At 50.8% G+C, this 64272-nt stretch overlaps 6 long non-coding RNA genes across 6 annotated transcripts; 3 read left to right on the top strand and 3 right to left on the bottom strand.

Annotated features, from left to right (window-relative positions):
- Nucleotides 1-8650: 8650 nt before the first annotated feature.
- Nucleotides 8651-15875, top strand: LOC118355100 (uncharacterized). The gene is made up of 3 exons (XR_004816821.1): nt 8651-8876; nt 10991-11938; nt 15574-15875. It is a non-coding gene; the product is annotated as an uncharacterized LOC118355100 (long non-coding RNA).
- Nucleotides 8890-12953, bottom strand: LOC112641089 (uncharacterized). Its single transcript, XR_004816819.2, has 4 exons — nt 11796-12953; nt 10506-10796; nt 10030-10196; nt 8890-9295 (listed from the first exon to the last, which is right to left on the bottom strand). It is a non-coding gene; the product is annotated as an uncharacterized LOC112641089 (long non-coding RNA).
- A 1441-nt stretch (nt 15876-17316) lies between the features above and the next one.
- Nucleotides 17317-23690, bottom strand: LOC125755341 (uncharacterized). Its single transcript, XR_007411630.1, has 2 exons — nt 18692-23690; nt 17317-18503 (listed from the first exon to the last, which is right to left on the bottom strand). It is a non-coding gene; the product is annotated as an uncharacterized LOC125755341 (long non-coding RNA).
- Nucleotides 23535-25032, top strand: LOC125755339 (uncharacterized). Its single transcript, XR_007411628.1, has 2 exons — nt 23535-23857; nt 24590-25032. It is a non-coding gene; the product is annotated as an uncharacterized LOC125755339 (long non-coding RNA).
- Nucleotides 25033-26390: 1358 nt separating this feature from the next.
- On the bottom strand, nt 26391-32562 carry LOC125755340 (uncharacterized). The gene is made up of 2 exons (XR_007411629.1): nt 29682-32562; nt 26391-29229 (listed from the first exon to the last, which is right to left on the bottom strand). It is a non-coding gene; the product is annotated as an uncharacterized LOC125755340 (long non-coding RNA).
- Nucleotides 28852-31855, top strand: LOC118355082 (uncharacterized). Its single transcript, XR_004816792.2, has 2 exons — nt 28852-30992; nt 31648-31855. It is a non-coding gene; the product is annotated as an uncharacterized LOC118355082 (long non-coding RNA).
- Nucleotides 32563-64272: the final 31710 nt, after the last annotated feature.

The following is a 64272-nucleotide window of genomic DNA, read 5'->3' as shown; positions in this document are numbered from 1 at the left end:
TCCTCCCACTGCAAAAAAAAAAAAAAAAAAAAAAAGAAAAAGAAAAAGAAAAAGAAAAAGAAAAAGAAAAAGAAAAGAAAAAAGTCCTGGTCTCGGGTCTTAGGGGAAGATAATGTCTTCCAATGATTTAATTTTTTTTTTTTAAAGATTTTATTTATTTATTCATGATAGTCACAGAGAGAGAGAGAGAGAGAGAGAGGCAAAGACACAGGCAGAGGGAGAAGCAGGCTCCATGCACCGGGAGCCCGACGTGGGATTCGATCCCGGGCCTCCAGGATCGCGCCCTGGGCCAAAGGCAGGCGCCAAACCGCTGCGCCACCCAGGGATCCCCAATGATTTAATTTTATTTTTTCTCTTTCTGCAGCTCACGGAGCTCACAGCTTGACCCTCATTATAGAGGTATTGAGGCCTCAATCTGGTAGGTCAGCAAAGAGAACCCACAGAGGGGATGGGGTGGGGGATTGATTGTTTTTGATCGCCTGGTATCTCTCATACACCAGCTCCTTTTGTCCCACAATAACCCAGTGAACAGGGTATTTTTACCTTCATGTCGTAGATCAAGACACTGAAACTCAGAGGCAGCAACTGACTATCCCAAGGTCACTCAGCCGATAACCAAGGGAGCCAGGATTTCAACCCAGAATTCTCTAATTCCAAAAGGCTTGACCCTTCACTGTAATGTGGAGGGAGAGTCTGTGGAGAGGGAGTGTCTGACGTTTCTTTGTCAAACTTCACACACACACAAAAATGGAAAGCCACCGTGCTGATTGTTTCTTCACCCTACAAGTCCCAGGTTGAAATCCTGGTGCTGCCAAGAGGCCCGTTTCCTCCAGCCTGCCTGGTTAGGAATGCATTTTATTGCATTGCACGGTCTGGAGTTGTTTCCTATGTATACATCTTTTCATCTGAATCCAAAGGCTGTAAACATGTTCCCCAGACAGGGTCTAGGATGGTGCCCGGCACATGGCAAGGAGCCAACCAGTAAGTCCCTTTATTCCAGACAGTTCTTGATTTGCAGAGTCAGAGACCCAAGTTCCACTTTCAACTCCTTTTATGACCTTGGACAAATCACCACCGTTTCTCTGGCCTTCAGTTTCCTTATCTCTAAAGGAGGCTGGCTCGCAAGATCTATACTATCCGACACTTCTCTCCTCCGTGCTGGGCATGGCTCTCAGCGCTTCCCATCCACTCACTCGTTTAATCCCCACAACAGCCTAGGAAGCGGATCTCATTTTATAGAAGCAGGAAAGCAAAGCACAGAGAGATGAAATGGCTTTCTCAAGGCTACACAGCCAGTAAGTGGCAAAGCCCGGGTTACAGGCCAGCCGTCTGCTCCCAGAGACTATGCTCTTATCATTACACTAACCTCCTCCCCTAGAGTCCTTTCTACACGACGTAAACGTCCCCTCATTCACTCTACAGTCATTTCCTGACCCTCTACTCAGTACCAGCCACACGTCTGCATTGCGATGGGCACCAGCGGCAAGAACCCAACGGGCTCCCAATTCTGCCCTTGGGATCCCCATGGCGGAGTGGGGAGAGGTAGCTGAGTGACCACAGGCCATCGAGGTATCCTGAACGTCTGTACCAGCCACAGCACAGGCACATCCAGCATATGTGCCCCCCAAATAGCCCTACACTGGATTTCTCAGTAATTACTGTGTTTTATTTTCTTGTGGATTCACATTATAACTCAGAGGTCCTCTGTCGGGAACGGGGATTAAGCGCTGCTGACCTGTGGGTGCTTCTGACCTGCCATCTCTAGTTAGTCGGACCCACCCGCTCAGGCCCTATCACAGGCTCCTCCCAGTCTACGTTCAGTTTCCCCTGTACCCTCATCACCCAGCACCACCCTGCACACGACTTTCCCGTCCAGGCCGAAGCCCCTCTGTTCCCACAGGCATGTCAACTGTCTCACCTTCCCTCGCCTGCTGCAGCCCCACGCATCCTTCTTGGCTCATCCTAGAGTCCACCTCCATGAGGCCTCTCTTGATTCCCTAACCCGATGCAATCACTCCCTCCTCACCCTCTGTGCAGGGTTCAAGTTCCTCACAGGCAAGAACATGTTTTATGGGCGATTCTCCTGGGCATGCATCACAGCAATTCCTGGTGCAGAGCAGAAACTCTGAGGCACAGTACAAGGTACAATTAACTTGCCTGCAAAGTCCTCATTTCTAGCCTCTACTTAATGCTTCTGTGATGTACTCAATTTTTTTTTTTTTTTAGTTTTTGTTTCTTCTGATTGTTAAAGAATACAGAAAGATGTAAAGAAGGCCTAAATTATCCATAATTTCTACCCATCGGTGATAACCACTATTGCTCTTTTGGTAGATTTCCTTTTTTTCTCTACACATGGAGCACACATGGAAATAAATATACTATAATTATTTATTGTAATCTTTCACTTAATATTTTGTGAATATTATCTTTGATAAAATGGTTTCTACAGGATTTTTTTTAATTGTTGAGGTATAGTTCATGTACAATAAATGCCCCCATTTTAAGTGTGTAGTTTGGTGAGTTTTGACAACTGCGTACACTTGTGTAACCATTACCATAGTCGAGATTTGAAACATTTCCATCACTCTCAATAGTTCCTGAACACCCTTTTGAAGTCAACCCTGATGTTACCCTCAGGCCTAGACAACTCCTCATTTGCTTCTACAGCCTGATTTTTAATGACCACGTAAGGTTCCATCATATGGGATGCCCTAATTTGTTTGGCTGTTGCCTGACTGTTGGACCTTAAGGACGGTGTTTAATTTTTCCCTGTAATAAACGACAACCCAATGAATGATCTCTGGTCACGCCTCTGATTATTTCTTTGGGATAAGTGCTCGGACCTGGAATTGTTGGATCAAAGAGGATGTGCAGTTTCAAAGCTTACGATAAATATTTGAGCAAGTCACTTTTAATGCTTCTGAGTCTCGGTTTCCTCATTTGTAAAATTGGAATTAAAAATTCCAACCCGAAGGACTTGTGAGGATTACCTGGGACAAGCTATAGATACTTTGAGTAACTAGTAAACTGATCCACAGATGCTTGGGAGCTGAGTAGGAGGAAGAGTCTCTCTGATCTGATCTTGACACTCGCCTCTGTCCTAAGTGTTGACCTTGAATACGTTAGTTAACCTTAGCCAGCCTCAGTGTTCTCATTTGTCAAATGGGAATAACATGTTCCATTCTCCTAGGGTTGTAGGAAGTTTAAGCGAGATACCCCACGTAAAGGCTTAGGATAATTCCCGGCTCATAGCTGCTCAGTAATTTGCCGTGATTAGTTCTGGTCGGAGTTCTTGGTTACAAATAAAGGGGCACCAACTCTGGTTGACTTAAAGAAAATAGGAAGTTACTGAAAGGCTATTGGGTGGCTTACAGAATCGACAGGAAGGTTAAAGAAGCAGGTGTGGAAAATGGGCAGGAACGGATGTAGACTGGGCAGCTGAGAACACAGCCTGGCCTCGCCCCAGGAACCGTCGGATTGTGACCGGGGGCTGGCACTGCTGCTGCCACTCAGACTGCGGCTGGGATCATCTCGGCCATCCCCCTGTCTTTGTGTCACTTGCTCTAGATTTAGAGTTCCAGACCGAGGCATCTGAACGACTGCGCCCACCATGCAGGTCGGAGCCCTGGCTGCCGGCGGACGGGATGGGAACTGCTTGACTTCTTCCAGCTTCTCCAGGAGGGAGGGAGTTTCCGGCTTCTTCACCAACCTCACAGAATGACAAAACTCTCTGAAATAGAAAGCAGGCTCAGATGCTGGGTAGTTGAAAATGATAAGTCCACTATGCTATTATTTTTATTAACATAACTGAATCAATATAAATAAATAAAAATGTATCCTATAAATACATGCTAAGTCTATAGGGCACATCATTTCAATGAAACTTCTTGATGAGTGCTCTGATGAAAGATAGAGCAAACTTGCACATTTGGATAGTGTCCTAGTGGGTTTTCTTCCCACGGGAACAGGTCTGTACAGACTTGTTTTGGTTTTAAGGACACAGGGAGAAGGACAGAGGACACAGGAAGAAGATAGACTGATTTACTGAAAATGAGCACTCTTGAGGAAACACTTAAATCCCATTGTTCATTTCCTTTTGGTTTGATGTGATATAATTTTTCACTAAAACTGGTGAAGTACAGTCACTTAAGATGATGTAGAAAATCCATAGGTGAGGGTTAACCTGGGGCTGGTTTGATTTTAGGGGGGATCAGTTGGACATAGTCAATAGCGATTTCAATCATTACTCTTTTTTAGAGCTGTGGTTTATTCAGCCCTTTTTTAAAAAAAAATTTTTTTTATTTATTTATTCATGAGAGACACACAGAGAGAGGCAGAGACACAGGCAGAGGGAGAAGCAGGCTCCCTGTGGGAAGTCCGACGTGGGACTCAATCCCGGGTCTCCAGGATGACGCCCTGGGCCGAAGGCGGCGCTAAACCACTGAGCCACCCGGGGATCCCGTTATTCAGCCCTTAATGGGAATTGCCTTATTTAATTCTCACAATCACCCTGTGGGAGAATTCAGAGGCTCAGAGGATAAGGCCAGTGTTCTCAAGGTCACTGTGTGACCTTTTCCACTAGTGAGTGAAAAGTTTGGGATTTGAGGCCAGGTTCTACCTGCACCGAATCCAAAGCTCTAGCTACAAGTGTAGCAGAGGACACAGCATGCACATGAATGTGGGGAGCTGGGCAAGGCCACCGTGTAAACGGGCGTGTTGGCCAGGTGGACGGAGCCTGAGGACAGAGGGTGAGAGGTGAGCTCCCCAGGAGTGAGCTCACACATACGAGTACATCCCCAGGGCCCCAGGGCCTCGGGCCTAGCTAGGGTGGTGGACTAGCCGTTGGTACAAGAGATGTTCTAAAAATGTGTTTGTTCTGCCTTAAAGACTTTCCTATTGTAAAAGATTAAATGAATATGTGCAAATATATAAAATATCCCCCTCTTTCCTCCCCCATCTTGCCAGGCTACCAGTGGTACCAGTTGTTATGCATCCCGCCAGAGCTCTCCCTGTGCACTCACAAATATAAGGTACTCGGCATAGATCTTTGTATTTATTACATAAATGGTATCATACTATATGTGTTGTTCTAACACTTCCTGTGTTCGCTTAACAATACGTCTCAGAGATCTTTCTGTGGTGGTATATATAGTTCCACCTCATTTTTTAACAGTTGCATAATTTTCTATAGTGTGACTACTGTATGAATATATCATAATTAACACTGTCTGTTAAAGATTTGAGAGCTTCCAATTTTTTTTTTTTTTTGCGATTAAAAAAACAAAAACTGCAATGATCCACAAGTGATTTGCAGCTTCCGAAAGCATATTCAGATTGATAGCACGTATCAGCCTGTTCCACCGGCTTACAGGTCTGTAGGTCTTCGAGATTTGAGACCTTACGGAGAAGCCTGCAGGTTTAACTCTGCTCCGGACCCTCCCCTGGCAATCATCTCTGACCAGATCCCTTCCCTTGAGTTCGTCGCCTTTTTCTCCTGTTACTTTTCACTCTGTACGCATCTTACTCACTCCCTATTGCTCTGAGATATAATTATTTCTATCTTTGTGCTTTTTCCTACTGGATTGTGAGCTCCTTGAAAGCAGGGACTACATTTTCTTTGTTTCTAGGCCCGGGCCTGGCACACGGTAGGATCAATAGGTATTGGTTAAATGAAGCTGAACCCCTGTGCTGAACACACCAGCAGTCCCCTCAAGACCTCTAAAGGCAGGGTCACGCTGTCTCATGCCACATCATACATACTATACAATGTATGTGCTGTCACAGAGAAACGAAACCGTTCTAGGAAATACTTGGATTTACCAATGATTAGAAGACATGGATGAAGCCCTTCTTTCTTGATCTAAAGAGAGTTGTTATGAATTCTCTGTATTAGTTTCCTAGAAGTGCTGTAACAAGGTTCCGCAGACTGGACGACTTAACAGAAATGCGTTGCCTCCGTTCCAGAAGCTAGAACTTCAGAACAAAGGTGTTGTGGCATTGCTTCCTTCCAAGGGGTTAAGGGAAGGTGTGTTCCAGGCCTCTCTCCTTGGCTTGTGGTTGGCTGTCTTCTCTCCATGTTTCTTCACATTATCGTCCCTCTATGTCTGTCTGTGTCCAAATTTCCTTTTCTCAGAAGGACACTAGTCCTGTTGGGTTAGGGACCACCCTCATTTTAGCTTGATTACATCTGTAAAGATCCTCTCTCTAAATAAGGTCGTGTTCTGAAGTGCTGTGGAGGTAGGTTGAGTTAGGACTTGAGCATATGAATTTGGGGGCAGGGAGACAATTCCATTCCTTACACTCTTCTTTTGAAAACCTTTTTTTAAAATCATATCAAGGAACTCTGATCCGGCATCTTCTGGGACTATGAAAATTAAATTATAAAAGGTCTTTGAGTATGCAATTTGCAGAGGACCAAGCCTTGTGAAGTGTCTGCCCCATTCTGGGCCCACAGCATCTGGAGCCCAAGCTCTCTCCTCCCTTGAGGCTGAAGGTGCTCCACTCACTGCTAATTACACTGCCAGCCATTCCCCATGGTCTTGAAAATATTTCTCCGAGGATATCAAATCTGGGATCCTGTTGCTGATAAAAGCTTTCAGTTTCACAAGAGTTTGGTTCTTCAGGCATTGTTTTCAGCTCAGGACCAATCTGGCAGATGAGCTGTGTGTCATCTACATGTACTTGATTTAAGATGAGGCCGTGCGATGGAGCCTAGCTTGGGGTCCAAGGGGGACTCCTGCCCTAAGTGTGGCTTATGGGCCCCTCCTCCGAGGCTCCACTCTGGGGCCTCTCTCTGATCCAGCTCTAATGCAGATGTAATCATCTCTCTTCACCTGTCTCATTCACTGTATTCCCTTAACAGCTGACACTGGGCAGCTGATTTTTCTGAATTAGTCAACAAATCCCAAACTGCTTGCGTAAGAACCCTGCCTCCAAGATAGTTCATGGTTTTAGCAACTAGGCCAACTGAGGGGAAAGGAGCAAGAGAGTAAGTCTGGCATCGAGCAAGAGCCAGGGAAGGTGTGCATGTGGGATTGAGGATGGGAAGGCTGGTGGAAATGGACGTGGAAGTCTCCCAAAAGGCTCATGTACCCACCCACCCGCCCACCGTCCACCACCCACCCATTCACCTACTTCCCCATCCATCTACCCACCCACTTATCATCCACCCACCCACCCACCCATTCACCCATCTGTCCGTGCATCCACTTATCCATCCACCCAGTCACCCAACAACTATTTCTAAGCACTTGCTATTGGCAATTGGCAGACACTCTGCGGGACATTAGGAACGAAATGGTGAGTAAGACAGAGTGCCTGTCTTCTCAGGGCTGACATTTAGTGTGGACACAAACAAAACTCAGATAAAATAATGCATAAATACTGTGTTTGGCGCTCCATACGCTACACACATGAGATGAAACCCAAAGCAGGAAAAGGGGTGTGTTCACTTCAGTAGGGTCTAAAGGGAAGGCTTTGAAGAAATGATACTTCACCAAAGGCCTACTTGAAGTGAGGGAGAAAATCATGTGACTATCTGGGAGAGAGCAGGTCAGGTGAGGAGAAGGGAGATGCAAAAGCCCCGGGCAGGCAGGTACCTCGAGCAGAGGGAGGAGGCCCATGAGGTGGGAGCAAAGGAAGGCAGCAGCAGATGATGACAGCATAAAGACCTGCTCTCTTCTAGGGCTTTAAAAAACCTCTTAAGCAGACAATTATTCAGAGCTTACTACATATTAGACTTTGTTTTAAGGACTTGTGAGCTATTCATTTATTTCTCACAAAAGAATATTCGGTATTATTAGCATCCCTATTTTATAAATGAAGACACGGAGGCACCAAGATTAAACAGCTTTGCCCAAACACGGCTGGTAAGTGACGGAGCCCAGATGCATGGCCCAGGCACACTATGTGACCGGGGAACACGGCGCCGTCCTTGGGTAGAGACTCAGCTCTGGTTAGCACCGCGGGAGCCACCTGCTCCCTCACGTGCTCCTGCCCCATGTGCTCCCCCGCTAGTGCTTCGAGGAGCAGCTAGTGTTCATTCACTCACTCAACAAAGGGACGTGCTCGTTAACCTCGCCGGGCACACACGAGGGCACTGGGCACACAGGACAAACAGGAAGACGATCGAGGTGAGAAGGCCGGAGAGCAAGGAGGCGATGGCTGGGCGCTCAGAGCCATGAAGGAGAGAAGCGCAGGACGTTACGAGGACTCGGGGGGCGGGGGGCATGTGTCCGTGCTTGAGCGGCTCAGGACTTGCAGAAGCCTTGCTAGAGAAAGGTGACCCGGGCCCGGTCGCCCCGCCTCCTGTCTGGTGGAGGGAACCTTGTCCGCAGCGAGCGCCACTGCTGACACGCCTGTCCCCACACAGCACGTGCCAGCAAACCCACTCGAAACTGTTCATGAATCACTGGTCATTACTCCCCTTCCCCAAACGTGCCCCGCTCCCCTCCCCTCCTGCCCGTCCCTCCCCCTCCTGGGGGCTCAAGTGTTGGAGCCCCTAAAAGGTGGCCGCTCTCCCCAAGGGAAGAGGCCCGGAGAGCTACCAAAGCTTTCATGGATGGGAGAGGACTTCAGATCCGCCAGCCTCTTTCGCAAGCCCCCTGAGGTCACGGCACGAGGGCAGCTCTGGTGAGGGTGACTGGGGGTGGGGAAGGCCCTGCCTATGCGTCAAGCTGGTCCTGGAAGGGAGACAAGCAGGCAGGAAGGAACCAGGAGGCCTTGGACGCACAAGAAAGGAGAAACCGCCGCAGGGTCCAGGAGAACCCCTCGGCCCGGCCAGCCCGGAGGCTCTCTATGCCAACAGCAAATCCTGGGGTGCTGCAGCCCACAAGCCCTGGCCCTCACTTTCTTCCTCAGAGAGGAAAAAAAAAAAGGTAAGGAAGTGGGTAGCTCTCAGAAGACTGTTATAATTTCAAAGCAAAAAGGAGTTGTTTTTGATGTCCGCCCAGAGATACAGCAGGTCCCAGGGGGCTACGCTTGTGGTTCCAGTAAAAGGAGCGATGTTGACATGGAATTCTTGGATTGGCCTCATTTCACGAAAAACAAGCTGCCAAACCAAATGGGAAATGGAGTTCAGCAGAGAAGTATGTGCTGACTCCCCCGCGCCCCCTCCGCCCCGAGTCGGCTGCCAGCGACCATCCGCACACGACTTAGTTCTCCGACCAGAGTTCCAGCATCCGCGACTCTTGCTGGCAGGTCCCCCGGTGCGCAGGACGCACAGTTCGCTCCTGACGGGCTATTTCTCAGCAGGGGCAGCTCGTGCCCACGGCCGTCACTTCTCCAACTTCCTGTTCTTTAATGGAAAAGAGAAAATGCTGGGCAGAGAGATGATTGGAACCAGATGAGCTGCCCTAAGGTGCCCGGGAGCCGGACGTATGTGAAGAAGTGCAGACTCGTGGCTCCCACTTGCCGGGTCCCCGGCGGGATACCTGCCGCTCCCCGGGTCTGCTTCCGTGCTAGGTCCGGCCAGCTCCCGGCGCGCCAGCCGTGGAGGGGGAAGCCCGGGCCAGGCCTACCTCGCCCATCCGCCAGCTCCGGGAGCTCGGACAACTGGCTTAAGCTCTTTACGCTTGGGCTCCCTCAGCTGTCGAATGCACATGAAAGACCTATATTGTAGGGTTCCTCTGAGGATTAGATAAAAGCATTCACATAAAATGCTAAGGCATCGTGCTCGTACACAACCACTCAATAAACTGCAGTGGCTCTTTTTTTATCACCATATCGGTCAGTCAACGTAGCTAGTTAAGATTCTTTATTTATTTTTTTAAGATTTTATTTATTTATTCACGAGAGACACAGAGGGAGAAGCAGGCTCCTCGCGGGGAGTCAGATGCGGGACTCGATCCCGGGACCCGGGACCACGACCTGAGCCAAAGGCGGACGCCCCTAGTTGAGATTCTTTTTTTGTTGTTGTTGTTAAGATTCTTTTGAATATAAAAAGTAAGATGAGGACTAAAAGCTGGCTTGAAAGAAAGATAGTGGTGCTACAGGAGAGTAGGAGGTGCCAATTCTAGGGATACAAATTACCTTGTGAAACATGGGGCAGGAGGCAGAGTTGAGGCTCGTGGGTTGGAATCAGAGATTGCAAACGGGGAACTAAGACTTCGCACTCTATCCCAGTGGGCCTCTCAGACCGGTGTCGGCCGATAGAATTAGCTGTGACCACGGGAGTGGTCTAGATCTCTGCAGGGCCGCTGAGGGAGTAAATTGTAAATTACTGATGCTATTTATATAAATTAACCTAAACAAATCCAATGAATCTATCAAAATTATCATGTGAGTAGAATAGAAAAGCCCTATATGGCTGCCAAGTTGGACAGCATCGTTCTAGACACAGCTTCCCTCTCTTGCACACACGTGTGCACCCCCCACCCGCTTCCTCTCCACCCTCGATGCCTGGTCCAGGCGTCGACTACCTCCCAGCCCAGGGCCCACTTTCGACTGTCATGACTCTGCTTGGCGGTTCCAAATCCTAGGGGAGTCATCTGATTGACTTCACTTACCTCTTCATGCCATGCTGCAATTAAAGGCCCCTCTGGAAAGTCCTTTGGGGCCAGGGTTCCCCGCTGACCACGGGGTCGAGGGACCTTACACCCTCTCCACGAGGGCCGGGGTGGGGGGGGTATTCCCCGGGAGGGCGGTGTGGGGCAGGTGGCTCTGGAGCCTGTGCCTTTTGTCTGAGGGTGGCCGTGATCCAGCGGTTGGCGTCCATGCCTCCGCCCGGCCCAGGAACTGGATGGCGAGGACAGGAAGAATGACGGTACCTTTCCCGGGCTTCGGAGGTGATTCAGGGCCTGTTTGTGAGGAAGGCCCAAAGGTCTCGCATTAGCTAGTGGATCTGGGAGGAAGCAGATAAAGAAGGAGCAGCTCTGCCCGGTGCCCGCTGAGCCACACCCGAGCCTGGGGTGCTCTTCTAAGCTGGGTGGTGACAAATGACTGAAGACTTGAAAACACCAGGTTTGAAAAAAATGTTTTGTTTTTCCTCCAGATTCCTGGAGGCACCGGGAGGCAGATTGGCATTGGCCAGAGAACAATGGGCAACTTGGGGACTCTGTGTCATTGTCAGCCCCTGGCTTCACCCGGTTGATTGAGCTTGACAAGCCTTCGCCGTCAAGCCTCTGGCCAGGCCTGTCCCGCAGCTGCCGAGTCTGGCCTTTGTGCTCCCGGCCAGTTAATTGCTTTGCCGGAGTCTGAACGCAGGGCGTCAGTGGGCTGTTGAACTTCCTAAATCAAACATCAGACCTTATTAAAGGGACAGTGACAAGCCACAAACTGTGTGTGATAATAGGATCCTCAGCAAAAACTGGGGGCGACAGCGCCCACCGCCTCCGGGCTGCCCCGAGGAAGACACTGCGACAAGGTGCCGGCAGCACAGACGTGAGCGGACACGAGGGGGCCGTGGGGGCTCTCCCTGCCCCTCCTGCCTGGCCCCTGGCCCAGTCCGCTGTCCACGCAGCACCCAGAGGAGCACCAAGGCTACTCTGCTGCCAACTCCTTCTGAGGACCCTCGGTTGCACTAAGAAAACCCCCCAGCTCTGACCCCTGAGACCCGGCTCGGGGCCCCCCACCTCTGTGGCCCTCTCCCTGCTCACTCAACCTGGCCTCACAGGCCTCTCGCTGCACTTCCACCTGAAACCCAGTCTCACCTTAGGACGTCTACACTGACAGGTCCCTGCTCTTCCGGAATGTTCTTCTCCTAGATCGGTTTTGCACGGCTGGCTCTTATTCCCAACGCACCCTCAGGTCTTTCCTGATCATCCAATTTAAAGTATTTGCTCGGTCACACGACTCACCTGGTGTTTTTGTTTGTTTGTTTGTTTGTTTGTTTGTTTTTATCGTAGCATTTACCCTTCGCTGCCAGACATTCTTCCAGCTGTGCGTTGACTTTCGTTCTTCCTCAGTTAAATTAGCCTCTTCAGTGTAGAAGGTCATTCAGGTGAGACTTTGCCTTATTTGCCTTAAAGGTTGCGATTTCCAGGACTGCACAAAGCACAGCTCAGTTCTCGGTTATTGTCTGGTGATCAATGATTAACTTAGGATAGACTGGTACAGGTTGGCAGGTTTGCAAAGATCCAGGGTTTTATGTTGTGTTTAATTGTATGATCTCGGTGTTAATTTAATTTTTTAGCAAAACTAAAGGACTAACCCTCTAACGTCCCTGACTGTGGGTTTTGGATCTTTCTGGGCTCCCTTTCCTCTGCTATAGACAATGACTCCCCTTTCACTAAACTAATGTGGCTCTTCCGAAGTGTACCTAGGTTCACTTTTTAAAAATGCTTTGTAAATAAATAAATAAATAAATAAATAAGCTTTGAAAAGACTCATTCTGGATTGAGTACAAATCCAGACATAGCCCCAGATATTCTCTTGAACTTTAGCATCTAGATGTCTTGCAGGTTCCTCCAACTGAGCGTATCTGAACTGAGATCGGCAACTTGCATGCTCTTCCTGCAAGTCGCTCTGCCTCTTGTTCTCTGCCTCCCAGAGCAGCTCAGTCCTCCTTCCAGGGCCTTCCAGGCCTGATCCTCAGCGCCCACCTCTCCCTCTCCCTTCCTGCTGAATGAGTGGATTCCAGCCCCAGCTTTCTGAACCTGTCCAAATCCATCTCCTTGTCTCCATCGCCAACCCTTACCACAGTCTAGGCCCTTTGATGCCTCGATTCGGTTACTGTAACAGCCTCCTTCTTGGCCTCCTTGACTCCGTTCTTTCTGCCGCCGCCAGTCCACTCTCCATTCCACACACATTATCAGTTAAAAAGCAAGTCCTAGCATCTTCCCCTCAGTGGTTTTCCACTGTTCCAGAATGAAAGTCAAAACCCCTTTGTGCGATCTCCAAGGCCTTGATATTGCTTATCTCACCAGGCCCACTTCTTCCAACTTCCCTCCCTTCTCCATCCCCAACCTCTTCCTGTTCCCCAAACTCTACGTGTCTCTCCTCTTCGGTGCTGGTGTCCACGTCGTCCTCTCTGCCCAGAACATTCTTACCCCTTTCCTTGCCTGAATACCTGTCGGTTCCTTCGATCTTGTATATGCATCAGAACTGCAGGTGCTCAGGTCTTAGGTGCTCCTGCTTCGCACACCGGAAATGGTCGCTACTACTCTGCTGCTAACAGCAATGAAATTAGGAAGAGGATTAGAATATGAGACAAGGCCTGGGGCTCAAACAGGATCAAAGTATATGGCTTTCTCAGGTCCAGTATCCTTCTACCTTGTTGTTTCTCCATCCTGAGGGACTGCCCTCGCTGGCGCGGTTCCAGATGGCTCACGGCTGCGTCTGACATCCCAGCCATGCAGTCAGTAGGGCGGTTGCTGTGGACTGAATATGTGTGTCCCCCTCCCCAAATTCATATGCTGAAATCCTAATCTGCACTATGATGGTATTTAAAGATGGGGTTTGGGGAGGTAATTAGCCCTGAGAGCAGAGCCCTCATGATGGGATTAGTGCCCTCTCAAGAAGAAACACAGGAAAAAAAAAAAAGAAGAAGAAACACAGGAGTGCCGTCCCTCCCTCCCCCCTCCCCTTCCCCCTCCCTCTCCCTCTCCCTCCCTCCCCACACTATGTAAGGACACAGTGAGGAGAGAGCCAGGAGTCTGTAATCAGAAGATGGCCTTCACCGAGAGCCCAGCCACGCTGGCACCTTGGTCTCGTACTTGTAGCCTCCAGAACCGTGAGACATAAGGATTTGTTGCCTACGCCACCGGCCCATAGTATTCTCTTGCAGCAGCCAGAGCTAAGTCGGGGCCAGAAGAAGTTGAGGGAGCAGGAGGGCGTCACCTGGGGGTAATGACATAATTACAGCCCAGAAGAGAACCGACTGCACCACCTGCCAGTATTTACGGAGCACCGAGCTAAGCCAATGCCTTCCCTCATTTGACTCTCCCCACCACCTTGCGGGGGCAAATGCTTATTTATTATCCTCCCTCTCATTTTTAAGCAAAGGATGTTTTATCAACAAGCCAACTTTGCAAATCTGTGAAATATAATGAAGAGCCAGTGAGCCCGGCACACCATGTGATGGCAGCTCCTTCTCAGAAAAGTTTTCATGTGACGTGCACATGACTTTTCTATTTGTTAACAAACACGGCAAGGAATTCCGGCACTTTCTGTTCTTATGTAGCTATTATTTTAAACTTAGTTTTATGATTGTCCAAGTCATATGTGCATGTAGTTAAACAGTCAAAAGATGCTTTGATACAAGAGGGGGGGCCTGCCTCGGTGCTCCCCACTCTTTCCCCAAACTATGCCGTGCAGCTTCCCGTGGTCCAGAGACAACCGCTTTCGGCGCTTGCCCCCCTTGACCCCGCGTCTCTCACTAACCGGCGGGTACTGCCATCGGTGCTTTGTCGATCTGACGCCTTCTCCCTTGACTTTCTACCCTGAGAAGATGAGGATTTAGCTGTGACATCTGGCCACCGCCCCGTGTGCAACCTACGCACATATTTTCTCTCCCTATCCTCCTAGCCCTCCAGTATAGATCTCACCCACTTCCTTTTAGCCAGGTCAGTATTTTCAAAGCTGTGTCATCAAGAACACTCCGCGTTTTACTTTTCCTGCACGATTTTTTATTTCCCCTGAAGTCATTTTCTCTTATTTTAGGATTGCTGAATTTTCGGCGTATTTCTGACCTAGCCTCAAACCTGTCCTCGATGGCAGAAACCTCTTACAAATGTTTTCAAACACAGCTGGCGTCCTATCAAGTTCATCTTTTTGAAGCAATCTCCCTGGGGGACTTCTGATCGGCTCTGATCTGGACAGGGGCCCCCAGGCCTGGGGGACAGCTGTCATCCCAAGATCCCCCCCACCCGCCTGGGCCTTCCTTGCACCCCTCTTAGGCTGAAACTCCTTGTCTGTGGGCCTCATGCTCTCCTCTTTCCTGTATTATTCTTTTAGCTGGGAGTGTGGGCAAGAGGCCATGGGAGATTTGTGTTTGTTTTGACCATATGTGCCACATGTTTCACGTGCCATCCTTAATAGGAATTCTTAGCCTCATGTCAGAGATGAAGCAATTGAAGTTTAGGAATATTAAGCAACAAGGGGCTTGTTCTGTGGCTGTAGGAGGGTCTTTCCCCAGTCGCAGCACGTGCCACGCTCGCTTTCTGACCTGTTTTCCCTCGTGAGCTGCAAGCCGCCTGGGGGCCGGGGACTCTCCCCTGCTCCGTCCTGCCCCTCCAGTGGCAGGGGCATCCTAGGTGCTCAACGATTGTTTCTTAAGTGAATTTGTTGGGTCTGATTTGGGGAAAATTATTTATTACATCCCTGCAATATGCATTTTGTTTCTAAAATCCCAAACCTCAACTCTCTGCACCCGCGGTTGTTATTCCCCACCCCTGCCCTGGTGTGCCGATGGCCATCCAGGAGAGAGCTAAGTGTCTTGCCTGCACCTAAAAGAGCTCAAAATAAATTCTCGGCACAGGTCTCGCTCGTGCTTTGCCCCTGAATCACAGAACACCCTTCCACACTTCATTTGTGTGAGGTGCAATAGCAGAATCACAAAATATTTTTTCCCTGAAAGAACAACTCACTCGACTGAAGGCAAATGCTATATTTATGGTATTTCTTTCCTGTTTTTAGGATAGCTCATGGAAACTGGATCGAACAAAGGAATTATTTTTATGAGGATAAATCTGTGTGTACCGGGTGGCGTTTGCTTGCTGCCCATTAAGTCTGAACGTTGCAGCTTGGAAGAAAACAACGCTCTCTGATTAACAAAAACAACCTGAAACAGTTCCCTTCAGCCTGCCGCCTCTGTATTATGTTAAACCCTAATGTAGCAAACACGCCCCGGTGCCCGGTGCCCTCCCAGAACCCAAACCTCCCACTGCTAAAAATAGCCCCCGGGCTTTCCCTGCGGCTCGAAAACAGGAACAGCATAACTTGTTTGCCTCATTATGTGTTCTGCACAGGGATCCAGTCCCTTCTAACATCCTGGCCCTCACACAACAGGGGCAAATCCTAATCTGCTGATTACGAGTCCAACAGGTCCAACAATAGGAAGTGAATTCCACACCACCTCGGCTGGCCTCGGCCCTTAAACAATGCCCGGCTCAGCCCGATTCCCAGGTGGGGGTAAGGACCACAACCGCCACCTGCAGAGGGCCCCCCTCAGTGTGTGCAAGGCCCTGTGGGTGCAGAAATAGGCGCTGTGTGTGTACTAACCCCTTCAACCCTTAGCCTCCTTGAGGGGAAGTCCCATGGTTAACCCCATTTCATAGATGAAGGAACTTGCCTGCTCACCCCCGACGGCATGGGTGGCGTCCGCGCCCAGCTGGGCTTGACTAATGAGCATCACGCAGCGTGACCTCACCTGTGCTTCCACCGGCCGAGGCGGCTCGGGCGTGGAGGGGGCTGAGGGAGGTCTTGTCTATGCAGCCAAAGTCTGACGGCGGTTGGCCCAGGAAGCTGAGGGCGGGACTACCCCCTCTCAGTCTGGAGGGCCTGTCAGGGTCGTCTGTCCTTGAGGATCTTTCCTTCTGCAGCGTATCTGACTAGGTCCCGCCCAACTCCGTGGGAAATCCAGGCTTTGGAGTTGGCCAGGCCTGTCCCCCAAGGGGGGAATGAAGGCCGAGGCCCATCCCAGAGGCCGGGCTAGGGGAACGTCCGCTGCCTGGGCCAGTGGCTGAGAAGGTGCATCTCGCCGTGGCCCCTGGCGCCGTGCAGCTGCCGCGTGCCACCTGGCACCTTGTCGCAGCAGGTGGGGGGACCCGAGGCTGCAGGCAGGCCGTCCGTCAGTCCGGCCAGCATCAGGGCCCTGCCACGTGGAGGGAGCAGGGCTGGAGGGCGTCCCCAAGCCAGCAGCAGCGTCTGGGTGAGGTCTGCAGCTCCCAGCAGGCCGGCCCGTGTGCGACAGTCGTGCGCTCTTGTCCCGGGCCGGCAGCCTCCCGCGGCCAGAGGCCCTTGGGGCAGGCCCCGAGCATCCCACGGGCCCACCTCTCCGAGCCTCCGGGCCCCGCAGACAGGCCGAGTGGGCAATCCTGCCCCGACAGGGAGGCCGGGTCCACAGCTGCTCGGGCACCGCGCCGCCCGCCTCCGAGCGCAGGCCGGTGGGGCCGCTGGGCCGCAGCTACACTGCCCGGGCGCTGCTCGGTCTCTGGGCGAGGAGCTGTGACATCCCTCATGCCGGTTAACGAGCGCCTGGCATAGATCCCCTCATTTCAGGGCCTAAGCTGTCTCTGGGCTGTGGACACTAAATTAGAGTCGGATAAATCTACTCCCCTGACGGCGGAGAGTAAACTTGACGTACAAACATGCATCTGGTCCTCATGGGAACATTTTTTTTTTTAGATTTTATTTATTTATTCATGAGACGCACACAGAGAGAGAGAGAGAGAGGCAGAGACACAGGCAGAGGGAGGAGAAGGCTGCATGCAGGGGGCCCCATGCGGGACTCGATCCCAGGACCCCGAGGTCATGCCCTGAGCCCAAGGCAGGTGCTAAACCACTGAGCCCCCCGGGCTGCCCCACAGGAACATAGTTCTAAGCCAATTGTGGGACATGCAGAATGATGCTGAGAGGCTCCTGGTCGACCATCATTCCTCGTCCACTCGTGATCGTCCTGGAGGGCCTGGTGCATGCCAGGCGCCTTTGCAGGCAGCGCGGGGGGTAGGAAAGGGAGCTCCCGACCCCGTGGAGCTTATGGTGCAGTAGGAGAGGCTCAGGGCCGACAGGTACCGTGTAAATACGTCCCTTAATGTCCAGTGGCGACAGCTCCTACGGAGGGAGGTACAGCCACGTGGGGACGGGGCAGCGCTGCCCCGTGGACGCGTCAGGAGAGTCGTCCAGCTTCCCAGGAGCCACATTTAGAAGAGGAAAGAAAACGGGTGAAACTAATTTTAATGAAACGTTTTATCTAAACGCATACACATCCAGAATGTTACTGCAGTAAATATAAAATCCATCAATGAGATATTTTAGATTCTGGTTTTCTAAGTCTTTGAATCCCGCGTGTATCTTACGCTGCCTCCGTAGCGGACCAACCGCATCTCCGTGCCGCTCGGGAACAGGGCGCAGGGGCCGCTATCGTGGGCAGCACGGGACTCGGGAAGGACAGGAGCCGCATCCTAGACGGGGCGGCCAGAGACCACGTCTCTCCTAAGGAGGCGAGACCCTGGTGCAGGTCCGCATGGAGCGAAGGAGCGAGAATATGGTTACCGGGAGAAGAGAAAATACCAAGAGCCAAGGGAAGGGCGTCTGGGAGGCGGATCCGCGCTGCCCGTGGTTGCTCGCCCCGTCGACCACCGTCGGGTTCCGAGGCCGTGTGGCAGCGGGTCAGGCCCAGCTTCTCCGGCTCACCGGTCTGGGCAGGTGCCCCGCCCCCGAGCGCCAGTCCCGCGCCCACCTCAGTCTCCCACGCTCACCCCGCGAGGCCCTGGGGGTCAGCACGCCGACCTCCCGGGCTCCGCTCAGAGACGCTGGTGCCCCTGCAGGCGGGTGGCAGGCCTGGCTCTTCTGGCTGGGCGAGCCCTGGAAGATGCCGGCAGCTGGTCGCAAATTGGCACCAGGGTCTGCAGAGACCGAACACCGGGGCGCACCCGTCAGGCTGGCTCCGGCCCCACCCTGCCCGGGGGCTAGTTCCGGGCACTCCCTGGGCCTGCGTCGCCGCTGCTGAGCCGTGTCTGCTTTGAAGTCGGAAATTGCACCCCAAGTCCTCCCTGCTTTAAAAAAATCCCAACAACTACCACCACCAACACACCTCTCTGTGTGGCCTGCCACGCGGGATTCAGGTGGTGCAGTGCTCGTCACGTCCCTAGGGCTGAAGGTGCGGAACCTTCCGGATGCTGCAAAGTCAGGGAGGTCCTAAGGCAGCTGGGCCGTTAACCCCTCAACTCCCTACAGTTCAGGTGCCAGACTTCACCTCATTTGACCCTCACGTCCTCGCAGGGGGATTCGTTTTGCTTTATTGTTAAGTCTAAAAACTGTGGCCACAGACATAGCACAACGCACTTGGCCGCCTTCAGGCCCGCGGTTCGGTCGTCTTAGGTCCGTGTGGTCGTGCGTGTCCAGACGCTCTTCCTGCGGCCAAACTGAAAGTGTACCCGCTGAGGGAGAGCTCGGCCCTCGGCCCCCCGCCCACGGCCTGGCGGCCCTCCTGCTGCCCAGCCTCACCCCTGCAGGCCCTGGCCGCTGGCAGCCGCCCGGTGTCATCCCGTGGGGGAGCGCGCGTCCTTCCACTGTGGGGCTGGGTGACGTTCCGTCGCTTGTGTGCACCAGACGCCGCTGAGCTGCCCCCTCGGCCGGCCGCCCGGGCTGCTTCCACGCTCTGGGCGCACACCCGGGGGGCTCGCTGGGCGCTGTGGCACTTCTTCCACTTTCCGTTTTTTGGCGGAACCGCCGAAGCCTCCCGCACAGTTGGCGGCACCGTCCTCCGTTCCCACGGGCGGCGCACAAGGGTTCCAGCTTCTCCACGGCCTTGCCAACATTTGTTATTTTCTTTTTTAGAGACAGTAGCCACGCTCACTAATGGGTGCGACGTGGGACCTCACTGTGGTTTTCATCCCCTGGTTTGCTTCCTTGCGATCGCCATCCTGCAGCGGAGAGGGCTGAGGCTTAGGGCGTGAGGGTGGCACCTTGCCCGGGCCCCGCAGCCCTCCTGCGGTGAGGCCCGCCCGCACCACGTCCTGTTCCCGTGCGGCTGCAGCCCACGACCTGGAATGCGGCCCTGGGCGCCAGGCAGTCACCCGTCCAGCCAGCCCGCCGCCCCGGCCCCCCGGAGGTGTCCCCCTGCTGTGCCTCGCCTTCCCCACGTGCACCAGAAGTGCTCGCTGAGAATGCCACTTCCTGGACGGCTGCGGGGCGAGCGGGGGGCGGTCACCAGCCCGTGCGGGGAAGGCAGTGCCGGGCCTGCAGACCCAGCCAGGCGGGCATGGGGCACTGCCCAGTGTGGGGAGGGGGGCGCACCACTAACTAACTATTCACACGAACCTGTGCCCGAGGGCAGCGTAGTAAGTGCGCCCAGGAGGAGGCCAGCGGGAACCGGTGCTCCAGTCTCTTCCCCCGTGTCCACTCGCAGCGGCCTGCACTTACATAACAGGTGGAACAGCCCCACACGGCTGAAGGAGGGAGGTCAAAGGACCTGGTCTAGCATTTTAAAATTCTCGGCGAGGGCAGCTGGGGTGGCTCAGCGGTTTAGTGCTGCCTTCGGCCCAGGGCTCCGACGCGCCCAGGAAGAGAACCGTCTCCAGCGGGTTTGGCCTAGAAGATGCCCCGCGGCGGGGCTGCCTGTTGCCGGGGGTCGGGGGGCAGCAGAGACCTGGGGTTCTCACCGTCCTGCTTCACGGCGGAGAAACGAGAACACGGCACCGTCCAGGCGGCGAACGGCCACCGAGTGTCTGGGCTGCGGGGACGAAGCGCCACGGACGGTGCTTCTGAAACCACAGACATTCGCTCTCTCCCCGGCCCGCGGGCTCCAAGCCCAAGACCAAGGTGTTGGTGAGGCGTGGTTCCCCCGGAGCCCGTCTCCCTGGCTCGCACTCGGGACCTGCTTGCGTGTCCTCACGTGCTCTGCCCCCGGGTGCACATCCCCGATGTGTCTCTTGTGCCCCAGGCGCCCCCTTGTAAGCACACCCATCGTAGTGGGTTAGGGCCTAACCCCAATGGCCACATGCGAGCTTAATCGCCTCCTGAAACACCTTCTCCCCAAATACAGTCATGTCCAAGGTACCGGAGGTTGGGGCTTCATGTGTGAATATTGGGGTGACACCATTTGGCTTAACTGTGCTTTAAAAAATTCCCTGTCTACCCACTTGCCCTCTGTAAGTAGCATCACTTCCTGTCCAGCTCTGGGAGCCGCAGACCCGGGTTCAATCCCTGCTTCAGCGTCTCCTAGCGGTGGGGCTTGAAGCAGGCTGTTAACACCTGGGCCTCAGTGTCCCCATCTGTAAAATGGAAATAGCCAGGGCATCAACCTCGGAAAGCGTTTCAGGGATTCAATGAGATCGTACAATACGCACCACAGTGATCCGCACCTAGGGGCGCTCGTCCATCACAGTGATCCGCACCTAGGGGCGCTCCACAGGAAAAGCGACCCCGTCCACCCTTCCCCGGTGTCGCCGTCCTCACTGGCATCTCCACACTGAAGCCACTTCCTTCAGGAAGCCCCCCGACATTCCACGCTTGGGCTTAACGACCTCTCTCATACCTGCCCCATCGTACACCCCACGCCCGGGGCTGCGAAGGTGACTGACGTCCTCCGCAGGGGGTCAAGACGCAGGTCCTCACTGCGGACCATCGGAGGTCGGCATGTGGGTCCTGACCAGCCGCTGGGAAACATCATAGAGAAGGAAGGGAGGGCTGGGGTGTGCGGGGGGGGGGGGGGGCGGGGGCGGGTGCCGCAGAGCAGGAAGGTCCCCCCCTCGGCACCGCCGACATCGGCTGGTAAGTCTGTCGGGTGGGGGCTGCTGTGTGATGGGAGTGGCCAGCAGCCGCCCGTGCCGCTGCCCCCCAGACGCCACCATGCTCAGGTGCCATGACCCACAGTGTCTACAGCCACCGCCTGCTGCCTCCCCGCGCTGGAGAACCACGGCCGCACATCTAACGCCTCCACCGGCGGCTCCGGCCCTGGCATCCTTCAGGAGCCCCTGCAGCGGCCCCCGACCGGAGCGCGTCGACACCTGCCCCTCAAGGTTCTGGTGTAAAGAGATAGGACCTTGGGGGAGTAGTCAGGTCAGGGACCCGACTGCGTGAGCCGGGGTTAGCCCCCTCGTGAGAGACCCCAGAGCCCCCGGCTCTTTCCACCCGTGCAGGTGCGACAGGAGGCCTCGACCCCGGGGAGGCCCCTCACCCAACAGCGCCGGCACCTTCCAGCCTCTATTGTTTGTAAGTCCCCTGGCCGGGCCCCTTCCTTACAGCAGCCCAAACACACTAGGCGATCAGAGCTTCTGGTTCGGTGGGACTGGGCGGGGGGGGGGCAACTGAGAGCTCGCGTTTGCCCCCCTTCTGGGGCTTCTGGTCCGGGGCCACCGGGAACCCAGATGAGACACATGCGCTGAATACTTGGGCCTCTGACCACATCTGGCGAAGTACAGAGAAATCCCTACTTGGGCTCTTGAGGAGGCATTTGCCAAGCCGGGAGACCGCAGGGACGGAGGCAGGGGAGGGAGGGACCGGGGGTCCCCTGTGTGTCGGGTGCCCCACTGGGCCGAGGCAAGGTGGTGGGAGGGCCCCGGCCCCATGCCCGCCCCCGCCGTTCTCCCCCACGCAGTCCAGCATCCACCAACACTAATTCGGTACAGATTTCCCGGGGCCCAGTCGGTGCCAGGGGCTCCCCTGGGTGTGGGGCCACGTGAGGGACGTGACAGGTAACAGTCCCCGCCCTCCCGGAGCTCAGACTCTGTGATGACACAGAGGAGCAGGATGCTAAATGAATTTTGCCCCATGTTAGAGAGCAGGAGCTTCCAAGGTAAAAATAAACGAGCTCGGTGGGGCCAGCGGTGGGCAGGGGCGGGTGGCTCGCAGCGCTGTACCGGCAAGTGTCGGGGGAAGCATCCCGGCTTCAAGCGTGCACACTGCGGTGCGACGTCATCAGACACGAGCCTGGGAGGAAGCGCACGCGGTAGCCCAACATCACGTGGTACTTCTACCACCCAGGTGCCTGCGTGCCGATAACCTTGAGTACAGACCCTGGTAAAACGTGGAATCAGTAAGTCTGGGTGTCTTGAATCTTGATTTCTAATCCGATCCAATGAATCACAAGTCTGCATAATTTAATTCACGTTGATGATCGTGTGTACCAACCGGCTTGCGGATTTTCTGAAAATGTTAACGATCCAGTCCCAGGAGCCCGCTCGTGTTGGCTCCAGCACAGCCCCGGGGGTCAGGGAGGCCTTGTGGAGACAGCGCCACCGGCACGGAAACCTGGAAGCAGGGAGGCCGGGAGACGTGTGGCTCTCTGGGGACGAGCACCCTGTCCTTCCCAGGAGAGTTGGCGTCCGGGGCCCGCTGGTCCCCATGGCAGTGGTCCGGCCCGTGCTGTTCCCTGGGCCGGGGACTCCCCGTCCTCACTGCCAAGCCTAGGGACAGCCTTCAGGACCGAGCTCACGGGTGTGCTCCCGGGCAAAGTTCCTCATGTGTCCCCGGTGTCCCCGGCCTCCTCGAGTCCTTTCCGGAACCACAGGCGGCCGTGAAGGTGGTGTGAAGAAGTGAACGGCCTCGGCGGACAAAGGCTTTCCCTCCACGACCCCACAGCACTGCAAACCAACTTCTTTTAGCCCATGTCGGTATTCCTGTCCGCGACGTCCTCCGGGGAGCCCCGTTTATCGGGTGTGTGACAGCGCCAGGCTCGTAGTTGGCGTCTCGAAGTGCTCAGCTACTGAGGGCGTCCACATCGACCCCTCCGCGGGACGGTTCCCCCTCGAGCGCTCCAGTGAGCGCCCTGGGGCTGGTGGACTCCTTCTGCTGCAGTGATGAGGTTGCACGAGCTCCCCGCCCGCTCCGCACGGCCACCGGGCCTTGGCACACACGGGGTGCACACGGGGCACCCTGCCTGCTCCGGCTGCCAGCTCGGGCTCTACGGAGGCCACGTTACTCGATCCTGACAACAGCCCAGCAGCTGGATGTTCTTACCCCGACTTTGCTGATGAGGACAACAAGGTCAGGTAAGTCACCCGAGGTCACTGGGTGGTAGGTGGCAAAGCTGCCACTTCGCCGCACGGATTGAGTAAGAACTGGTTCCAGGGCGTAAGGAGGTGAGGTATTAACCAGGACAACACAGGCAGCCGGGGGCACGGCGGAGGAAGGCCCTGAGCCCACGTGGGGCCTGCGGGAAGGCGGGCGGCGCCCCCACCGAAGACACTTCCACCCTCAACTCGGGCTTCTGGGCGGGAAGGATGTGGGGCTCCAAGCCCTCCTGTGGGGCCCGGAGGTAAGAGAGGAAACTCGGGCAAGAGGTTTTTCCTGAAACTGGTTTAGGATCAAGCACCTTGGGCCGGTGCCACGTGCTCATTTACTTACTCACCGAAACAGGCTGGCATAGTATGTTTTAAATATTAACCTATTTTTTCCCCTTTCCCGGTGTTTCCCCTTTGAGGCAGTGGACGGGTCTGGACGGGGGCTGGGAGAGGCACTGTGGGGGGGACGCACAGCCGCAGGCCCCTTCCTGGCTTAGTTTTCAAAGCCGGGCCCTTCAGGGATGGAGAGGCTTGTGGGGTTTCCCCAAACTGTTGGAGGAAAATACCCTAAAGAGAGAGAAACGATGCCCGCAGTGTAGCTGGGTTTAGGGGCGCAGAGGGGGCAGTCAGAGCAGCAGCAGGACAGGCTCGGAATGAGGGGCTCAGGCCCTGCCTCGAGGCAGAGGAGCTCTAGCACCTTCGCCAGGAGCCCAGGAGGAGACAGGAGCTTCGTGAGGGGCAGCGACAGGCCGACGCCGCAGCCACACGCACAGTCCTGTCCTGCAGGCTGGGCTGGAGCCAGACGAGGACCCACGGCCTGGGGAGGCGCGGCCAAGGGGGCTTCAGGTGGGCGAGGCGTAGGGACCCACCAGGCCCGGACCGTGGGCCGAACAAGGGCTGCCCTCTGAGCCCCCCGGCCGGCCTGGCAGCCGCTCCATTAACACTTCCACCTCCTTAACACTCTTTTCCATGTATTTTTTTTAAAGGTTTATTTATTCGTTGGAGACCGTGCAAGTGCGAGTGGAGGAAGGGCAGAGGGAGGGGACCTCAGGCTGACCCCCGGCTGAGCACGGAGCCTGCTGCCAATGTGGGGCTCGAGCCCACGACCCATGAGATCATGACCCGAGCCCAAACCAAGAGCCGACCGCTGCACGGACTGAGCGACCCAGGCGTCCCTAGTTTTCACTTATTTTTAATTGAAATCATCTCTACTTTTCTTATTAAAGACCTAACTTGGGGATCCCTGGGTGGCTCAGCAGTTTGGAGCCTGCCTTCGGCCCAGGGTGTGATCCTGGAGTCCCGGGATCGAGTCCTGCGTCGGGCTCCCTGCTTCTCCCTCTGCCTGTGTCTCTGCCTCTTTCTCCCTCTTTCTGTGTCTCTCATGAATAAATAAATAAAATCGCTAAAATAAAATAAAATAAAGACCTGACTCCAGGACCCTAAGATTCCACCTTTCTGTGTCCCTGGGAATTCGAGGACCCGGCCGCGTCCTCAGACCTCACGCCCTGCCTGACGTGCCTTCCGCTGTAGGCTGGTGACCCCTGGAGGGTTTCATCGCCCTTCGAGGGTGAGTTCCTCGAGTCCGTTCCCGTGAAGCTGTCCCTCAGCCAGACTCACTGTCTCCCTCCCTCTAACACCAACAGCAGGAGAACATTCCACATGAATCGTCTTTGATTACGGGCAAGGCCGTCTCCGTAGGTACCTCAAATGCTTCTTGAAGGCCCAGGAAGAGCAGGCGCTTTAACCCTCCCTACACCTGGATCTCCAGACTTTGACAGGATGCAGTTCCTTGCCCGTGCTTTCTTTTCTGGTCTCTGAAATTCACCTTCCCGTGAAAAAGCAGCATCTTCCGATGACTCTGTACTTGGCATCCATCCGTCCTACTAACAGATTTTCAGTCCAGGCAAGGAAAGCTTATCCCACTTCCTTCCCGTCCCCTCCTGCCCTTGGAGGAGGTTTTGTCGTCTCCGAGCTGGCCTCGGCAGAGCTGATGTGGCGGGTGAGCACCGGATCTTGGCATTTGGGGATGGCGTTGGTCGGAGACTCCTGTCTATACTGTAAAGAACACAAACAGAACGAACGCGTGCAGTCTGAGGCCATGGATGCTGTCCAGCCCCAGAGGAAGGCAGGGGCCCTTCAATCTGGGGTCGAGCGCTGGCCGGTCCCCAAGGGCGGAGAAGCCGGGAGCAAGGCCCACAGCGGCGGCGGCTGCCCACCGGCCCACCCCCCTTGACAGCCCCGGGACTGTGGAGGAGCTGCTGACCCGGCCCTTTTGCAGGAGCTGCGCGGAGAACTCTTCTCCTTTTTGGGAAAAACAAAGCAACCTCAATCTGGACAGATTTTCCTTGAGAAGAATCCACTCTGCCTTATGCCTCTCTGTGGTGACTTTCTGCCTCAGGCTTTGAAAACCAAGGCCACGTAATGGGTTGCTTCTCTGAGGAGCCTCATAGCTCTGAATTTTTACAAGAGTTGACCCAAGAAGCCTATGCTTGCCCGACCAAGGGGAAAGAGGGTAACTAAATACTCCTTTCTTTCTTAAATTCATTTTTAATTGAATTATAATTGACACGCGATATTATATGGGTTTGAGGTGTGCCTCGGTGACTTGATATTTTTACCTATTACAAAATGATCTCACTGCCGTCCGTCACCGTGCAGAGCTACTATTACGATATTATTAACCAGACTCCCTACGCAGGCACAATTTAACAAATATTCAAGGAACCTCCTACAGCATGGGTAAAGCATGGGCTAGCTTTGGGGTAGGGAGACATTTTTTTTCCTGGCTTTTTCTTTAAAGATGATATTTATTTTAGAGAGAGAGAGAGAGCATGCATGAGAGTGCAAGTAGCTGGAGGGGCCGAGGGAGAGAATCCCAAAGCATATCCTCTGCTGAGCAGGTCGGTGGATATGGCGCTTGATCCCAGGACCCTGAGATCATGACCTGAGCTGAAATCCAGAGTCGGCCGCTGCACAGACTGAGCCCCCCGGGCTTCCCACCTTCCTTGGTCTTCAGATCCTGGACCAGGCAAGTAGCACTTGCAATAAGACCCTAGAGCACAGTGACTCTGGTGAGATAGAGCTTCATGCACTAGTCCAGAGGCAGGTGGTCTAATGGGTGGTCCCGCCACGTGCGTAGGGTCCTCACTCAAGCCTCTGTATTCCAGTCGGGGGAAGGGAGGAAACTACATGCTTACCCCACGGTCCATGCACACCCCACTAGTCAGACGCTGGTGACATGGCCCCTCTAGTAATCAGGGATATTGAGGAATGCAGTCGCCAGTGGAGCACCCGCGCACCTAGCTAAGAATGAGAGACTCCTTCATTGGAAAACAAATACTGATGGACACGGACTAGTCTCTGCCAACCTTTCTTTCACTTATTCACCGACCAACCATTATCTATCGAGTGGCAGCCATCATTTGGCGTTGTTTCCGTACAGTTGCTTATAATTCACTGGTGTGTATGAACATATGCTCAGCTGAAAAGTCTCCCCGCGCCGTGCTCGCTGATAGGGAGTTCAGATGCTGCGGATCTTCAGGGAAGCAAAGGCTCGTCCTGACTAGAGAGATGCATGTATTCAGCATATTAACTGAGCACGGCAGCACAGCGAGCCTGTAAGATGGCCCTAGACTTCCACCTCCTGGTATTCACGGCCTTGGGCAATCCCCGCCCCTTGAGCGGGGACGCAACCTGGTGGCTTGCTTCTCAGAGATAAAAATACAGCAAAAGTGATGGAATGTCACGTCTGAGTTTCAATGACTGAAAGACTTTGACTCCTCCAGCTTCCTTGAACGCTCGCACTCTCTGTCTCCCTCCCTGGGAGCCTTGCTCTGGGGGAATCCAGCTTCCATGTTTTGAGTAACTCGATGGAGAATCTCATGTGGCAAGGAAATAGCATCCTCGGTCAACAGCCAACGAGGCCCTAGAGCCTGCTGGCAGCATGTGATTGAGCTTGGAAGCCAGTGTCCTGAGGCCTGCCAACAGCCTCATGAGTGAGCTTGGAAGCAGATACTTCTGCAGTTGACCCTTGAGATGATGCAGCCCAGCAGACGCCTTGACTGCTGCCCTGTGAGAGACCCTGATAGCCACAAGCATCCAACTAAGTGGCCCCCTACCCGAATTCCGGACCGCAGAAACTATGAGGTAGTAAATATTGTTGAAAGCTGCAGAATTTCACAGCCGTTTGTAATGCAGCAGTAGACAGCTGGCGCAGTACCTGCTGTTTTCAGAGATTGTGCTAGGTGAGAAGAATGTGAAGAAGGAGTGATGCCCGGTCACCGCATGCGGGGAGACGAGGAGACAGGTGTGTGTGCAGATGCGGCACGAGCGACCCAAGGTATAAGTGCATTGTGGAGACGTGCTGAGCGTGAGGCAGGAGAGCAGGGAAGGGGCTGCTTATCCAGGAGCGGGGCGAGGTCATCCTGGAGGGGCTGCTCTTCAGAGAGGGGACGTGGGCAGTGCCTGGAGGTGAAATGGTGCGGCGTCCGCCCGGGACCCAAGCCCCACAGCTTGTGCGCCACCCAAGACGGGAACAAACGTGGTCAGAGACTAATCTAGCCTCGCGCCAGTCATTAATCTTAAAGGCATCAACATTGGTTTGCGTGAACGGAGGCAGAAACAAGAGTTAAAAAAAAAAGGAACTGGCGTGTTCTTCTCAACAGACCAACACCTGAATTTTAAGAAGCCAAATGCAATTATCTAGAGAACACAGACGAGTGTAATTTGCCTCATTGTTCTTGCTCATAAAATTGAGCAGAGAACTGTTGACATGTTTCCATGGAATAATTGTGGTTCTTGCTAAAAAACTGGCTCAGGTGACATTTGATGCTTTTACAAGTGGGAAATTGACCCTTCCAGCTGGAGGATTTTATGAATCTGTAGTTTGAACGTCAGAGGGGAGATTTGGGAAGCACTGCATGTCTTCTTGTGTAGTTGATTGTTTTCCTCTTCCCGCCCCCTCCTCTCCTTCTTCTCTCAGTCCTTCTTTTTCTTTCTTCCCTACTTTCTCCTTCACTCCCTCCCCACCTCTCTCTTGCAGTTCTTCAAAATGTTGACGGTTTCATAATATCTCTTAGCTCTAACCATCAGCTTTGCAAAGGTTCAGAAGCACTCCTCTTTCCCCTGCCTGGAGGATTAGCTCCAAAGGTCCTTCAACTGTTCTTGGAAGGTTCTCTGGGTCACAACTGCTCATGAGTGAGTCCAATGATTCAGCAAATAATGCATTTATTTGAACCAAAACAGCTACAAAACTGGGCTTATGGATAGTGGTTGGTCTAGAATAGGAAGAAGTAAAAACAATGGTTAAATAAACTTTTAAAATTAAAATGTTTTATGATACCATTTCAAAATGATTTTCTGAATCTGGAGTCCATGATTACGCCCATGAAATAATGGTTAGTGCCCCCTTGCATCTGTATGGCACAGTTCCTTGAATCTGGAGTTTCTCATCATGCCCGCAGGGACAGGGGTTTTGAGTAGACGCCTAGGAATAAAACATCACCTGCTCTGCTGGGTTTTGCTAGAGGTCCACCCTCCAGGCTTCGTCGGGCACCATTTTCCTATAATGGAGTTATTTCTTCCTCTGATTCCCCATATATGAGTGTCTTGTGCTCCCGTTAACTACCTGCAGGAATGATAGTAAAGTATTTCCAACCAAAAAGGCAAAGGCCTCAAGCAATCGGAATGGGCATGATGCTGGATCAACATCCCGGAAATCCCTCCTTTATGCCAGCCACTGCCCCGCTCTGCAGGGAGGTCTGCGGTTCCGGAGGAGGGACCTGGTGGCAAGAGCGTCTTTGGGGACTACTCTGGGGTTTCTTGAGGCTCAGATTCCTATAGGCAGAATAATGGCTTTAATGCGTGTCTTCCCACCAGGCTGTGAGTAGCTGGAGGCTGGGCTCCCGCTCCCCTCGCCTCTCCGCCATGGCAGAGAGTGTCGCTGCACAATGGTGCTTAGTGACTATTTGTTGGGCAAAAGTGCAATGCGGCCGCTATTTGGGGGGTCAGGAATTACTGGACTCGGGCGCTACACAGGCACTGTGGGAAGCGTGAAGAGAAATAAGGGTTTTCCTTTACCTTCGCTGGGTTTTCTGTCCAGTTACTAGACTCTGCTGGAAACGGTGTCCTGCATCTTGGCTCCTCAGGGCCCAGGGCGATGCTCGGCGTGTGGCAGGCGTTCGGTAAACACGTGTCGATTGACCGTAACCTCACGTGTCCAAGCCAGAGGGTTGCTTCAGACAGCCCCAACCCCCCCCCACCGAAATGTGCCAGTGCAGCGGAGTCTGTCCCGCAGAACTGCTCCCAGCGATCCAGCAAACCATATGGTTATAGCCAGGAACAAAAGCCACTAGGAAAATAACGCATCGCTTTTCATCTGGGTGTTTCAAAAGGCACGGAGTTATTAAAATAAGGTCACAGCTGTCCCAATCGGATCCTTTTCAAAGGAACGACAGGCCTGGGAGCCAACGGTGACCACATACACCTTCGCAGTCCTCGGAACCAGTGTTCTCGACACTGAAAGCAAAATCGAGTAAACAAGGCTGTGTCGTGGACTTCCCTGACCCAGACTTTCAGGAAGGAGCTGACACGCTGCCCAGACTCGCGCTCACCCACATAGCTCCGAAGCCAAACAAACCGGAGAAGCTCGTGTTTTCCCAGCTGTGTGATGCGCTCACTTCGCCAAACGATTGGCCAGAAAACAAGGGAGAGAGAGAAAAAAGTACGCGTGGTTCAGACCAGGCAAGGAAAGACGAATTGCTTCAGCTGGCCTTTGTGTTTTTATTTTCACGAACTACCAAGAAATATAAAAATGTAGGAGGTTGAATCAATGGGTTTTAGGTACTAAAAAGGAAGCAGATGCTTCTGTTTTTCTTTTAAAGATCTTATCGTGTCATTCCTCTGCTTCAAAACTTCAGTGGCTTTACACTCGCAGGCCCTTGGGTAACCGTCCAGGTCGTGCACAACTCGCTCACTCACCACCTTCCCAGCCACATCTGCCCCCCCTGCCCCCCCAAAGCAGTCGGAGGTTCGCCAGCCTCTCCTTGCCTTCCGTGCGGGCTGTGCTCCCTCCTCCTTGCTTCTGTCCGTGCTGTTCCCTCTGCTTGTCACACCCTTCCCTGTCCTGATCTGCAGGGAAACTCTTACCGTGCAAGACCAGGTAAGGAGGCCTTTTCCAGCGCCACTGCCCCCGCTGCTCGTAACCGAACCAGCAGCTCTTCCATCCGTCTCCACCTAGGCCTGACCACGGGTGTGCACGGCTCTCTGAACACGTTCCTCGTATCGTCCACCCATTCGGGCAACATTCGTGGGCCTGCGGCCTCACCCCGGGCGCTCTGCCAAGCGGGGGGACCCGCTTACGGAAGCCCCGACTGGCGGGCACTCAGACAAGTAAGTCCGTTGTTCAAGCGGGAATTGAAAGTTCTCTGTAAGGGAAAGCTCAGGCTGCTTCGGGAGCTCAGAGAAGGGGCACGTGGCCCGGTCTGATTGGTGGAAGAGGATCTGGAGGGCGTCCTGGAGGAGGGGGCATCCGAAGAGCCTACAGGACAGGACTTTTTATGTCCATCCCCTCATTTTTGGCAGAGCACTCCTTAAGGGTCAATCACAGATCACGTTAAATCGGGTCATTTGTATGTTTACATGTTTACTGAGCTTTCTGCGAGGAGACGAATCCATTACCCCCAGAGCAGCTCGGGGACTAGGATGTAGCAGCCGGAAGGGAGAGGACTGGGTGAGGGAAATAGAGGGAAACAAAGATGATTCTCAGATTTCCGGCTTAAGTAAATGGGTGGAGAGTGGATGAGGGCTGCCCTGTACAGGTGCGCAGGTTGTAGACTCGTGACAAGCGAGGCAATGTGGAAGGAGGAGCAAATTTGGGGGGGAAGAGTCTTACTCTTCATACAATAGTAACCAACCCTCAGTATACGATGGTGGCGTGGGCTGGAATTGAGAGAATTGTTTTGTGCTCTTAAAGGTCTCCCATTCTTTCTTGTGTCCCCTGGAAAATCAACTCTCCTGCTACACTCACCCGACTCCTTGTTTTCAGATATGAAGAGTCCCTGCTGCGAATCAGTCAGATACCCCGTCTCCCTTCCGTCTTTACATCATTTTGACACCTCTACCAATGGAGATGTCAGGATTTGTGGCTTAAATGACGCTGAAAATTAGGCGTGAAACTGGATGATTTATTGTTATTAATATTACTTATTAACCAATAAACGCAGTCAATTAACAACATCTATCACAACTATTAACCAAGCGTTGGTTTTAGTTACTAGAATCGACTCAAGCTACAATCCGATCATCTCACAATAGCGGCAGGGCCATATCGCCCCCAAGTCTTCTTTTATCCCATTTTTTTCCTTTTACATAAGTGGAAGAAATCTAAGCAGGAGTCTTGATCCCCGATGATTCTTTACCAAAATAAAGATTCCCCCCAAAAAGTGTTTCAACCCATTCTGCGACGCCCTAAGGAAGTCCCTCGGGAGGAGTTTGACTCCTAAGAGATCCACTGGGTCACCATTTGACGTCCTGTTCCATTTGGGAAGAAACAAATCTTTTAATAAATGTACCACCTTACAGTGCATCCAGACCTTTGAGTACAGGCGGCTCTTCATTATTCTGGATTGCTGTTCTTTGCCTTCTCTATCTCTTTCTAGAAATACTGGGCCCCAGCATTCGTATCCCATGAAAGTAGACAACGTGTCCCGCATGACACAGCCGCGGCTGAGCGTGCACCCGCCACCCCCCTGCGCTGCCCATTTTTCCTACACGGCCCTCACCGTCAACCTATTAATTTTTTTAATTTTTATTTATTTATGATAGTCTTACAGAGAGAGAGAGGCAGAGACACAGGCAGAGGGAGAAGCAGGCTCCATGCAGGGAGCCCGACGTGGGATTTGATCCCGGGTCTCCAGGATCGCGCCCTGGGCCAAAGGCAGGTGCTAAACTGCTGCGCCAACCAGGGATTCCGTCAACCTATTCAATTTGCTCTCTCTGTTATGAGTTCTATCCTTTCTTCTCTTTTTTTCCCCTTGTATTTTGTTCCCCAAATATATCTCTATTAAGCTACTAGATTGTGGGCTGGATTGTCTTCTCGTTCACAGTTTAGATGGACTAGTATGATAGCCTAATAGCTCTGGATTCCAAACACCTGTCCTTGGTGATTAAATGGGAGAGACAGGAGGTGCAGCTTCCCCTTGCATTATTGGTGTGTCAAAGTGTGCAGGTACGTGTATAACACGCAAGGCAATGCTTTGAATTAGCCTCTGTAAAGACACCCGTGGTGGTAGAAGCACCATTTCTACTATAGCATTCGTAATTACTTGCAATTTTTAATCTACCCATGAAAGCAGATCCTCTAAGGCAATGATCTTTATATTTCTGCTGTACCCTTCCAAAAATCTTGAAAACTATACGCCCCTCATCCATGTATAAAGTAAAAATCTAATACATTTAAATAGTTGCAAAAGAGTTTGACATGATTTCTGACATAATATGAACATTGCCATTTAAAAATAAGGCTCAGGGCAGCCCGGGTGGCTCAGCGGTTTAGTGCAGCCTGCAGCCCAGGGTGTGATCCTGGAGACCCAGGATCGAGTCCTGTGTCGGGCTCCTTGCATGGAGCCTGCTTCTCCCTCTGCCTCTCTCTCTCTCTCTCTCTCTGTGTGTGTGTTTCTCATGAATAAATAAATAAAATCTTTAAAAAAATAAAAATAAATCTCATATTACTTAGACATATTACTTATATTGATATTAATGTTAAATAACATATTACTTAAATATTTCCCAAGGAATTCTAAATACCACCCAATTTGACACCAACTACTACAATTAGATACTCCATCACCACCTGGTTAAAAATACTGAACAAGCTTTTCTTAATAAACATTTTCACCACTCTCTCTATCCTATTTCTCTAACAGAGTTTTTTTTATTTTTTTAAGGTTTTATTTATTTATTCATGAGAGACACAGATTAAAAAGGAGGGTGCAGCTCCCCTCCCCCCCAGGACATGACCCCCGCTGGGTTGCACCACTTCGTAGCAGCCTCGGCCTGCAGGGGACCTGTCCACGTCCTGGCGTCTGACGGGGTGACACGGGTGGGGCCTACTCCACTTATTTCCACCGAATCGAAGAGCATCCTTGTCAGGTTGAGAGCTGACACCTCCTGGCACGGTGGCCCTGGGTGCCGCGTGCAGGGCCAGGAGGGCGCCCACATCCCTCCCGTCAGAGATGCACCCTCTTTGCTCTGACCCCACAGTGGCTGCCCTTCCCCCTGAGACTCAACTCAGAGCTTTGACAAGTGGCTTGAGGCTCGCACTGTCGCAGGCGGGTCCCTAACCCTCTAGCCTCACTTCCTACCTGCCTCCCCTCCTCAGGGCCTCTCCCTGCCTCAGGGCCTGGACACGTGCCTCCGCTGAGGTCACCTGCCCCCACACACGCAGACGGCCCCAGGACAGCTCCTGCAGAGCCTGGTTCCAACGCCACCCCTCAGTGAGGCCTACCACGATCACCCTGATTAAAAAGTTTACCCTCTCCCCACCATCTGCACTGCCAATCTTCCTTATTCCACCTTTTTTCTTTAAAGATAGAAGCGTTTCTTTCAATTCCAGTGTCAATCCATTAATTGGTAATCAATTCCATTAATTAATTATATAGTTATTAATTTCATTAATATAATGGAATAATATAGTATATATATAATGGAATATTGTATGTATATGGAGACATATATATATACACCATATCTTCTCTCATTTGGGCTCTTTCTATAATTTGACTATTGTTGATGATTCTACTATAACCATCAGGAGGCATGTACCCCTTGAAATTAGTATTTTTGTACCCCTTGAGCAAATACCTCGTAGTGCAATGGCTGGCTCATAGGGTAGTTCTATTTTTGACTTGTGGAGCGACCTCCCAAAGCAGTCTATGCATATCATCTATCAAAACACCACCAGCATTTTTCTCAGAACTAGAACAAACAGTCCTAAAATCTGTATGGAACCGCAAAAGACCCCAAGTAGCCAAAGCAACCTTGAAAAAGAAAAGCAAAGCCGATGCATCCCGGTTCCGGCCCTCAAGCCGCGTTAGGAAGCTGCAGCGTGGAGGACCGTGTGGTCGCGGCACGCAAACACCTGGATCGATAGGACGGAGAAGAAAACCCAGAAATGAACCCTCCTCACCCCACTTTACTTTCTCCCAGGTACTCACCGCCTTCCTACATAGCATAGAATTGATTTAGCTGCAGGATCTACAGACTGTCTCCTCCCATGTGGCAGAGAGGACAAGGCTCCCCAGATACTCTATTTGCTCCCCAGATGCCCCAGCCTCTTTGTCATCGGGTGAGGCCTGAGAAGAGGGTGGAAGGGTGTTTCCAAGCGGCGGTAGTGACAAACCATCGGCGAGTTCCTGGTCTGTCTTCCCTTCCTCTGCCATAGCAACCAGGCACCCTGAGCCTGAGCCTGCCGCGTGGAGTAGTCGCCCTGGAAACGCAGTGGCCTTGGGGGAAGGAGACATACTGAAGCACTGTCCCGTGCAGCCGCCGGTACTTTGCAGGTTGCACAGACTCTCCTGGTAACACACCCCCTGGATCCCAAGGTCCACAGAGTGGGCTCCGGGCCTGCCATGTCCCCTGCTGTCCCTGGGCACCTGGCTCGGTGCCCGGCGCACAAAGCCCCTCGGTGAGCCTGTTGAATGACTGAGCAGACTCCTGGACAGCAGCTCGGCATCTCTGGCCCAGCCCAGTTTCCAGCTTCCTCTCACGGAAGCCAAGGCTGTTGTCTTCGATCTCCCTCAGCTCCACCCTCTCTGACCTGAAATCCGTCCTCACCTCTTTGTTGGCCTCATCCTGGTCGAGGGCAGCCTTGGTGCCTATGCGGGCTGTACTCTTCCATCCACTTTCTTCCTTCCTGTTCAGACCTCAGCCCTTTTTTCTGGCCACCAGCGTGGTTCTGCCAAACTTCCTCTCGCCCGTGGTGCCCACGGCTCCTGGTGGCCAAAGCTGGGGCTTTCCTGTGGCACAAGATGTAACAGCACACCTACCTCCTGGTCGCGCTACCTCTTTGGCTCCTAGGGAGCCACAATTTCCAGGTTTTCCGTGATCTCCCCGACCTTTCCTGCTCTTCCATAGGCTTCTCCTCCTCTGTCCCTGCAGCACTGTCCTCAGGTCACTGCAGTTTACACTCAACATATTTGTCCATGGTTTTAAGCACCACGTGCACATGGATGATTCCCAAATCATTGTCTCCCGCCCTGGCCTCTCTCCAGAACTTTAGATGCTTTATACACAGGCCGGCTGGACGGCCTCTCCCGGATGGCCCATGGGACCTCCTGTGTACCGTGTCACAGCCCCTTGGCCTCGCCTCCACGTCTAGAAGCAGCTCTTGGGGAGCATCCTGCCCGCCCAGCTGCTGCGGAGACAAAGCAGCAGAGTTATTCTCTAGAGTCAATGGCCACAGGGTCTCTGTGTGTGTGAAAGCTCATCGCTTGTGACCTCACAGCACGCAGGTCACAGGACACACGGCACAGGGAGCAGGGAGTGGCCGAGGCACCTTGCGAGCAGGCCGCGGCTCTGCTGGAGCTTAGCGGTGGCCCCGGGGAAGCCGTTTCCGTGTCTTCGCCTCAGTCTCACCCCAGAGACAAGGGGCCCAAGCTACTCAGGGCTTTGGCCTGGGCCTCGCCAGCGCCGCGGCAGCCACAGCACGCTGGGTCTGTGCAGCGAGCTCGTGGGATGATCACAGGGCTCTCTGGCTCTGCCGGGCCTGCCGGCGCCCATGCGTCGAGGCCACCTCCCCAGCCCTCAGCGGCCGACTTGCCCCGGGTCCCAGGACAACGGGCTGAGTGTGTTGCGGGCCAGGAAGTTAGAGACATTGTTTGTCCGGCCGCAGTAACGATGAGGGTAATTCTGTCCAAAAAGGCAATCAAGTTTTTGGCATGGATAGTGCTCCTCACCCCCGTGGAGCCCGTCCGCTCCCGCCACGTCGCACAGGTTCACGTGGGCCCGATCACAGCCGGGTAGAGCCCGGGGCTGGCTGTCCCCTCTGGAGCCCAAGCCCGTGGCCCCGTGACCTCCACGCACAGTGGGGTCCTCCCCCGCGGGCCTTCCTCTCCCCTCCTCTCTCAGCCTGTCTCCCTGGGCGTCCGCGTTCCCCCCCCATCCCCCCCATCCCCCCCCCATCCCCCCCATCCCCCCCCCCCGTCACAGCCTCCAGTGCGAAGCAACAATACGGAGAGCAAACACCGCCGGGCGCTTCCGCCCTGCGCTCCTTGCTGAGCGTCGCACCCCCCGCGTGTGGAGTGATCCCTTCGTAGCCGCAGCCAGTCGTATGAGCGCGACCCCCGGTCACCCACCACCCACCTCCCAAGTGAGAGAAGTCAGACTAAAAGGTCCCATAGCGGATGTGAACTGAAAGACATGATTTGGCCATCGTGACGGGTGTGCAGGTGCCTCCAGGACCAAGGGGGCTCCAAAGCCAGGCAGAAGGATTGTCCTTTTTTGTCTCCGAAGTTGGGCATTCCTGGAAAGGGAGCCCCAGGCGGGTTTTCCTCAGTGGGAGAGCAGAAGGCAGGGGATCTGGGAAGACACCTGCCTTCACCTAGTCCTTGACACCTCATACCTTTGGCAGCTGGTTGGTACGAATTACCTGACTATCGGTGTGCAGGGCGGGGCGGGAGGTCGGATGGGGTGGAGAAGGCAATGCCGCCAGCTCTGACTTCCCCTCATGCGTCCACGTATGCATCCACGTGAGCATGAATAGGTCATACCTAAGAGCATCTTATTTAGTTTCTCCACGAGTAACAGCAAGCGCATACCGTGTCCGTGCCAGGCTCTGTGCTAGGAGCTGGAGGCATGATGCAGAGCGAGCCCAATGCCTACTCTGTAGGGGAGTCGTGTTCTAGGCCATCGGACCTGCCAACTGGACGTGGACAATGTCAAATGAGTTCTGGAGGATCCGGTCCCCTTGGATTCCTTACCTACAGCATTACTGCTGCTATAATTAAATAATTATTTGAGGAATGATTTGCTAGTGTTAGTCTCTCTTTTTAGAGTAAATGTCCAATAAAGACATGGATCCTGTTGCCATTATAACCCCTAGCATAATACCTAGTCCATCAGTAAATGCTCCAGAAATGTGCAGAAGAAGAAAGAAGACATGGAGGGAAGGATGGAGGGAGGGAAGGGGAAGGCAGGATGAAATAGAAAGAGAAAGAGAGAATGGGGTAGAGGAGGCAGGGAAGAGGAGAAGCGAGGAGAAAGGGGGGTTGGTCTCTTGGAAGATGGGTGAAGCAACGCTGTTAAGAAATGCAAAGGGAATGCAGGGCATGTAGAGGGAAGCTGGAATTGGGAAAGGAAGGACGTGGTTGGGAGTGAGGGGAGCTCCAGGCAGCCGGAGCGAAGCTGCACAGGAAGGGGGATGCGTCATCTGGGAAAACCCCGCGGCAGGTTATCTGGAGCTGCTCTGCTGGAGGCCGGGGCCTGGCCACAAATACGCTCCTCTGACCTGGGCCGAGGGACATCCTGACTGCAGAGGGCCGTATCTCTGGCCTGAACTGGTCACGACGGTGAAGCTCAGACCCGGGAGTGAGGCTGCGCCAAGGGGGGCTGAGGACCTAGACTCTGGATCCAAGCAGGCCTGAGTCACTTCCAGCCTGCGCTGCCAAGAACCTCACGTTAGGTTTCTCTAAAGGTCTGTTTGGATGAGAGGGTTGTGCTAAGGGGGGCCTGGGTGACACCTTGTGTTTGCAGGTAGCCCTAGACCCCCTTCAGAAAGACGCATTTAATCTTGGCTGGTTGGTCCCCACAAACCGTTGCTCTAGTTTATTGTTTCTCATCCTTATTGACAATAGCTCCCTAATTATATCTTTCTCACTGGTTTTAACTGCTCTGCTTTCTATTTCAAGTTGAATGTTGGTCTTACCAATATTCCCAAACATTGTGATAGATGGTCTGAAAATTGCAAGTGCACAGATAGGGAGAACTCTGGAAAAAAACCAGACAGCATTTACGGAGTATATAATATGCGCCGGGTCCTGTGCTAACTGCCTTCACTGCGAGATTTCAACACGCCTGCAACACAGGTGCTGTTATTGTCTCCAGTGGACAGGGAAGGAAACGAGCTCAGCTAGCCTAGGTCACCTCTCTGTGGCCTCTCAGCTGCTGATGGTGGAAACAGGATCCACAGGCGGAGCTGAACTTAGGTCAGGCCCAGACACCTCAGCCGAGGCAGGCACTCTCCAACGGCAATGAGCTGCGGTCATAGGTGAAACAGCGACAGGTGATTTTTACCTTAGTAGTTAAATCTGTTTTAAGGATGTCCTTTAGTTTTGACAGGTGATCCTCATTTTTCATTTTCTCTGCTGATATAACATTTTATTTGATTAAGTTAAAAGGCAGTGGGTGGGCAGCCCGGGGGGCTCAGCGGTTTAGCGCCGGCTTCAGCCCAGGGCATGATCCTGCAGACCGGGGATCGAGTCCCACGTCGGGCTCCCTGCATGGAGCCTGCTTCTCCCTCTGCCTCTCATGAATAAATAAATAGAATCTTAAAGAAAAAAAAAAGCAGTGGGTATGTGGATAAGGAAAGAAGAGTAAGGATGGACACAGGTAACAATCTGGAACGCTGAGGCCACCCTCAAGCCTTGGTTTTGCTCTTGGCCATTGAACTCTGCGACTGTTAGTGGGGCGACCCTCACGGAGCATACACCTGGGGCTTGTTGTGTCCCATTGGAACATTCCTAAACCTAATCTGCCTTGTCGTGGTGGGTCAGTCTGGCCCCTGGGTGCTAGCCACAACCTCTCTCAACAGGATAAACACAGGAATTAGGTGAAAGGTGGTTTGTCAAAGGTCGAGAAGGGAAATGTCTTCAGCTGCAATTGGCTCAGGGTATATAGAGGCTTGCTGAGAAGGGATGCCAGAGAGGAGGATCCCCAAGGCCCTCAGCACCAGGACCTGGAACAATCCAGAGAGGCAACTGGGTCAGTACATATTTTGAGAAAGGTCTCAGGAAAGAAAGTGCTGTTGGTTTACCAGAAGGCTGCAGCCCCAGAGATTTTTCTGTTGTGTCACAGTGAGGGTGACCTACTTCAGACCTTGCTTGGGGGCCTACAACTCTGATCTTTAGGCTCTTTACCTGGGCATGAGGCCTTACATGTCCAGGCCTTCGTTTAATGTTTTGCATTCATTCTCCTTGCCACTTGACTTGGAAACCCTTTGTAAGGACATTCTACGTAGGGTCACAGTTAGAGTTGATGGGGAGCCCAGCCTTGTCTCTCTACTACCAAAACCTAGATTAGCAGCAATCTGCTCCTCAGTGATTGCCGGAGGTTTCTTTTGCATGATCTAGTTCACCCGAGGCCATTCCCTGGGTCAATGGATAATCAGATCCAAGACCCGCAAGGCTTTAACCAGTTCTTGGAAGAGGAATTATAAACCTATCTCCTGACGTGCCCCTCCCCCACTTCCCCACCCCCACTCACCAAATAGCTGACAAAAAAACAAAAAAACAACAACACTGCTTTTGTGTAGTCCTATCAAAAGCAAGGATTTTCTTATGTTAGCTATTGTTAAGCCTTAATACTTAAGAGGCCAATAATGCTAAGTTACCTGGCTTGCTGATTTGAAAGTTGTATGTTCCTTGTGTATGTTTTCAAGGTCAGAAAAACTAAAGGTTCGAACAAACTTTTTTTTTAACAGATAATTCCTGTTGCTGTCATATGAACAGTATTATGCTTAAGAACATGGGCTCTACTTCCACATTAATTTGAGTTGGACTCTGCTCTTCCACCAGTGAGCCTCTCTGTTTCTCCGTGTGTACATGGGAATGCTAAGTCTCCTATGCCTCATGGGCAAGATTCCTTCAGCCACACTCCATGATGAGCCTCTGGGAAGGCCTGAGGGGGAGGCAGGCATCTCATGCAAAGCTTAGAGTAGGAACCACTCCGTCGCTGGGCTTTCAGAGACTGGACTTAGATTCCAGGGTATGAGTACGTGGACCCTTTTTCTGGTGCCCATCATTCACCTGACTTAGCCCTTCTCCAAGAGCTGGCTTCTTCTCGGGTGGTGCTTCTCTTCCCCGTGAACCAGTTTTTACATCTTTCTTCTGGGTATCTTTTCTGTACCTCACAGCTTCTGCTTACTGAGACCTTTGCCTACTCATGCCCTCAACTCACTCCGGCCCATCATGGTTTCTCTGGCTTCTCATCTTCCAAATTCATTTTCTGCAACTAACTGATTTCCTTTATATAACCCAACTTGAAATTTCTAGAAGCAAGAATTTATTCAGACAAGGCTTTCTGTGTTGCGGTACCCTGAACGCTGCTGGCTGGCCAATGGATTGGTTGGTTCCAGTACCACCTCCAACGCGACCAAGGGGTATGCACATGCGTGTGTGTGTGTGTGTGTGTGTGTGTGTGTGTGTGTGTTTGAAGATGATTAGGGTGGACAAATCAAAGCCACTGGGGGCAGCCCTCCTTCGACTGCGGTGATGGGCAAGGAAGTTTCTCTTAGAAGGGCTGGCAGATACAGTGATTGATATGTGTGGTTTAAAAAAATTGCATAAGTTTGTAAAGATTGAGATAAAACTTGAAGAGGATCTGGCACAGAGCTAGGATACATAATAAATGCTCAAAAAATGATAGCTATCATTCTTTATTATGTGAGCATTGTTGTTATTGTTGTTATAATCTACCACCAGGGCAGGCTTGGTTCCAAATGTGCAAGGTCATTTGTAGGCTTTTAGTGGACAAGGTGCTGGACAATTATTTTGCTTAAACATTTTTAGTTTGATTTCACTAAAGGCAGGGAGTGAGAAGGGAAGTAGGACCTCTCTGTGTACAGCATCAAGGAATAAAGAACCTCCCTGGAGCAGACATTATCGGTTCCTCTTTAATTTATTTTTTAAAACCACAGATGTGATCCTGTAAGCCTGCCTAAATTCTTTGAATGACTTCCTATTTTTCTTAAATGAAGAAAGTCTTCATAGGCCTTGTATGGTCTGCACCCCTCCCCCTACCACGGACGCACATGCTCTCTTTCTTCCCAGCTTTGGCCAGTACTGTGCACACGCGGCTTTGGGTGCTGCGGGCACACTGGCCTGCCTCCAGGACCCAGGACACCTTGTTCACATTGCACAAACGAACCTTGCAACATGCTGTCCTGCCTACAACACTCTTCTCCCTTCTCAGCCCTTTTCCTAGTTAGTTTCTGTTCCTCTTTCGGCTCTCTGCTCAAATATTAGGAAAGCTTTCTCTAGTACAGGATCTTCTGTGACGTGCTTTCACAGAATCAAGCATTTTTGCTCTGGTCCATTGTCTCACTGATGGGACCATGTGGTTCATGTCTGCTTCTCCCACTAGACTATAAACTCATAAAGGCAGGTAATGTCTGTTTTGGGACACCTTTGTGTCCCCCAAAGCCTGTGTTGGTGCCTAGAACATGAAGGCACTCAACAAATATCTGGTGAATAATTAGTCAATGATAAGTTTTGTTATCAAATGCAACTAAATGATCACCTATCTCAGAAGCTCTGATAAAACTGGAAGGTAAAAATAACGCAATATTAAGCTTTTTTTCCTCGTAGTTAAAAGCACACATACAGAGCTCACCAAATTTGGCTCTGTTCTATGCCCAAAGGAAATGGCAACATATTTTTAAAAACTGTTATTATACAGGCCACATTCACTGGCCAGAATGCAATAAATTTAGAAATTAACAAACAGGGAGCCAAAATAAGTCTATACTCCTGAAATATAAAAACACTTCTAAAGATCTCTTGGTTTAAAGAGGAAATAAACTACTTGGAACTGGACCACAATGAAAACAGCACACATCAAAGCCGATGGGAGATGGCCAAAGCAATTTTCAGAAGAAAACTCTAGCCCTACATTCGTTTATTAAAACATAAAAAAGATTGAAAAGAAAAACAAAATGAAGCCAAAATAAGTGGTAAGAAATTAATCAGTTGATACAGAACAGAAATTAATGAAATGAATAAAAAACTCAGCAAACCTGATCAAAAAAACCACAAGTTTATTTAAGGCAGAAAAAATTATTTTGCTAGAACAATTAATTTAAAAAATAATAGGCAATATTAGGCATGAAAAGGACAGATGTACACATAGAAAGGCTAATTTTTAAAGAGAACATTAGGAACAAACTTATGCCAATGAATTTGAGACCCACCGAGATTGATGATTTTTTTAGGAAAATATAAATAATCAACATTTGTTCAAGAAGCAGAAATCTTAAATGAATAACCATTAAAGAAATTAAACTACTAGTTAAAACTATACTTCCTTCCTGCCCCTGCAAAAGGCATCAGTTTGAAAAGGCTTATGCGCAAATTCTTCTAAAATACAGAAGAACAAACAATGACCTTCTTAAATCATAAAAACAAGAAGCTGTAAAGAAAAGATGAATGATTTTGGCACAAACTGAAAACTCCTCTATGACAGAAGACACAATTAACAAAATTAAAAGTCAAGTTATGGCCTAGGAGAAAATATTTGAAGATATATGTATAGGCACATACACATACACAAATACATGCACATATATGCGTGTGTGTGTGTGTGCAAACGTATATAACAAATTAATAGAATCCTGGTGCTGAGGACTCAACTATGCCCCCCCCCATTCATCTGTTGAAGCCCTCACCCACCATGTGATAGTTGGAGAAAGGGCTTTTAGAAGGTAATTAAGGTTAAATGGTCATAATCTGATAGGATTGGTGGTCTTATGAGAAGAGGGAAGTCTTTTATGATCCATATGCATGCACCAAAGAAAGGCCACAAGAAGACACAGCAAGAAGACTTTGTAACCCAAGGCGAGAGCTCTCACCAGATGCTCACCTGGCAGGCACCTTGATCTGGGCCTTCCAGCCTCAGAACTGCAAAAAAAAACCCCAAATTTCTGTTGTTTAAGTCTGTGGTATTTGGTTATGGCAGCCCAAGCTAATGTAGACATTTGGATATGGAAATCCATAAGAAGAAAAAACAAAAACAAAGAAGTCAAGATATAAATAGGAAGTTCATAGAATAGATATGGTCAATCAAGATAAGAAACAAATGCTTAGCAATACTAAAATCCCTTTTTAAGAACCATCATAGTGGCCAACTTCATAAAGCTGATAATCTTCAGAATTCACATGTGAGTGGGAAAATAAAGTATAAATTGTAATAGTGACTTTGGAGGTAAATGGGACCATCTTAAAATATATTAAGCCCCCCCCCCAACCCGTATCTGTTCCTGGAAAACACAAAATATGTTAATCAAAGCGTTATTTGAGAGCACAAGACTTCTGAAGGGTAAGGTGCTGGCACTGGCAGTGGGGTCAACCAGGAGGCTGAAGCCAGAAGGGGCCGAGAATTGGGCTGTGGAGAGGCCAGGAGGTTGTTGGATTTGGAGCGAGGTTGTTCAGGAGAGAGGGTTGCAACCTGACTGCCTGAGTCGTAGAGTGGCCACAGCACCCACCGAGATGCAGCTGAAATGGAATCGGGCCATTGGCACCAGGAGTACTGCCTAAACCCAGAGAGGAAAAGGACTAGTTATCAGACTCAGGCTTTAGCTACCAATGCCTGTAGGGCAAGCGGCAAGCAGGCCGACAAGGGGCATCGCCGTGGAGACCAGAGGAGGGATGGGACAGGGCCCCAAGGACTCTGGCTCTTCCAAATGTCCAGGAAGCACCAACAGCCATATCATCCCCTAGACCCCGAGACCACCTTAGAAGAAGGGAAAGACCAAGATACAGAGGATTTTACCCAAGAGACATAGTGCACCGTCTAGAAGGAACTGTTTGATCAGATAAATTACTCTTTTGATCAGATTGACTCAAGTAAATCTCTCCTCCTACTCACCAAAGGATACAATTTGGTGAGAAAAACCAGATCGGCATGGAAATGACACTTTTCTTTGAATATCTGAGTTATGAAGTGAGTGCATTTTGTGCTAGCCTCCGCTTCTTATTTTTCTTTCATGAAAGTACATAATGCAATCTCAAAGTTCAAAGAAGGCATTAAAGTGTTTCAATAAGCAAAATGCTGATTTCATAAAAACAAATAACAGAAGGCTCTTGCACTTTGAAAGTAAACGCCAAAGCCTGTGATGACCTCTCATTCCAAGAGCCACACCTCGGGAGGGAAGTGGGGGCTGGAAAGCCCTGAGGGTTCCCAGGAGGCCAGTCTTGGCTTGTGCCAGTGACAGTAGGGACGGTTGTGTTGGCTGCAGTACTCTTTGTGGTGATGACTAGCGAGGTACTGGTCTTGCTAAAGAAATAAGACCTGAATTTTAGAAGGAGACTTAACAACTTCCACTCTCATTGAAGTAAAATAACGATAATAATGATTGGAGTCATTAGTGCATGCCTTCCACGCATTATCACGCTGAATCTTCACTATAATATCATGAATAACTTATTATCTCCCATGTTGCAGATAAGGAAGCAGAGGCTCGGGGATGGGTTGTCTGCAAATGCCACCAGCCGTGCCCCATCCCTGTGTGCCCTGGCCCTCCTTCCACCAAAAGCGTCCCTCTCTACGGCATTGCTGCTCCCCTTGAGTCGCAGCCGGGCGGTGGCTGTTTTCAAGCGTAGAATAGCCTGGAAGTGACGCTGGGCCCATTCTGGGTGCGTCGTAAGATGACTGGCAATTTTGGGTTTTGTCTTCTTGAAAGCCAGTTGCCACGTAAAGAAGTCTCACTAACCTGGTGAGAGAGAGAGAGAAAGAGAGACAGACAGAGACAGAGAGAGAGACAGAGAGAAAGACAGAGAGACGGGGGGGGGGGGAGCTCGCAGAAAAGGAGGCTCAGATTTTTATGAGACTCCAAAGAGAGAGCAAAGGCCAGCCAGGCCCCAGCGACTGTAGCCCTCCCTGCCGGGGGCCCACCCATGTGAGCGGGGCCTTCGTGGTTACTTGAGCCCTAGCCAGGCCCACGGGTGAAGGCAGCCATGTGAGTGACCCCAGTGGACACCGTGTGGGCCAGAAGGACGGACTCCGCAGACTCACAGATTTCTAATGAATAATGAAATGCCTATTGTTTCAAGCCACTAAGCTAGAGGGTGTTGTTACGCAGCAATAAATACCTGAAACAAGAGGGTAGAACTTGCCTGAGGTCATACGCCTCGCGGGGCCGAGCCAGGACCCGGGGCCCGCCTTTGGGACTCCCCGGCCCAGCTCTTGACGCCGAGGGGTGCCAGGGGCAGCCGCCGACCTAAGCTCAGACGGCATTAGAGACGCAGGCGGCACCAGCTGAGGCCTCGTCCATCACAACGCGTGGGAGCCGAGGGAAGAGGAGCAAGAGGAAAAGACACACTAGGGGTGAAGCGAGCTTCCAGAAGCTCGAAAAATCAAGATTCATCAAGTATTTACGGAGCGCCGGCAGCGGCTTGCGGCAATTTTCTGGTGGCTCCGAAGGATGCGGAGGGGCGTGCCTCGATCTCAAGGAAGGATCCACTTAATGAGGAGGAAGAAAGGTGAATAAAAATAACATTATTAGATGTAAAATGGTGCAGCCACTAGTGAAAACTGTTGGCGATTCCTTGGGAAATTAAAGATAGGATAAAGAGATGATCCAGGGGTCCCTGCTCCACGCCGAAGGGCGGCTCAGACACCTGTACCCACGTTCATAGCAGCATGGGCCTGAGGCCACCCAAGCATCCATCGAAGGATGAACGGATAGGGCCCTGGGGACTCAGCGGGGGGGGGGGGGAGCGCCTGCCCTCGGCCCAGGGCATGACCCCGGGTCCTGGGATCGAGTCCCGCATGGGGCTCCCCGCAGGGCACCTGCCTCCCCCTCTGCCTGGGTCTCTGCCTCTCTCTATGTGTCTCTCAGGAATAAATGAATAAAAACTTAAAAAAAAAAGATAAATAACAAAATGTGCTGTGAACATACCATGTACTATTATTCAGCCTTAAAAAAGAAGGAAATCCTGACACATGGCACGATGCTGGCTAGAGGCTGAGGCCACGATGATGGAGCCGGTGGCAAGGGGAGGACTGGGAGATGCTGCTGCACGATCCACCGGGCCCCGGTCCCAGAGAGGAAAGCAGAATGGTAGTTGTCAGGGGCTGGGACAGCGGGGATCGGGGAGCGACTTTAAATGACGGCAAAAAAAAAAAAAAAATTAAAAAATAAATAATAAATGAAGGCAAAGGTAGGGAAGATGAGAAAGTTCTGGAGGCCGATGGTGGCGACCCTTGCAAAGCCGCGTGCGTGCACCCGATGCCACACCGGTTACTTACAAAAGGCTCAACTGCTAAGTTTTATGTTATGCATATTTTACCACAGTGAAAAAAGAGATGTTTCTTATAAAAAAAAAAAATTAACACTGTACAAGGTGGGCAGTGAGGGCTCAGCACGGGCCAGGCTCCCACCTCGCTTCTTCACTGCTTCTCGCATCGTCTCGTCTCCCCACCTGCTCGGGCAGGTGCACGTATTTACCTCATGGAATCAGACAGTAAATTTACAGATTTAATAGCCGGTACATTATGTCATAAACACAATTTGGCACAGTGTTATAAACTGGTTCAGAAGTTTTAGGAGTGTGACAGAGCCAGAATGAGTATTTGGGGAAAGGTGACAACGTTGAGGGGAGTAGAAATGACTTTGGGTTTGTTTTGTTTTTTTTTAATATTTTTAAAGTTAATTCCACAGAGGAAAGTGTACCTATTTTTAAAAGTTTATCGTTTTCTTTTTAATTTCAAAAATAGTAAACAATTACACAGAATATTGAAAATGTCCGCGAGAGAAGGGGGCACCTGGCTCGGTTGGTTCAGCATCCGGCTGTCGGTCTCGGCTCGGGGGGTGATCTCGGGGTCCTGGGGTCGAGCCCCATGTAGGTCTGGCACTCCGTGTGGAGTCTGCTTGAGATTGTCTCCCTCTCGCTCTGCCCCTCTCCGCCCAAGGGCACTCCCTCTCTCTAAAATAAATAAAATTAGTAAAAAGTAGTGAAAGAAGAAAATTAAAGCTATGTGGGGCTTCAGCCCCAGGGATACAGGGGTAATGCCGGTATCCATCCTCCCAGTCTCTTTCCTCTGGGTATACGGCTCTTCCATCAAACCGAGAACGTCAACCACGTGCGTTTTATACTCTGAGTCTTAAATCTTAATGTATAAGGGAAATGTTTTCCCACATCATTAAGTATTCTTTAAAAGTTTCTCTGTAAAAAAATAAAATAAAATAAAATAAAAAATGAATAAAAGTTTCTCTGTAATGATCTGTAACGATTTGCCATCACATAGACCCGCACACATTTCACCAAATCTCTCTTATTCAACATTTACATGGTTTGCATTTCTTTCTCTTTTAAGTAACATATAACATTTATATGCTATAAATCTTTGACCGTATATCTGATTATTTCCTTAGAATAGGTTCCTAGGGTTACACCAAATGTTTTAATGCCCCTGTCAGAGACAAAGAACTCTAGTTTTGAGCCAGGATGGTTAAGTATACGGTTTTATATAAAGATGCATCTCTGGATTACAAAAATCCAGAAATCTTAAAGATTTTCTGTGCCTCTTTCGTCTCTGAAAGTTCAGATAAATCCATACGTGATTTACTTATAGGCCGCTAGGTAAGTAAGGTGCATGCCGTTCAGGTGAGTCCATCAGTCTCTGGCTTCGCCTTGGCCGCGCGCTCGCTGGGCACACAACGGCCGTCAGGAAGCACGTGCTGAGAGTGTCTATGGGATGAAAACGTTCATAAGTAAAGATACTTTCAGTGTGAACGTGGGGCCCTAATGATTGCAAATGTGCGATGACAGTGCTGTCTCTCCAGGGCCCGATCCCGGGCGCAGGTGGCTCTGGGCAGGACTTTCAGGGGGCGCCGGGGAGGGGGCTGCAGTCTGGGGGCGGCCTCAGCGGCGCCGGGACAGACCCCCCGGTGCAGGAGGGAAGCCAGCAGCTCCCCGGGCTGGGGCCAGCGGCCCGGGCAGTGCGATGGCCTTGGGGTGGCCTCGGGGTGGCCTCCACCTGTGCACACGTCTATTTTGTGTTGCCAGGGCCCCGGGGGGCGGGGGGGGAGAACTCCACCCAGAAGTGTCTAACCACCTTGTACTGAAAGAGTTTTCAGGATGGCAGCGTCCGTGGAAATGACCCGAGCAGCGAATAGGACACGAGGCCCCTGAGGTTTGGCGTCCCGCTCACTTGCTGCTGGCATCAGAGGGCTCCGGGTTCCAGAACCACCTCCCAGAAGCCCCACAGATGTCCCCCAAGGCCACGGAACTCTCTCCCGGGAGGAGGCCCAGCACTGCAGGCCCCGAGCCCAGGGCCCTCCCGGCGGCCTACTCAGGGTCCAGCGTCCTTCAGTCTGCCAGGAGCCGGTCCGGGCTCCGTACCAGAGCATCACCATCCAGGAGAAATGCAGCACAAGCCACGTGCGTGATTTAAATTTTCTAGCAATGACTTTTAAAATGTAAAAAGAAAAAAATAATAAAAATAATAAAAAATAAATAAATAAATAAAAAGTAAAACGAAACAGGTGACGTTAATGTTAATGCGTTTTATTGAACCCGATATGTTCAAAATATTAGCACTGCATCGTGTAATCAACATAAAAAACTATTCATGAGATTGGTTTTTACATTTTTTTTCCTATATCAAGTTTTCAAAATCCCATATTATGGGCACATCTCAAGTCCGATGCTAAGTTTTTATGAGAAAGAGTCAATCTGTACTCAGATTTCATCGACTCGACAGTTGGAGAAGTAGATTCAGCTACCTGGGTTGTTACAAGCACACTTAAAAGTTTTCTAATAACTGAATTAGATTTTAAACTTAATTAAAATCTAAATGCAATTAGAAATCAGTTGTTCAGTCTCATTTGCCACATTTCAAATGCTCTGTCACTGTGTGTGTGGCTGGTAGCTGTGGAACTACGCTTCTAGAGGTCAGGGTGCAGACTTGCTTAGGACATCGAACTCTGTCCTCTAGATTTCTTTTTTTTTTTTTTTTAAGATTTTATTTATGCATGAGAAGGAGAGAGAGGCAGAGACACAGGCAGAGGGAGAAGCAGGCTCCCTGCGGGGAGCCCGATGTGGGACTCGATCCCGGGACCCCGGGGTCACGCCCTGGGCTGAAGGAAGGAGCTCAACCACTGAGCCACCAGGGCTGCCCTGTCCTCTAGATTTCAATCCAGTAGAGGATTCAGGCCAAAAAAGCTAACAACGACAATATGGGAAGCCCTCTTGCCTACAGCAGTCGGGTCTACAGACTGGTTCATTTTTAGCCCATCTCATTAAGGAGGAGAGTCATAGAAAGGGTACCTAACGTTAACATTTTTTAAACTTAAAACATATAAAAGTACGTTCATTCGCCAATTTTATAGGGTATGGCCAAGCGGGTTTCTCTGAATAAGGATTTACTGGCTGGAGTTCTGTGTAACTTCTCTTGCATAAGTCAGACCCATTTTGCAGGAACAATAGTTTTCAAGAAATGGGGGAAAACTTCAGAGTTGGAAATGAAGGCCAAGATCAAGAGCCATAGGTTGTAGCTAAGGAAGAGGCTGGCTGTGGCCACTGGAGAAGTGACCCGGGCAGAGACCCGGAGCTCTGGTGGACGTGGCAGATGCGCTCCCTGTCTACCCCCTGTCATCGCCACTCCCTCCCCTGCCAAAGAGAAGTCTGGTTTTGTTCAGAAAGTGAGCAGAGATCCCTTGAGCTCATGGAAGCTGGCCCGTCTAGCCCAGACGGAGGGGATGAATCATGAATGGCTGAAATCTTTGCCAGTAATTCGCCAGGGGTAAGCATATGATTCAATTCTGGCCAATGAGACTTCAGGGAAACGTGCTGGAGAGTTCGCCAAAGACGTTCCTTCTCGATGGGAAGACGGAGCCTCAGGAGGGGAATGTCCTTGGCCGTCGCCCCTTTCTTCATGCTTGAAATGCAGTTCTGTGGGGGGGGGGTGTTGCAGCCACCGTCTTGTGACTGTGGGGAAATTAGCCTAAAGACATGCAAAAAAAAATTCCACTGCACTTGGCAGAGTGGAGGAAATAGCTTGGGCCCCACACGATGTGTCTGGGAAGTTCTGGTAACCAGGGATTTCTGTTATGTGAGATGATTGAACTTCTTTATCGATGAAGCCACTGTGGGTCAAGCTTTTTGTTATGGAAGGCGATTGCACCCTAAGCCCATGGTTTTGTTCTCCAGGTCACAGAGCACACCTCCCACGCGGGTCCCAGGTAGAGACGCTGCAGCATCTGACCGCCAATCACCCCAACACCCAGAAACCACCGTTTGTTAGGGAGTCTTTATTCTTCTCTCATTTTGGGAAAACAGCAAAGATGTGCTTTGTTCACGGACCTCAAGAGAGCTCCTCTACAGCGTGTCATAGGTCACGAGAACCCACTGAACCGTCCGCGATTCCCCTTTTCCTTTACAATCTCACCTAGTGATCCAGGTCCCTGAGGCTCATGTTCCCCACGACGCCTCTGAGATGCCCTCCAGCTGCAGGAGCCTCCTCCTGAAGACACGGAGTACTTCCTTCCTTGGTGCTCAGTCACATTCTCCTTACCTTCCGTAGCCTTAGCCCGCTGTGAATTGATTATCTGGATTATTATTATTACTGTATTTTATAAGAGCTGATTCTGATACAGATTCTTATGTTCCACACCAATATTTGACTCAATATTTTTTCCCTGTTTTTTTTTTTTTAAGATTTTATTTATTTATCAGAGAGAGAGAGAGAGAGAGAGAGAGAGGCAGAGACACAGGCAGAGGGAGAAGCAGGCTCCATGCAGGGAGCCCGAGGTGGGACTCGATCCCGGGACCCCGTGGTCACGCCCTGAGCTGAAGGCAGACGCTCAACCATGGAGCCGCCCACGTGGGGCCCCCTCTTCCCTGATCCTAAGACCCTTGCCCGTTTGGGATTTGTGATATTCTTAACCATTTGACTGATGCTTTCATTTTCCCCTATATTTCTTTCTTCTTTTATTCAGATGGCAAAGAACTTATTCTGAACCACTTTCCATTCCCTTCTTGAAACCTCTCTCTTCCCACACTTCTGAGGCCCAGGGACAAGAATCCTTCAAACACTCCTTGGGATCTCTGTCCACCACCCCCTCCCGTTCCCAAACTTGACAGCCTCTGAAGGCCTGGACAGAGGGAAGAAGCCTCTAGATGCATCTAGAAGCTTCTAGAGTTGGTTCAAAATGGGACCAGAGCTAGCGTGGGGGGTTCTGCTTGGGGCGGCCAGGAATTAAACCGCCTGAGTCCCCAGGGAGTGCTGGCAGTACAAACACAGGAAACCAGGGCCAATACCGGTTTCTAGAGGCAAACAGAGGGATCAAAGGTCAGCAGCTCTGCAGAAGCTGGAATGAGGTGGAGGCAGGCTGCAGAAGGAGCGAGGAGGGTCCTGGGCATTTCCAACAAGAGCCTGGAGTGGCCCCACTTCCATCATCGGTTGGAAGCCCGTGGCACACGAACGTGTCGCCCTGGCACATGCCAAAGAACGAGAGGACACTTCCTTTTGTAGCTTCTTCGCCTCCCAGCCTCCCATCTTTACAGTTAATTATGTCTGGTTATTCTATTTATTAAGCAAGGTCGATTCCCCCCACAGCCTCTGAGGACCGGGCTGTCCCAGAGTCAGCGGGCACCTTGCCAGGCCGCCTGCACATTTGCAGTTGAAGGACACTGTCGCTTAGGACACTTGCGAGGACTCCAGTAGCACGGTGGGCTCCAGTAGCGCGGTGGCGTCCCAAGGCTGCCTGCCTCCTAAGTGCTTCTAACAGGCCGGGTCGCAACAGGAAGTAGACAAGGAGGAAAAAATAAATGGAAGGCAGTAAAATGTGGACGGCGAAATGGTATCGAAAGAGGCTACTTGGAGAAACCAACAGGTCTGTGTGTAGGCCTAGCACAGCGGCCGGGTCACTGGGCAGCCCCGAGCCCAGCGGAGCCAGTGAAAGGCAACGGGCGGCGAGCAGCAGGCAGCAACGGCAGGCAGGAGGGAGGCCAGGCAGCTACCCAGGGATGGGGCTGCGACCTCGGAGCGTGAACACTTGGGACGATGCCAACAAAGACTCGGGGCAAACGGGGGCACGAGACGGAAACGTGAACAGGGCTTCATATTTGCATAGATTCCAGATCAAAAAGACAGATTGGGTCATCAAGGAGAAAAGGAGGAAGATGGGAATGGATTTTTCAGTTCTATTGCTTAGAAAACTTCTGATTTTTTTTTTTTTTTTTTTTTTTACAAAGATGAGCTCAAAATGAGCCCGCAGGAGACCTTGCCACTGCAGCCCGCAGCTGTCAGAGTAAAGCAGGGTGAGGACTTCTGGAACCTCTAGGCCTGCTTCAACTCGCCGTGGGACTCCCTGAGGTCTTCGATTTTTGTTACTGGTGGCCCTGGACGGGGCTGAGTGGTGCAGTGACAGAGCGACGAGGCGGGACAAGGGAACATTCTAGCTCCCGGGGTCAACCTGGAAGACCTTGGTCGGTAAGGTGGGTTGTCACTGGCTGCAAAGACCATCCATCCAGGTGCAGAGGTTGTTCTCCCGGGGCATCGTGATTGCTGCAACGGGTAAGACGAGGGTGTCGGCGCAGGAGGCCGGGACTCCCCGTGCGGGTACCGGGGCGCCTCTGCGGGGCGTGGGGCTGCTCAGGTGCCGTCTCAGCACTCCCCTGGCATGCAGCCTCCCGCCCCTCCCTTGACCGTCCGCCACAGCCTCTGGCCCATTTCCAGCTCTGGATGGTTTCCAGTCTCTGCACCTCGCCCTGGAAGGGCGTGCCCCGGTCTGCCAGGCGCCCATCTGCCCGGGTGCTCCCAGGCACCCTATGGCCTCCTAACGACTTCTCATCCACTGGCCGCACACTTTCCATACACCCTGCCTTCGAATGTGCTTGATTCTTCTAGTAAAGAGACGTTCCTGCTACGTCCGCCACGTCTCCTCCAACACAGACATGCCACTAGGACCTTTTGCTGGTCTCTGTCCTTTGATCGTCTACGCTCCCACTGCCTTCTTCTCTGCAGCCGCTGGGAATCTCCCCTTTCCCCAAGCTCCACTCTCACCTTCGCCCCAGTCCCGGCCCCAGTCCCGGCCCCAGTCCCGGCCCCATCCCCGCTGTGCTCAGCAGATGACGTCACCTCTCCTGAAGGAATTGGGTCACCTGGAATCCTCTCCTTTTCATGGTCCTAGGTCTTTCCTCCATCTCTTCCGTTGGTTCTAAGCCACAGAAAATGCCTCCACTGCACGCAGGGCCCTCCTGACCTTCGCCTTGTCCCTCATTGCCCCAAACTCCCGTCTTCCCCATCAATCCCTCTACTCTCCTTGCTGTATGCATGGAAGGTCCTGAACCCTAGCTGCCTCAGATCACCCGAGGCGCCTTATGAAAGTATGGATGAGCGCCCACCATTTATACTGAGTGGCTGGAGCTGGAGGGCATGGTGCTGAGTGAAGTCAGTCGGAGAAGGACAATCATCACACGGTGTCACTCCTCCGGGGAATGTAGGACATAGTGAAAGGGACTGTAAGGGAAGGAGGGAGACTGAGTGGGAAAAATCAGAGAAGGAGACAAACCATGAGGGCCTCCTGGTCCCGAGGGGTGCAGAAGAGGAGGTGGGGGTGGGGGATGGGCGGCGGGCACTGAGGGGGGCACGTGATGGGAAGAGCTGTATGTTGGCAAATTGACCTTAAATACAATTCTTTTGAAAGTATGGATACACTCAAGACAATTGAAGCAGGGCCTTGAAAAGATGTCACCATGATGTTCACGGCGACGTTACTTAGAATAGTCGGAAGGTGGAGGCGACCCGGGGTGGGTCCGTGATGACCGGGTAGGCCACACAGGCCGCGGACGGTCCACGGAACAGCATCCGGCTGCCACGGGGCGGGAGCTCCCTCGTGGGCACCACGTGGAGGGACATCGGGCCTCGGGCTGCGGCCGCACCCGTCAGAAGTGGGGGGGCTGCAGGATGCTGCTCACCTGTGGTTCTGAGGGCGGCACAGTCAGAGACACAGCGAAACGGGGGGCGGCGGCCGGGGGGACTCTCGCTGTTTGCCTGCGGGATCTGCAGGAGGAGGGATGCTTGGCGGCGGCTGCACGCTGTGACCGCCCTCCACGCCGAAGAGCCGGACGCTGAAAGTGCTTAAAATGGGAAAAACGTTGTGAAAATGGTAAACTTTATAGTATGTATATTTCCCAGCAAATTTTCAAAAATAAAACGGGAGGCTGCGCCTTCTCCGCCCGGATGCCCACCGCTGAATCCCCAGGGTGGAGAGGACGGCGGTCACCAGCAGGCAGCATCGGGCCAGGCCCTGCGGGGTGCGCACCTGCCGCTCCCAGCACCCGCCTCTGGCTCCCCGCGCCGGCCTCGGCCAGGGAGGCAGCACATCTGCAGAGCGGCAGGACGCACAGGGCGGAGGCTGCCGGGCAGAGAGCACCCGGAGGGAGCAGACAGCTGGGCGGCCTGGGTGCTCAGTCCTTGCACCCCGGGCCCTCCTGGCGTGGACCGAAGCCCGGCGGCTCCCACCGGCCCGCAGGAGGGGCCGCAGAGGGGAGGAGCACAGCTTGATGGGGTGAAGCCACCAGCTGCTGGCCCTGGAGGTGGAGCTGCGGGCTCCTCCTCGCCCCCTGCTCGCCGCCCCCTTGGCTCTGCAGGATCCAACATCCTCCCTGGTTTGCCCCCGAGCCCTGGCCCGGGCGTCCTGCTGTTTCCTCCAGCTCCACGGTGTTGCTCTTCCCCTTCTCCCTCATTAAACCAAGAAGAAAAAGAAAGGCGTTTCCGAGTATATCGCCCCTGGGTCTGTCCTCGTGTGACACCGAGTGCCAGGCAGGGAGGGTCGGGGTGGATTGGGGAGCCCCGGGGTGAGGCGGGCGGACCCGGTGAGGGAGGGCAGAGGCGGGGACGGGGAGGAAGCGCCGGGCTGTGGTGGCCAGGCTGCTGAGCCCGGTTCCCACGTGGCCACCAGCACTTGGCACCCGGGGAGGGCTGAGTGGGCGACATCTGGGGTCGCGCCGTGGGGTGCGGGGCCCGGCTCTAACCTGGCCGTCCTAGCAACACCCCCACCGCCACCTCGGCCCTGGCCACACTCCGGGGGCTTCGGCTCCTTCCCCAGTGGCTGTGAGTGTGACTGCCCTCCGGGTCCTGCCCCTGTAGCCGGAGGCTGTGAGACCGCTGTAGGCGCCCCGGTGACGGCCCCGGTGATGGCCACCAAGCCCCAGGACTGACCGACCACTGGCTGACAGTATGAAAGGTGGGAAGCCGGACACGCGGGGGCACAGGGTCTGTCCGGGCCCAGCGCCAACACCTACTAACTCGGGCACTCGGGCAACTTAGTTAACATCTTCGACCCTCATCGTCTTGTCTATAAACAAGAAAGTGATTTTAATTGTATCTACTCTAAACCAGGCATTTCTTCTTTTTTTTTTTAAAGATTTTATTTTTTTATTTATTTATGAGAGATGCAGAGAGAGAGGCAGAGACACAGGAAGAGGGAGAAGCAGGCTCCGTGCAGGGAGCCCGACGTGAGACTCGATCCCCGGACCCCGGGGTCACACCCTGAGCCAGAGGCAGATGCTCCACCACTGAGCCCCCCCCCGGCGTCCCTAGAGCAAGCATTTCCCAGGACAACTCAATGGGAGCCACTGCCCACCCCAGTGACAAGCTTACTGTGATCATCAGCGAAAACCTTGGGTGTGAAAGCACGAGGCCACCTTTGTGCACACAGATCCCACATCTTTGTTTCTCTGCAGCCTGTGTCCCGAGTTCCAGGCTGGAGGCCTCCCTGTGATCACAGCAAACCTGGAAGCAACCACCCAAGCCCTCCAGTTTTACAACCGAGGAAAATAAGACCCTTAGAAAGTCAAGCATTTTGCCCGAAGGTCACAGATGCAGTTAGCCTCCAAGGTTTCAAATGCAAATCCAAATTCTGCAGGCTGGATTTTACCACACTGCATCCTTGACACGCGTGTGCTACCAACCAGACTGTAGGTGACCGGCGGGGGCGACCGTCCACACTCCCCACTAGAGCCGTCCCCGGCCCGGCACAAGTTTACGCATCAGCACATTTTGGTGGATTGACGGGTTCACCGCACGTTGGGTGGAGACCGACAAGCTCAGACAGACAGACCGACAGGCAGAGCCCAGAGTGCAGGCAGGAGGGACTCCGCGGGACATCGCAGACTCCGCTGTGGCGCAGCCCGGATGGCGGGAGCCAGGGAGGACCGTCGCGGAGCCGGTCAGCACTCAGCAAGGCCGGGGGCCACGCCTGGAGCAGGGCCGCCCCAGGAAACATGGGTCAGTAGGGGAGCAGGTGGCGGCCTGGAAGCGGCCCCCGCGGTGTTCCCGCTGCAGACCCGGGCGAGGAGGCTGCGGGGCGATGGCTGCATCCCCAGGGACTCCTACCGTTACTCAGCGCAGGTCCCCTCGGCCACAACCCCGGCAGTAAATGACCCGCAGCCAGAGGAGGCTCCCGTGCAGCTGGGGTGTGGACGGGAGGTAGAGGACGGTGCCGGGAACCGGGCACTGGGCATGCACTCCCGGGGGCCTCACCTCGGCCCCGGTGGCCCTGGCAGCCGTGCCCTCCAGCCTCCTGCTCCCCACTTCCCCGTGGCCCTAGCCCGTGCCCCACTGAGAGAATTGGGACTTTGAGGAGGAAACTGCTTCATCTTCCCAACACCAAGTTCCTAAATCTAACTGAACTGGTCCCCATCCTCTCCTTATTTGCTCTTTCCCATAGAGGAAAGGAGCCTCCTCTAGGCTCCAGAAGCCTTCCCCTCCTGCCCCGAGGCCTGCACTCCTGTTCTCTTCTTCTTCTGTCGCTCTCCTCTCCTCCCTTGGTGACTCATTCTCATAACAATACGCTCCAGGTCTCCCACATTTACAGACAGAAGCCTTGGCACCACATTCTTCTGTAGCTGCTTCCTTAATTCCCTAAGGTCATTTGCATGTGTCCACGACTCTTGTCCCCTCTTCATTCAAATCTGTCCACCCTCCATTATTTTTTTATTTTAATTTAGTATACAGAAAAATTATTAAAAAAGATCACCAGTATTCAAGGTTCTCATGTACACCTCACAGGCAGTCCTTGCATCTCCTCCAAAGTTAACCCTATCTGAATTTTGTTTTTATTATTCCCTTGATTTTTCTTAACCGGATGGTCTGCTAAATACTTTATATACAATAAAATGCACATAATTGAAGCGTACAATTGGATGGCTTTTGCTAAATATATGCCATCGTGTCACCACGACCATAACTATAATCTAGCATATGTCTTTCACCTCCCAAATTCTCTTGCCCCTTTGTAGTCAGTCTCCACCCCCACCCTCCGCCCCTGACAACCACTGATTTCTGGGACTGTAGTCGTACTTTTTCTAGAATTTTATATAAATGGAACCACAAAATACAGTCTTTCACGTTTGATTTCAAGCAGTTAGCATAATATTTTTGAGATTTATCCATGTCATCGTATATATCAATTGCTCATTCCTTCTGTTGAATAGTAATCCATTCTATGGATATGCCACAGTGTGCTTATCCATTCTCCAGTTGAGGGACATTTGTTTTTTGTTTTTTGTTTTTTTAGGTTTTGATTCTTATGACTAAGGCTGCTTTGAACATTCAGTTACAGGTCTTTCTGTAAGTTTTTATTTCTGTTGGGTAAACACTCAAGAATCAGTTCTATGGAAAGTAGATATTTAACTTTATAAGAAACTGCCAAGCTTTTTCCAAACTGGTTGCACCTTTCATCCCCACCTGTAATGTCTGAGAGTTCCACTTCTTTCGTATTCTCATTAACATGTGGTTAATGGTTGATCTTTTTAACTTTAGTCACTCCAGCATGTTCTGGTATCTCATTGTGGTTTTAATTAGCATTTCTCTATTGACTAATGATGTTGAGCATCTTTTTTATGTGTTTGTCATCCATATATTTTTTCCTTGGTGAAATATCTTTTCATATTCCTTGCTTATTTTTTTAAATTAGATGTTTGTCCTCTTATCAAGTTGTAAGAGTTCTTTGTATATTCTGGATACAAGTCATACTAGATACATGATTTGTAAAATTTTCTCCCGATTGGTGGCTTGCATCTCCATTTTCTTAACAACGTCTTTCAAAGAACAAATGATTTTAATTTTGATGAAATCTGGTTTATACATTTTTTTCTTTTATCATTTACAATTTTTGTGGTCCATAAAAAAAAAATCTTAAAAAAAAAAAAACCACAAAACTTTGCTACTACAAAGTCATAACAATCTTCTCCTAAGACTTTTTCCACTATAATTTTAGTGGAAATTTTATCTCTTATGTTTAGGTTTATGATGCATTTCAAGTTAATTGTGTGTGATATAGTGTATGAACCAATTGTTGTGGAGCCACTTATTAAAAAGACTGACCTTTCCCCATTGAAATACCTTGGCACCTTTGTCAAAAAAAAAAAAAAATTGACCAGGGGCACCAGGTGGCTCAGTGGTTGAGCATCTGCCTTTGGCTCAGGTCATGATCCCAGGGTCCTGGGATGGAGTCCTGCATCAGGCCCGTCGCATGGAGCCTGCTTCTCTCTCTGTCTGTGTCTCTGCCTCTCTCTGTGTGTCTCTCATGAATAAATAAAGAAAATCTTAAAAAAAAAACCACACACACAAATAATTGACTATATATGAGTAGGTCTATTTCTGGAGTGGGTCTACTCTTTTTTGTTGACCTAGGTATTTCTCCTGTGCCAAAATCACACTAGCTGTATAATATGTCTTGGGAGTCATGTAAGTTTCTTTTGCTTTTTGAAAATTATTTGACTATTTTAGGTCCATTGCATTTCTGTATGGGTCTTAGAATCAACTTGTCAATTTCTATTAAAAGAAAGCCTACTTGGAAGCTCTACTTTCTGTAATGCCATCATGAAGAAGAGAAGAAGAGGTAGAGGAATTCCCCTCTATAGCAAAATAGTAAAACTGAACAAAATTATTAACAACAAGCATTTCATACATCTGGAAAGTGGCCAAAGCTGGACGACAATATAAGATGCTTTATTCATGAGAATTTTACCATTCCAAATAAAAAGAATGAGTTTGTGGCCTTCATGCTGGTCAGGGCACAGGGGGCATTCCCATGAACAACAACATAGTTTTATCAGCTGGATAAAGTGGTTGTCTTGTTTGGGGGGTTTGGTAGAACAGCTAGTATGGGAAGACTTTAGAAGGATGAGAGTCCTACAAGGCTGACATGATAAAATCTCCACAGAGCTCTAGTGTGCTATACTACGTCACCCAAAGAATCCAGTGAAAATGGAAAGTCTAGGGAGACTTGTAACTTTGCTACACCTTTAAATGTGTTCCTCAGTCTACACACAACTCAGCAGAGAGTGACGGCCTCGCTGGCTTGAGATATCTGAGCATAAACCTATGCCCAAATCATTGATTTACCAATAAAATACATTCGTATAGGGTAGACCTTAAGGAACCAAGCACTCCGCCTCTAGGAGAAAACAAAACAAAACTGAGCAGACATGCCAATGGCTGCACACTCTAGAAGAGGCAGTGTTTACAATTGTGAGTGCAGATGAATTAGTTACCTATTGACACAAAAACCAATAATATAAGAAGAATAAAACAGACCCCAAAATCACTAAGCAGATGATTTAACATTTGCTTTTTAACCAAAAATACTGTTAGATATACAAACAGAAAAGTGTGACCCATACACAGAAATAAAAATCAGTCCATGAAAACTGATTCCAAATGGTCCCAGGTGTTAGATTTAGTACAAGAAGTTTTCAAGGCAGCTGTTATAAATGCCTAAGGAATTTTTTTAATGTATATATTTAAATAATTGATGGAAAATATGCTAATAATCAGTGAACAAATAAGGAACCTCACCAGAGAAACAGATCCTATAAAAAAGATCGGAATGGAAGTTCTAAAGCTGAGAAGTACCAAACTGAAATGAAAAATGTTTTAGCTGAGCTCAGCGGAGGATTTGACTTGTCGGAGGAAGGTCTGTGAGCTTAAAGATAGATCAGTAGAAATTATGAATCTGAAAAACAGAGAAAAAAGACTAAAGAAAAGTGAACAGAATCTCATGAAACAGTTCATCCTACGTGTAGTTGAAATCCTACAAGGGGAGGACACAGAAAATGGCAGGAAGTATATCAAAATGAACAAAGAATGAAAACATACAATTAATGGTTGAGTCCTTGTCAGCAACAATAGAAGCCAGAAAACATTGGAATGATGATTCAGATGTTAAAAGAAAAATCTGTCAACCAAGAATTCTGTATCCAGACTATTTTTTCAGAAATGAGGACAAAATAAAGACAATTCCAAATAAACAAACTGATGAAATTCGTTGCTTGTATGTCTGTGCCATCAAAAGTGCTAGAGGAAGTCTACCAGGCTAAAGGAAAATAACCCCAGATGGTAACTCAGATCCACAGGAAGAAATGGAAAACACTGGAATTGGTAAATATGAGCATAAATAAATATTATGCTTACTTATATATTTTCCTTTATTTTGTTTAATGTCTTTAAAAGATATATGAATCTTTAAAGCAAACATTATATACTTTATTATGAAGTTTACAACATATGGGGTAGTAAGAAATACTACAATAGGACAAAAGGAAGGGAAATGCCACTAGGCTGGTGATAAATTCCTATATTTTAGCAGAAGTTTATCAGTACGTACTTGATGTAGATCGGTAAAGATACATGTTGTATCTGTAGAGGAATGACTAAGAAATTAGGCAAAGAAATAAAGCAATCAAAGTTAACAGACAAATTTAAATGGAATACAAAAAAAGTAAGTATTTAAAGACAAAGCACAAAAAAGCAGTAAAGGAAGAACAGGAGAGTGGCAATGATAAAGAAAAAAAAAAAAGAAGATGAAGTGAATAGAAAAGAAAAAGAAAGAGCAAAATGAAAAAAAAAAAAAAGAAACAGCAAAATGGCCTACCTCCTCCAACCCTACGATGATCACATTAACGCAGGGGTCTAAACACTCCAAAATCCTGAGGTTGTCAGACTGGATTCTAAAGAGCAAGATTCAACATGTTTTCTGCCCGAGATGCCCTTTAAACGCAGCGACACGAATCTATCCAGTGTATCCTTCACTCTGGCTGCTACAGTTTTCATCCCCACAAGTTCCATTTGGGAACATTTTCACATCTTCCATTTCTCTCTTCACTACCGCTCTGTTTTCTTCCACCTTTTGAACACAGCACACGTGTAAGAGCTGTTTTCGTGTCCTTATCTACTAGTTCAATTGCTGGCATCTCCATACCTGTCTAGGTTCTGGGTCATTGTTTCCCTGCATCTTCCGCACACCTTGTCATTATTTATTTTTCTTAGATACGGGACCATTATGAATTTAAGTTACCGGCTGCCAGATTTTCTTGTATTCCTTTAAGTTGTGTATTTTTTGGTTTTGTTTTGCTTTTTGTTTTTTCCCCTGGCACTTATTTAGGTCGCACTTGGATTCTTTCAAGCTTTGCTTTAAGCTCACTCTTTTGGGTCCACGGCAGCCTCTAGTCAGATTTTAAGCCCACTGCTACGGTGTTTGATTTCTAAGGCTCCTCCCTGGTGCCCCAGATATTATGAGATCTTTTCACTCTGACTTGTGGAAACAAGAACTTTTACCATGCCTTTCTAATAGGCCTTTCCCTGACCTTGGGTAAGCCCGTCTCACTCAAGCGTTGATAGGTACTGGGCCAAAGACATCAAGGTGACCCCCCTGCAGATCTCTGGAGCTCTCTCCCTGCACACGTCCCTCTTCTGCCATGGCTGCCTTGCGCTTCCTTAACTCCCGTCGTTCTTTCCTCCACTCAGCAGGATCACTGGACTCCACCTGGGCTCCCCCTTCCTATTCCGCCACCTGGAAACTCCTGCCAGGGGGTAAGCGGGTACAGTTACAGACCTCACCGTGTTTGTTCTCCTTCACAGTCCTGCTCTGCTTTTGTTCAGTTTCAAATCTAGTTTCCGAGTTAAGGCAGACGGGTAACTTTACTCTCTGACCCAATATCGTGGCCAGAAGCAAAAGGTTCAATTTCTTTGCCTTTTAAAAATACTTTTACAACATAATATGCACCCACAAAAATATTTTTAAATTTTGGGTATTCTAAGATGATTTTAAATGTGTAGTAAATAACACCGCAAGTCGTTTTTTTAATGATTCGTTTTCTCCAAAGTAATGTTTGTAAGATTCGTCTTTGTTGGTCCCTGTCGCTACAGCTCTTTCATTTTGGAGGCTGTACAACGTTGCACTATGTGACTGTATCAAGACTTACTTGTCTTTTCTTCTGTCAGTGTTTGGGTTGTTTTCACTGTGTGCCATCACAAACAAAGGCAGTGCCACTAGGAGTATTCTTAGACGTGCCTGCTAGTAGACCCATGCAAGAATTTCTCTAGGATAAATACCCCTAAGTGGAATTACTGGACCTGGGGCTAGTTAATATCCACTTTTTAGGATAATTCTGTCCTTTTCATTGTCCAATCTAGTAGGCTGCATTTAGTTTCTCAACCCCTCTTTACCAGATCAGGGTCTTAGCACAAATCATCTCCCTTACCTGAAGCACTTTTCCCACTTGCCACTTACAAAGTTCGCCTTTTGCAATCTACAGATGTCAGCCTAAGTGTCAGCCCTGCAGAGAGGCCTTTGCTGACCACCCACTCAAAAGCAGGTTTCTCTCCTTTATTCCCTGTCATAGCATCTGGTTCATGTATTGCCTCTCTCCATCCCTGGGCTGCAAGGTTCATGAGAGCACAAACAGGGTCTATCTTATTGAACATTCTTTGTATATAGTGCCTAGCTTAAGAGCTGGGATGGAGTAGGTATTTTTTAAAAATGTTTTCTGGATGAATAAATACATAAGCAAACCAATATAAGGCATTATCGCCTTTTTATTACCTTATTTTTATTTTTTTTATTATTTTGTTATCTTACTGTTTTACAAATAAGGATATTGATGCTCAGAAAGGGGTTACGTAACATAGTAACATGATACAGATAGTGGCTGAAGAAGCCAAGATTTGACTGTTGGACATGTTTTTCAAAGCTTTGGATACTACATTTAAAATAACAGAATCTTCCAAGAGTTGTGAAGGTAATCCTTTGTTTCTGGGACTCCTCCAATACCTAGTGTTCCAGGACTTTGGGGAACTTCTTGAGCAGGAACTAACCAGATTTAGCCACAGGCTATTGGGCATCTTTTATTCTGCATGCTGAACGTAGGTATTCTATAAATTATTACCAATCATAGAGGAGTTTCCATGGAGGGTGGGGAACAGGATTACAAGGATATTTTTCACTTAATTAAGCCCACTGAATGGGTGGACTATTCCACCGATTTAAGATTAACTTTATCTGTGTTTTAAATGCAAACTAGAATAAGTTATTGTAGGTTCCTTGAGCACAGGAACCACATCCTTGTATCAGCATCATCCGTGTCCGGGAGGTCTAGCAGAGTATCCAGCTAAGAGTGGGTACTCAAATACATATTAAATAAGTAAAAAGTGGCAGAGACTGGGTCATGAGAGGAAACACCATTTCACCGTGAAGGTAAATGATGCCACTGAGATTATATACACAAGTTTTTCATATTACATATGTGAACATATCTACATATATATACATACATATGAATGAAGTAAAACAATAGTATTTCCTGAAGACTATTACAAAAAACAGGCACTATAAGTTATAATAAAATTAAGTTACATGACAAACCAGCATATCCTGGCAAGAAGACTC

Source organism: Canis lupus, chromosome 6 (genome assembly GCF_003254725.2).
Source record: "Canis lupus dingo isolate Sandy chromosome 6, ASM325472v2, whole genome shotgun sequence".
Classification (NCBI taxonomy): domain Eukaryota; kingdom Metazoa; phylum Chordata; class Mammalia; order Carnivora; family Canidae; genus Canis; species Canis lupus.
Note: the sequence above shows the minus strand (reverse complement) of the source record. Positions and strands in the feature narration are given on the sequence as shown.